Below are 71,371 nucleotides of genomic sequence, written 5' to 3'. Positions count from 1 at the left end.
CCACAGCGGGTCACGAAGTACTCAGTTTCATGGACGCTTTCTCCGGATATAACCAGATCAGAATGTATGAGCCAGATATCCCGAAGACCTCCTTCGTAACGGATCAGGGGACTTACTGCTACCGTGTCATGCCCTTCGGCCTGAAGAATGCTGGGGCCACGTATCAGAGGCTTGTAAACAAACTCTTCCGGAATCAGATTGGCCGCAACATGGAAGTGTACGTCGACGACATGCTGGTGAAGAGCCTAAGCTCGCAAGACCATGTCGCCGATCTAAAAGAAACGTTTCAAGTCCTGAGAGACAATAAGATGAAACTCAATCCCACCAAGTGCACTTTTGGGGTCAGCTCGGGGAAGTTTCTGGGGTTTGTGGTCAGCCAGAGAGGGATAGAGGCCAATCCGGAAAAAATCAAGGCCGTGGTGGAGCTCGCTCCCCCGAAAACCATCCGAGAAGTGCAACGACTGACAGGGATGATAGCCGCGCTGGGGCGCTTCGTCTCAAAATCTGCAGAGAGGTGTCTCCCTTTTTTCAACGCAGTCAAAGGCCTCAAAACCTCGCCCTGGACAGAGGAATGCCAAACCTCCTTCGAGGAGCTGAAGCAGTATTTGTCCTCTCCACCGCTGTTGACAAAGCCGGAGCCCGGTGAGGAGCTAATCTTGTATCTATCTATAAGTACCCTGGCTCTGGCTGCGGTCCTAGTTCGTGAAGAGCGCAGCCAACAGAAACCGGTCTACTACGTTAGCAAAGCCTTGCACGACGCCGAAATAAGGTACCAGCGGGTCGAGAAATTGGCTTACGCGCTGGTAATGGCAGCCAGGAAGTTGAGACCGTATTTCCAAGCTCACACGATAAAGGTCCTAACTGACCAGCCGCTTAGACAAGTCCTCCACAAGCCAGATACTTCGGGACGATTGGTTAAATGGGCCGTGGAATTGAGTGAATTTGACATCCGGTACATGCCCAGGCCCGCGATCAAGGCTCAAGTATTGGCAGATTTCGTAGCTGAGTGCTCCATCCCCCAGCAGATCGCCGAACCTGAAATCGCCCAGGCCCCAGCAGCGAAAGGTACTACCACAGCCGGAGAACCGGCAGAAGATGAAGCCAGAGCAGGAACCATCCCCATGCTGCCAGTTGAGCATGATTTTTCAATCGCCGAAGCACTGTGGGAAGTGCACGTGGACGGATCTTCAAACAAGGCTGGTTGCGGAGCCGGTCTGGTTTTAACCGGGCCCGACGGTTTCACACTAGACTACGCCTTGAGGTTCGGCTTTCGCGCTTCCAACAATGAGGCTGAGTATGAAGCACTCCTCGCTGGAATGAATCTTGCAGTCCAGACCGGAGCCCAGAGATTGAAAGCTTATTGTGACTCCCAGTTGGTCGCCAACCAAATCCAAGGTATATACGAAGCCCGCGATGAGCGAATGATTAAATACCTCTCCCAGGTCCGGCAACTATCCTCCAAGTTCAGAAGTTTCGAGGTTGTCAGAATCCCCAGAACGGACAACACAAAGGCCGATGTACTGTCCAAGCTGGCCGCATCCGGATACACGACTCTCGGGAATATATGCATGGAGTTCCTACAGGCCTCCAGTATCGAAAGAAAGGCTGCTGAGATAATGCAGGTGGAACACGAGCCCTGCTGGATGGATGAGATCGTCGACTACCTGCGTAGTGGGAAACTGCCTGAGGCCAAAAGAGAAGCGCGCAAGGTGATCCAAAGAGCAGCCCGTTTTTCACTTGATGGCGAGAACTTGTTCAAAAGATCCTATACTCTCCCATACTTAAAGTGTCTCCGGCCCAGCGACGCCACGTATGCCCTGCAGGAGACACACGAAGGTATTTGCGGGGAGCACTTGGGGGGCAAAGCCCTGGCAATCAAAGTCCTCCTTAGAGGTCTGTACTGGCCAACGTTGAGACAAGACGCGCTGACCCTGGTAAAGAGATGCGAGAAATGCCAAAAGTTCTCCCCCACCATTCATCAGCCCGCCGTGTCTATGGCCCCAATTGTCAGCCCGCTACCCTTCGCTATTTGGGGAATGGATATCTTGGGCCCCTTCCCACCGGCCTCCGGAAGGCGCACCTTCGTAGTGGTGGCGATTGATTACTTTACCAAATGGGTGGAGGCTGAACCTCTAGCCCAGATCACCGAACAGAATGTGCAGAACTTCTTCTGGAAATCAGTAGTCTGTAGATTCGGGATTCCTCGCGTCCTGATAACAGACAACGGCAAACAGTTCGACTGCCGAAACTTTCGGAAGTTTTGCTCCGACCTGAAAATTGAGCAGCGGTTCACCTCTGTAGCACACCCACAGACCAACGGGCAGACAGAAGTCACAAACCGAATCCTGCTACAAGGGATCAAGAAAAGACTAGACGAGAAAGTTGGTCGATGGGCAGATGAGCTGTATCACGTCCTATGGGCCTATCGCACCACCCCGCGCACACCAACGGGCGAGTCCCCATTCAATCTGTCCTTCGGAACAGAGGCGGTAATACCTGTCGATGTAGGCACCCCGTCCGCTAGAATTTCCAACTTCAACGAACAGCTCAACGGTGACGGGCTCCGCGCGAATCTTGACTTATTAGAGGAGGCCAGAGAAGAATCCCGAATAAGAGTCGCCGCCTACAAGCAGAAAGTATCTCGCTACCATGACTCGAAGATACGTCCTAGAGAGTTTCGACTTAGAGATCTTGTCTTAAGGAAAGCTGCTATCTCCCAACCCAAAAAAGCTGGAAAGCTTTCCCCAACCTGGGAAGGGCCTTACCGAGTAAAAGAGGTGATTCGCCCGGGCAGTTATAGACTGGAAACACTCGAGGAACAACTGTTACCACATGCCTGGAACTCGAAGAACCTTCGCAAATATCATCAGTAGCAAAGTAGCCGACACACAAAAAAAAAAAAAAAAAACTTTGTAAATATCTCCTGAATGTGAATGAAAGAACCTTCTCTTTTTGCAAGCGCCTTCGTGTCTGTCAGATTTCTAAACCCAGTTCACTAAAACTAGGGTACTCAACGTTTGGTTCGCCACGGCTCGTCTCCGCAAAGACCGGGAGCCCACTCCTGGTCCGGAACCAGCCCGGATGCAAAAACCAAAGCTCCTTTGAAACCCAGTTCACTAAAACTAGGGTACTCAACGTTTGGTTCGCCACGGCTCGTCTCCGCAAAGACCGGGAGCCCACTCCTGGTCCGGAACCAGCCCGGATGCAAAAACCAAAGCTCCTTCGAAACCCAGTTCACTAAAACTAGGGTACTCAACGTTTGGTTCGCCACGGCTCGTCTCCGCAAAGACCGGGAGCCCACTCCTGGTCCGGAACCAGCCCGGATGCAAAAACCAAAGCTCCTTCGAAACCCAGTTCACTAAAACTAGGGTACTCAACGTTTGGTTCGCCACGGCTCGTCTCCGCAAAGACCGGGAGCCCACTCCTGGTCCGGAACCAGCCCGGATGCAAAAACCAAAGCTCCTTCGAAACCCAGTTCACTAAAACTAGGGTACTCAACGTTTGGTTCGCCACGGCTCGTCTCCGCAAAGACCGGGAGCCCACTCATGGTCCGGAACCAGCCCGGATGCAAAAACCAAAGCTCCTTTGAAACCCAGTTCACGAAAACTAGGGTACTCGACGTTGGTTTCGCCATGGTTCGTCTTGGCAAAGAATTAGGAGTCCACTCCTAAGTCCATGACTCCTACCTGGAGTGATAGTTACGCATCATACAAAAAGAAAACAGTATAAACTAGAGACGGACAAGCATTGAAGAGTTAAACAAACAAAAACTCTTTCCATTCATATGTTGGGGCCTCAGAGGACCATTACAAAAGGGAGTTGGGCCTCCAAGGGGCCATTACAAAAAGAAATCACACAATCGCCAAAAAAAAAAAAAAAAAAAAGGGGAGAAGAACTCAGGGCGCCTCATCGCCCCCATTCCGCGCTGGATCTGCCCCCGGGGGCAAGAGTGCGTCAGCTGCGGTCGGCTCCTCGCCAGTGAGCGTCGGTGGATCAGGTATAACCATCCTCGACAGGTCAACGCCCGGATTGGAATCCTTGACCTGCCCAAGGCAGTCAAAGAACCCTATCTTGTAGGCCTCACTGGATAGAAGAAGGAGTTCGTCCTCCTTCTCCTGAACGGCAGTCGCCTGCCTCGACAGGGCTCTCTCCCTCTGATCGTTGAGGGCTTCCGTCGCCTCCTCCTTCTGCGCGGCCAGCTTAGCGGCAAATTCTTCTCCCAGCCGCTTGATCTCTTCGGCAGATTTTTCCACGGACCTCTTCAGCTCCTTCGCCTCCTTCTTCAACTTTCCATTCTCCTCCTCAGACTTAGTTATAGCATCGGAGAATTTCTTACTCTTCCCCCGCAGATCATTGAAGTACACTCCGATCTGTAAAAATGCAGAGGAGCAAGTGTTAACACAAGCAAACAAAGCAGAAGGGAAGCAAAGAGTAAGCGTACTCGTCAGCCATCTTACCTGATAAAGAGAAGAGAATACGGCCTCTTCGGCCGTAGCCGGCGGCTCGTGGAGAACCTGCTGCTTGTCTTTGTCAAGGATGCATTTAGTCTGAATCTCTACAGCCACCCGGCTCTCTCCAAGGCCGGAATCAGTCTTTTGGACGGCCCAGTTTGGCCGAAAAACGTTATCACCGTGCCTCGACGGGGGCGGAAGGGTGCCAGCAGACGTTGCCACGGTCTTCGAGGATCCTGCGCCCCGGCCGGATGAACTCACCAGTTTCACCGAACTCTTGGGCTTGGGCTGGGGCGGTGCGTCCTGGGTCGGAGCCGGACTCGCCGTCTCTGGAGCCTTCCTTTTCTGGCCCTGACGGACAGTCCCAAAGGCCCCCTTCCTCATCTTATCCACTAGCGACTGCTGCTGCATCTCTGAAAGATAGCCAAAAACGAAACCAGTCAGGGACAAAAACAAAAAAAACAACAACAAAGGGGCGGAGAGACGAATTTTAAAGGAGGCTATCTACGTACGTGCCCGGGTCGCAGTACTAAGGCCCAACCCAACCAAAACCTCTTCCCCTTGGAAGTCTGAACAATCAACAGGCCCCTCACGGTCCAGCACATCCCGAAGTAGAGCGAGGGTTCTCGCATCCTCACCCTCGAGAAACGGTTTGCGACTCATCGCGACTGTATCCGGGGTTCCCCATTTCAAAGGGACCGGCCAAGGCTCGCTGGACTCCGTGTCCTCAACATAAAAGAACCTGTTCCTCCACAGGTGTATGGAGGTGGGAATACCAGTGATCATTTTTATCTCCGGACGCTGGCTAATGTAAATCCAACCCCCACCCTTGTGCTTCTTCAATTGCGCACACGCGCGGAACAACAGTACTGACAAGTCCCTCCGAAGCCGGCCCCGAATGAGGTATACAAACCCCGTAAGCAGCCTCCACGAGTTCGGCGCCACTTGGGCCGGAGCTAGCCCGTAATGCTGAAGCACCGAAGCGAAGAAGGGGTGTAGAGGAAATCGGAGTCCGGCCCTCAGTGACTCGTCATATATACAAAGGTCGGAGCTCTCGTTACAGGCTCTATCTCCCTCCATCGCCTCCCTCAGTCCAAACCTGGATGGGATGCAGTACTTATCCCTAATCACTGCCATGGCGGACTCATCCAGGTAGTTCTCCTCATTGAGAGCCTGTATGTTGTAGGTAGGGTTGGCATCCATACGGGCCCGTGCTACGACCTCAACGGCCCGGCCTGGTTGAAACGTTGTGGACGCCTCGCCGGCGTCACTACCAACACTCCCCCCTTGTGGAACGTAACTATCCGTTAGAAGCGGAGCGGTGTTCAGGTCTAATATCGCCTCGTCCTCCCCCTCCTCATCACTACCTATAACAGTCACACTCGCCATTTTCGGGGCCGGTGACCAAGTAGGCCTATCCTCGATCCTAATCAACGATCTAGACCCTGAACTACTAGAAGTCGATTCCCCCGAACCGGACTCAGGACTAGAGCTACTAGACATGAAAGCAGGAAAAGAAATGAATGAGACGCGCTCAAGAAAAATTACCGGATCACACTGAATGCTCCCGAATCCACCGCCGTTCACAAAAACTACACGGCCCGAACTGACCCTCGCCGAACTGGACTTCGCCGAACCGACAGAGGAAAAAGAAGGGAGAAGGAGGAAAAGTAAAAAGTGAAAGTGAGAAGGCAAAACCCACTCTTATATAGATTTCTCTGAGGCGGTTTGCATTAAATGAAGGGCGCACGTCTCGAGGACGCCCGAGGGGTGCCACGTGTCTCGTATTAACGGCGGGCACAACTTTCGAGATAAGTTCCAAGCAGCCCGCCCCAAGCCGTACTGGATATAAGGCGTTTCGCAAAACGACAAAAGCAGCCCGGCAAAATCAGCCCGGCCCAAGCCGGACTGGATATGACGCGTTTCGCTAAACGACAAAAGCAGCCCGGCCCAAGCCGGACTGGATATGACGCGTTTCGCTAAACGACAAAAGGCAGCCCGGCCCAAGCCGGACTGGATATGACGCGTTTCGCTAAACGACAAAAGGCAGCCCGGCCCAAGCCGGACTGGATATGACGCGTTTCACAAAACGACAAAAGGCAGCCCGGCCCAAGCCGGACTGGATATGACGCGTTTCACAAAACGACAAAAATCAGTCCGGCCCAAGCCGGACTGGGTCGCTAAACGACAAAAGGCAGCCCGGCCCAAGCCGGACTGGATATGACGCGTTTCACAAAACGACAAAAATCAGTCCGGCCCAAGCCGGACTGGGTCGCTAAACGACAAAAGGCAGTCCGGCCCAAGCCGGACTGGATATGACGCGTTTCACAAAACGACAAAAATCAGTCCGGCGCAAGCCGGACTGGGTCGCTAAACGACAAAAATCAGTCCGGCCCAAGCCGGACTGGATATGACGCGTTTCACAAAACGACAAAAATCAGTCCGGCCTAAGCCGGACTGGGTCGCTAAACGACAAAGATTAGCCCGGACTGCCTCCGATTTCCGGACTGCTCCATTTTCCGGACTGCCTCCCGATTCCGGACTGCCTCCAATTTCCGGACTGCCTCTAAAATCCGGACTGCCTCCCGATTCCGGACTGCCTCCAATTTCCGGACTGCCCCATTTACCGGACTGCTTCAGATTCCGGACTGCCTCTAAAATCCGGACTGCCTCCGATTCCCGGACTGCTCCATTTTCCGGACTGCCTCCAATTCCCGGACTGCCCCATTTTCCGGACTGCTTCAGATTCCGGACTGCCTCCAAATTCCGGACTGCTTCAGATTCCGGACTGCCTCCAGATTCAGGACAAGCCTCGACCACTCTCGATCGGAAGCGTACCCCACCATATTTCCCCAAGTCACCATAATAACTTGGAGAACTGGGGGGCAACTGATGGGGTGCAACAGCGCAGCAGCCTGTTAGCTTCCAACACGTGGCTAGAGGAGGGCCCACCGCAGGACCCTCACCAGCGGGGGTAGTTTGGTAATTACACAGAGTAGGCGAGCTTGAGCCTATAGCTGGTCGACACCTGTCTGGGAGCATTAACTCCCCAACTACCCCAATTTCTCCCTATAAAAGGGCCTTCAAAGCTCATAAATCAGGGTATTGAAAATCTCACCCACCACTCTTACAAACACCCTCTTCACTCCGGCTCATACTGACTTGAGTGTCGAAGGGCCTGTCCGGAGTACACTCCGGGTCGGTCATTCTGACCTCGTTTGCTTCTGTGCAGCACACAGCTCATCTGGACTCTACATCCCTCCAGCTCGGCTCTTACGTCACTGCCATATCTGTTAACCGATTTTGGGCCTAACAATCTGTAATGCCTATGATTTAATCTCAAATACTTGATCATGTTTTTAAGCTCCCAAATTTCTCCATTACTAATATGAACTGCAATTTAACCCAATTACTTCCAAAGCACGGATTAGTAATTTTAAAAAGGTGAAAACCAAAATCTTGTTGGGAACATAAACGGATTGGAGTGGACATATAAACTTTCACTTTCTATCTGTGAAACAAGAAACTAGCAAAGAAAAAGAAACCACGGCGCATACAATGGAACCCGCGCATACAATGGAACCCACCAAGCACATGGATACGTCTTTCTTCTCAATTTTTCCAAAACTTGAGGTTTACAACAAGAATGGAAGAATAACAATAATCTTTGACGAAATACAGGTTTAACTCACAGACCCCTTAAAAGAGATCTCTTCTTCTTCTCTAAGAACGCTTTCAAAACCTTCTTAGTTTTGGCTTCCCTTCTTCTTTCTCTTCTTGTTGTGCAAGAATCGTTTGATTCTGCTTGGTGGATTCCATTGTACGCTTTTGTGGTTTCTTCTTGTTAGCCCATCTCTTGATTCACATATAGAATGGGAAAGTTAATCTGTTGTAATATGTCTGTGTTTTCCTAATAACGGTCAGGAGAAAGCCATATTCTTCAAAGGTATAATTGCATATTATCAAACGTTATAATATTGAAAGCACGATTGCATTATAGCCTCCTTTTTTTAGCAGTGAAACTTTTTCACCACAATTAATCAAGTAATATCTTGTAGATTAGGGGGAAGACATATTATCCAATGCTAAGTAATGAATTCCATTTTGTCCGCCATTTCATTTTGGTTATTGGAATGGAATGCTTCGATGTTTTGGTCATTTCGTTTTGGTGCGCAACGACTACCAAAACTACAGTATGACCCGCATCGTAGGATGATCCAAACCATCCATTAGATGGGCCACATTCTTAATAGGCTGTGCCCCAAAAATCATTTTCATAGGTTGATCCTAAACCCTCCGTTGTTGAGGGTTGATCCTAACTCTCTATAGATCGGAGGGTTAGGATCAACCTATGGAAATGATTTTTAGGGCACAACCTATTTAGGTTGTGGCCCATCTAATGGACGGTTTGGATCATCCTATGGTGTGGGCCATACCGTACATTAGGGATTATAATGAAATTAGATTTTAGGATGCATTCCACAGAGTTTGCACATTAATATAGAGTTAAATGGGCCATTTAAAAGAAATTCAAGAGAGTTAACTTTTGGAATTGAAGATCGGATTATCAGGCAAGAATGGTGCATGTGGTGGTAATTCCTCATACCTTCCATTCTCGTAATCGGTAGCGAATCTAGATTTCTGGTCACTTATGGGTCCTAGATCTCTCATCTAGGTAGCGACTCTGTTATTTTCTTTTGTGTGAAATTCAGATTGCTTTAGTGATCCCAAGTTCGTGGAAAAGATGAATTAAATTAATAATAAACGACACACGCCAACCGCGTGGGTACGAGAGACCAAGAGGGGGAGGCAGTTCGCTCCCCCATCGCGGGATCGGGTCCCACACACTTACATGAACAAAAAGAAACAAAAAAGAAACCTAAAGTGCAAAGTCGCTAGGGCTAGGAGTGTCAGTACCGTCTTTCGTGCCTCGTCCCAGATGTCGTCCTCTCATCTGACGGCCAATTCACTCTCTCCGAACCCTGGGACCCTGAGAGATGACAAGGGTCACTCGGCACGATCCTCCTCCATCAGCCATTCCCCGTCGTCACCATGTTGACCTCCCTCGGGTGCCCTCGGAATTTTCAAAGAGATCATCGGGAAGGTTTGTTTAATTTCAAGGGCTTGGTTCACGCATTCCTGGAAACCCCGGGCCTCGACCGACACCCGGAGGAGTCAGGTCTTCAGGGCTTCGTCCTCTTTCTCCAGCTATATGACCCTCTCCTCAAGACGGTACCCTCCACCCCAAGTTGGAGGAATTGCTTGGCGACCTCGTAACCATGCTCCTTTGCGTGTTGTAGGGAATGCCGATAGTTCTCGACGTAGCCATGGAGTATGGCCAGGGAGAAAACATCGGCCGCCTTCTGCGATCGTTTGCTGGATTCAGGATGCTTGATGTATCCCGGAATTTTCCTTCTTTTATCTCCAGTTTTCAGCCCCACCGTCTCGTCTTCGGCTACCGAATACGCAGGAACGGGATAAACTATCCCTTCCTGGAGTATCTCTTTCCTTTCTTTGACCCCCTGTGGGAGCCGGTTTTTTTCCTCGCGCATAAGACGGCAGGGGATCACCACATCGGGTTTTCAGGGAGTGTTTATTTGATCTGCGTTTCTTGCGGACTCGGGACCGAAATCCTGACTTCGCAAGAAAGAAAAACTTAGAGTCGCCACCTAGGTTACGGCTTAGGACCCGTGCCTGTTGTTCCGATGAAAAGAGTAGTGTTACTCGAATTTCATTTGAAGAACCGTAACCAGAGGGGTCATTTGCTCCGGGCCTAGAACCTTATATTTTGCTCTTTTTTTAAGGCATGGTCCTTACAGATATATGGGTAAGGGTTATGGTTACAATCGGGGAAGGTGATAGGCACCCCTCTTGCCCGGATGAATCCGATCTCTTAACTTAGATTGGCATTTTTCGAAGAAGTTTAACCAGGATAACTTATCTTTTTATCCTTTATTCAGGTTATGCTTAATTTCAGGATGAAAAATTAAATGAATTTACGAAAAGATCGAAAATAAGCGGTAGTTATCTTGATTGAGATCGTATGTCGCTATATGAGTCCCGAAAGATCTGGCAACTGATCACAATCAGGTTAACTTAAATCTAGCGAAAAAGACAGTGCGGAAAGTAAAAGAAAGGTAGAAGGATTTATATCATAAGTTCTGAGGGCATTGTGAGCGGGAGATCTTATAATGTCGCCACCTCGTACCTTACTTTGTAAAGGAAATTACATAAAGCTGGTAAATAAATGTAAATTTACCAAAAACAGTGGAGAAATAAGCAGAGTGACTGCACTATTATGAAAAGAGAGGGTTCTGAAGTTGTGGAGATTGGCGGTGTAACGACGCTATTCGAAAAAGTGTTTCCGAAGTTGCTGAGATTTCGGCAGAACAACGACGCTAGTTGGAAAGGAGGGCTCCGATGTTGAAGAGAAATCGGCGGCGTGATGGCGCTAGTTGGAGAAGAGGGCTCTGATGTTGCAGAGAAATCGGTGGCGTATTGACACTATTCAGACAAAAGGAGGCTTCGAAGTTACAGAGAAATCGGCGGCGTAACGGTATTGTTTTGGAAAGGGGCTCCGGAGTTGCCGAGATTTTAGTAGAACAACGACGCTATTATCAAAAAATGGCTGGTGGTTCTGCGAAATTCGGCAGAACAACGACGCTATTTAAAGGATGTTATTCCGAACCTTCGGAATTTCGGCAGAATGTGGACGCCCACTGTGAGCTGCCTAGAGTTTCTCTACTTTCTCTCTTCTAAAAAGCAAGGAAACTGTGATTTTTTGGATTTCAGAGGGTTTGAACTGAAAAATGGCCAAAGGGGTTGAAACAGGGGTTCAAATTTTTCCCCCAAAATATCCACTCCTTACCCCCCCTATTTATAGTTTTTTTTTTTTTTGGCGGGGGGGGGGGGGGGGGGTATTCTTTGGTTATTTCACCCCAATTTCGCCTCCTGCGAAATTGGGTGTTTTCCGAATGATGTCATCTGGATGACATCATATTTCGAAGGGCGCGAAGCTTTGTCTCTTATGGTTTCTCAAAAAATGTGATTTTCCGTCTTTTATCGGTGAGTTTCAAACATCCGTAACTTCTCTGATTGAATTCCGAATCATGCGCGGTTAGATCTATTAGATTCCTCGTTCTGGGGACTTTCCAATGAATCTAATATCGCTTGCTTTTGGGAAACGAAGTGTCCGTTGGGTAAAAACAGAAGTTTTTGACTCAAAGTTAACTTACCGATTAAAATGCCGTGTGAAAACGGGCTTACCGGTTTATGTCGTAAAAGGCGGGTGCTATGTAAAACAGGCTTTTGGTTCACCGAAAAGGCAGGTGCTACGTAAAAACAGGCTTTCCGGCTGTAAAAAACGGTTTTCGAAAATCATTTTATTCTGAAAATACCCTAAAGAGAGATTGAGAGAAACCGAACTGATGTTCTGGGACTTGTTATAAGGTTCTTCCTCGCAACACCTATCATTAGTACCACCTTGACAAAATTGGGTGTTTACACCCCCTCGTTCGCTTAGCCACCGGTTCTCCGGCATGCTTGCGACGGTCACCATCCCCTTCCGACGGAGAGTTAACTTCCACGACCGGAATGATCGCTACCGATTAGTTGAGGGAACTCGATTCTTGTGACATGATGATGGATGGTGAAAGCAAGAAAACTAGAAACTTGGAGAAGAAAAAGGTAGAAGACAGGAGATTGAACTGGAGATTGAACTGTAGATGAAGATCTTTTGTCCTAACCTCCTTAAATAGGAGTGCAAAAACGAGGGCGTGAAAACTGGGTGGGATAATCACGACGGCTAGGGATCGCCGCCTCCTGCACATGTGTCATGACGAGATGATGCTACGGGACTAATGCCTCATTATGAGGGTGTCTTTTTCCATTTCCACCATCATTACTTGAGCCGTCGTTTCGTGTTCCTGAGGCGACACAATGTTTCGACTTCCCACCATTCAAACTTCCAATCTCCCGCCTCGTGATGCTTCATTTCTCTGTCAGAGCTCACCAACCAAGCAAGTCTATCATTTTGCTTGGTACCGAATGATTGATAACAACGAAGGTAACTCCTCCGACCCACGTCATGACTCGGAGGATGGGGGACAATATGTTAGCGGTAAAATCGGTACCTCCCTCGATGACTGACATGTGGCATCATCACTATATTGAAAATTGAACTCGCCTCTTGCAAGTAGAATCCCATAAGGATTCCCTGTATCTCAGTAATAGCAACGTCTCCAAGAAGGAAAGTATCACCGACGGAAAGTCCAAAACTCTCCAACAACATTGCTCCCCTAAAATAGAAACCGGGACCATTAAGGAAACTTGGTACTTATCTCCCAAGGAAATCTCCCAATAAGGAAAGACTCCTATTGAGATGAGCTTCTTAAACAGTTGTGGACTCCTTCTCTATAAATAAGGCCCCTAGGTTCAAAGGTACACATTCTCAACAATCTCTATCAAAAGTTATATTTCGTCTTCATCCTCTAGCTTTGTTCTCCTGTTGTGCTGATTTCTAACTTGAGCATCGGAGTGGTCCCCCGGAACCACAACTCCAAGGCCTCTAATGCTTTCTTTGTGAGCGCAGGTTGATGACATATTGGAGCTCTATCAACCGTCAATCCTAGAACCAGATTTCAGCATCATCAAGCCTCAATTCGGGAACTACCCACCGGAAGCCTTCCAGTGTGACTAGGGGAAAATTCAATATTAGTGATGAACAATTCAACTTGCTCAAGAACCACCCTCAATGCAGCATTGAGTTCACATAAAAGTAGAGAATAAGTTCCTATATCTTTGATGTCTCTTGCAAGGAAATACAATCCAATGCCAATCTCGGTCGGTCCAAACAAGTGGAATGTTCTCGGGCACAGATGTGTCCTAGCAAACTCTGGGAAGATCCCCCTATATGTAGTAGCAACTGTTACCTGAGAAAAACACCCTTCATCGGCATGGATTAGAATCATATAGGCCTATAAAAATCAACGATTTAACTTCTCTTAGTAGAACCCTAAACGGCACTCTATAGATAGGGGCTAGGATCATCGAATCAAGGTGCATGGGACCAAAAACAATGTGATAATTGAAATGCTTATTAAAAATTGGGATTTTTTCAATTATTCGGTGAATTTTGTAACTATGGTTGAATATAGACCGGATTCCATCCTTTCATTTACCTATTCCCCTGTAGCCCACCAAACAAATGGTCATGATCACCCCATCCGCGCAATTTATATCTTGTTTCATCAGATGAAGGGCCAAGATGATAGATAGATGAACCCCACAAATCATATAAGCCATCTTAACTAGCTAATTCTCAATACAATAAATAACAAATGGGTTGAGACTTTAGACTCCCACATATCCAAAATATGTGGTGGACAAAGTCCATGAAATTGAGGGTCTTAAAAAAATGTTGGTTGTGAAGGTAAAATAGGGACTATTGGCCAATAGAAGCCTAAATATCAAAACCATGTCAATTGCACCTTATCTTCCTCGTCTTCACTCTTCATTCCTTTCTTTCCTTCCAAAACTCTCTTCTTCTCATAAACCCATAAAAAACCAAAGACCACCCACATCTTATCCTTGTATAAAGGCCTTGGATCTAGACCAAAACACAGTAATCTCCACCATTTTATTTTCCTTTTTTTATTTTTCTCTGCAATGCAATTTTCTTATGTAGAGAATAATTAACACTGTAATTTTCAGGTGGTTGCGATCACTGTGGGTGTTGTTAGTGTAGCTGTTGGAATTGGAATTCCAGTCTTTTATGAAACCCAGATTGATAATGCTGTGAGTTTCTCTGAATTTTCTTGTATAAAGAAGAATAATGTAATTTCAATCTTAATTTGTAAATAAAAGGGAAAAGGAGAGGATAAGGAGTTGATTTTTTGGGGGAAATGATATCAGCACATCCATGTTTTTATAATTGCACTAACTCTTCTTGTCTTTTATAAAAGAAAAGACAAGAGGCTCTCACAGGCCAATTAAAAAAGAAAAGACAAGCTGTGTTTGTACAATAATTAAAACATAGTTGTGCTGATAACATTTCCCTTGTTTTCTATTTTTTTTCTTTTTTATTTGTTTGGGGAAATGAAGTGGGTTTAGAACTTTAGATTAGTTAGGCTATAATGGGAATTGATATCTGCACACCTTTGTTTCAATAATGACACTTCCTTCATTACTTTGTACTTTTAAGCAAGGTTTTAAATTTCGGTTTCGGGGGTAATTTCGGTCCTCACCTAAACCGAAATTTTGGCCGAAATCCCGTAGATGCGGTCGTAATGTTGGATTTTTGGGCTGAAATTCTGTAAAGAAATAAAAAATTAATATTTTATCAAAAAATTCGCCGAAATTTCAACCAAAATTTTGTAAATTTCGGCAATTTCAGTTTTGGAATGTTTCGGATTCGGTCATGACTGAAATCTGAAATTTGGCCGAAATTTAAAACCATGCTCTTAAGTAGCTTTTAAATGCTGTTATAATTCCCCACATGCTGTCAACAGCCTGTAAGAAAAGTGGTTAATTAAGTGTGGAGTGTCATTATCAAAACAAGGGAGTGGGTATTTATCATTTTCTTTAAAATAAGGGAAATGATACGGTCACAATGATTTGATATTTTCTCTAACTCATCTTGTCTTTTAATATTTAAAGAGCTCTCAAAGGTTACTACAGTTCACAAAAAGGTCTCATAAGCCAATTTAAAAAGAAAAGACAAGATGGGTTTGTGCAATTAGTAAAACAGTGTTGTGCTGATATCATTTCCCTAAAATAATGAGATACTTTATTGATTTTTATCTTTTTTGTTTTAATTTAGAGAAATTGGAAGGAAGAATATCTGCATACTTATGATAAATAATTAACTAATTGGGTGTATTTGTTTTCTCTGTTGTATATATGTATTACAGGCAAAACGCGACAACACACAACCTTGCTTCCCATGCAGTGGATCGGGCGCTCGTAAGCTAATTAATTCCTGCATTTTGATTTTATTTTTTTTTTGTTGAAAATTCGCTATTGTTCTTCACTAATTAGAAACACTCGATGGATTAAAATGAAAAAAAAAATTACAAAGATAATTTAAGAAAAATGGCATTTGTATGCTACTAATCAAAGCCTCTAAACAATCAACATATAACTTTGTGCGGAAAATTATTAAAATAATACATTTTTGTCAGGGCATGATGGATGAATTCATTTGGGTCTGTGTTTGTAACAAAGCTTGCACAATGACCAATTCTTAATATTTAATCTTAGATTAGAGGTACGTTGTTAAAGCCGCTCTCTTAATCATGTAAGGGAATTAGGAAATAATAACTATGGGATTTAACCAAGCCAAACTCAGTCAGCACACTTGATTGGGTTTCCACTATCAATCAAGATTAATGTACTTGAGTCTCCTTTGTATGAATGTCTTTAAAATTTGTTTAAGTCCCCCTTTAGATTTACAAATAATATAATGATGGAAGAAGTTATCTCTGATTCTCTATTACTCAATGTCGTTAATTAGGTAAACCTAAATTAGCATTAAGCAATGTGATATTAACAAATTTACATTTAGAATGTCAATCAGAGGCTAAGATATGATAGTTTTGATCAGCTGAATTGGTTCATTAACATTATATATAGTTAAATATACTAAATCAAATAAGAAAAATGTTTAATTAAGAACAGTAGTCTTGCTCTTTATGTTTAAACCTTACTCAGTTAACCACTTGTCTAACACTTATCCTGTAAAATTCTCTTTAACACTATTTGGACTCTTTGATCTCAAATGAGTTTGGTGTCTTTTAATTCTCTTGCGGGAGTTTTAAATAAGCATTTGGGTGCGTGGGCTGGAGAAGGTGTTATTTAATCTTTTATACCTTAACACTCCCCAGTCACGTGTGACCCCTCTTTCTTTGGGTTGGCCAACACGTGGCACATGTGGCCCCACTTTTGGGTTTCGCCATTGCATGTGGATTTTGCTATCAAGGAGGTTTGAACCCAGGCATTTGCTCTGATCCCATGTCAAACTACCAGTAACTCCAAAAGCTTAAGCTGTTGGAGAAGGTGTTAATTAATCTTTTATACCTTAACAAATTTGCTAACACAACCTGAATAGATATGGATAGTTATGTGCACGGTGCACCCAAGGGAGTTGCACCAACAACTACGAGGACCAATCAAGCCAAGGGGTTGCATAAGGTTTTGTGTGCCTTTAGGAGAGAAATCACCACATGAACTATGTGCACATCGTGCTTTTGTCTTGTGAAACTTTGAGTCAACACCCACATGAAATTTCAAAAGAAATTCAAGTCTCATATAGTTATATTAAGCCTTGAGCCAGAGCACTTATATCAGTGTCCTTTAGTCTTCTTTATCTGAGTGTCTTTAAAATTTGTTGACTTTCACTTTAGATTTACAAATAATTTAAAGACCAGAAGAGTTATCTCTGTAATTTATCTTGCAGAATAGGTAAACCTAATGAGTACTAAGCAATTTGATTTTGACAAACTGATATGTAGGATACTGATCAAAGACTAAGATCGCCAAGAGTCACTTATTAGGATAAGTCTAGATCAAATCAATTTTGCTTAATCAAACATGTTAATGGTACAGGTCCTAGGAGGTCATCCAGTTGTGCAGTAGCAATGAGGATTGTCCTCATCCCAGATGAAATCCTCTTCTTGGTTTTTGAAGTTTCACTATGACAGATCAATCCTTAGTAATTTGGGTTGTGCTAGTCTTGGAACCCTTCTCAAGAGATCACGAGGTGATGTTAGTTGTGCTTTCTCGAATTCTATTGGTGAGAAATACTCTAATGAGTTTAGGGTGTTGGCTCTTCTTTTTAGCATCAGATTGATGGATCTAAATATGCTTTATAGGTTTATCATTGAGAGTGATTCCTTTTAATGTCTCAATGGGTGAGAGATGACAAATATTTTCCGTGAAGGTTTGCTAATACCATAGAAGAGATTTTGAATGTGATTGAGGATCATAAGACAGAATTCAAACGCATTTGGCATTCTAATAATTACGATGTGATTTGGCTTGCATGCTATAGGATTGACAGAGATGAGATTGTTGTGTTCAATTTTCTCTTTCTTGAGGATTGAAATATTTGGTTTTGTTTTTATGGTTTTTTGTACTTTTATGGATTTGCTTTTGTTTTAGTTGGTTTTTAATAGTCTGTTCTTTTCTTCAAAACCTCCAGAGTCTTGCTATTGCTTTTGTGTTTTAACGATATTTGTTTGCCATTCAAAAAAAAATCTAATAAGCCAATCAAAGTTTAACTCACTTTTGGTGATCAATTGATCTAAAGTAGTCAAATTGGCACCATCAGCAATGAGAATTTTGATCGACTTGATTAGTTAGCTTCAACACTAAGTAGTGATGCTAAACTAAATTGAATTGAAATGTTTTACTTCAGAGCAATGCAGATTTTGCATGGGGTCGGGTAATGTGACAGTCGACCTTGGAGGGGGTGAAAATGAAGTTTCAAGATGCATCAACTGTGATGGTGCGGGCTCTTTAACATGCTCAACTTGCCAAGGCTCTAGAATTCAACCTCGCTACCTCGACCGCAGGTAAATCATGCATATTTTCTTTTAATATTGGAAATTGGATTAAATAAAGAGTACTTAATATTACTTAACAGAAATGAGAGAGACTTTATACGAACGTCGGCTATATTTATTGAGTATTTCCTCGCGCAAAATCACGCATATACAGGAGATAGGCATCGTCATCGTGTGAGAATGATACATCTTGATTTCCCGTCTAATGTTTGGGTGGCTATAAAAAATAATCTCAGTCTTGCAATTTGGATTTTGAGATAAAGAATGGGAGATGATATTTGTACCCATAACCCATTATTGACATTGGGATTCATCTCATTCTCTTATTAGTTCTTGATAGCTTATAGCTTTTGGGGAATTGCAGTAGCCAATGAGAGAATAAAGAGAAGAGTGCCAATATCAAAATAAGGGAGGGTGGATATCATCTCCCAAAATTAGATACCGATAAAATAATTTATTTCACCATTAGGCCCTGTTTGGATTGCAAGAAAACATTTCTGACAGAATTTTTTTTTTGGAATTCTTTTCTTTCCATGATTTAGAGGGAAATGATATGATTGTGGTTAATTTACAGGAATATCATCACAAATTGATGCTTCTTCTAAATAAAAATTGAATAGGGTTGTTTCAAATTTTTTTTTTTTGTGTGTAAAAAAGTAAGAAATTTTAGAAATATTTTTTTCCAAACTTTTCCAGAACAGCCCTGCAATCTGAACAGGGCCTTAGGAATTAAATGACTAGCCAAATGATCTATGCAATATGTAAATAAAAAATCATCAAAATCAGTGGATCACAATCCGTCGACGGGCCTGCCAATGAAGCTCCAGCACAGACCTATAGGCGATGAGTCCTGTTGTCGGATTAAAATACAACGGTTCGATGATGAATAACATGGCCATGTTCCAGATATATAGTGAATTATTCCTTATAATTAAACCCCATTTGTTGGTTTCTTTGTTGGGGGTTTGTTTAAACCCTTGTGCAGATTAAAAAAGGAGAAAAAATAATGTACAGATTCTTATCCTTATTCTTTTAAAATGCAGAGATTCTCATCACTGTTATTTGTTTTCTTTTCTATTTAACAGAGAATTCAAAGATGATGACTGAGGTTTGAAAGGAGCAAATCATTTTCAGGACAAATAACATGGCCATGTTCAAGATTCAATTACTGCCACTAATATGTGGAAGCATTTTGTAAAAGCCTTCTTTCTATTATCCAAGTATTGCAAAATCCAAGGAGATTCTCATTTTTCTATCTATGATATTTTTCGTTGAGCTCTGGTTGCATTTTTTACAAGTATCCCTTTCTATAGGTTGCCTCTTCCACAGTGGATTACTATTGGTAACTTCACTTTGACGCCGTTTACTCTAGCATTTTTGACCAGGTAGCTTTTTTGAGGTAGTCCTCTCCCCACATGTCACCTCTTTTGTGACTTGAAAATGTGACGTGACTGTGTCTCTAATACCAAATGTTAGATACGTAACCAGCACAGCACGCCAAAAGCCTCATGACTGATGGAACATGCTAAACTAGGCCCTTTAAACATCTCACATACCAAGATGGGTCACGCCTAGTCCATACCTAAGCGGGCCCCACTTAGTAACAAGGAGACTCGATAGAAATTTTTTTGTACTCGAAAGATTAAGTGGCATGCATGCAAAAAAAACAATGACTTAAAGACATCTTAAAGGCCGTCTTTTTCTTCATGCTTGATCGAAAATCTGAAATCATCGTTCAACAATAGGTTGGATCTGTGATGGCCAACAATATTCATAGATCTGATCACCGCATTCACCATATATATCTGGCAATTGTCCATGCTGTACTTTGATTGTTGTCTTCGAGGAAAACAATGCGTATCTTAAAAGTTTTATCCTATTGTTGAGCATAGTCACAGATATTTGTCTCAGACATAGAATACGTTCGGCCTTGTTTGGATTGTAGGAAAAACATTTCTCACAGAAGTTTTTTCTTGGGAATTCTTTTCCTACGATTTAGAGGGAAATAAGTATGATTAGCTTAGAAAAAATCACAATATTCTGAAAATGTGAGATAGTTGTGACTATGGTGACCATATGTTGTTTAATGCTAAACATTATAAAAATGGACAGCACAGACCGTATTGCGATAAGGGTTGAATCCTAAAGATCATCATCGGTCCCATATGGGACATGAGTGTTTAATATGGACGGTTGATCTAGTGGCCCATTACAAGTCGCCTCACATGGTCGTGTTCACATGGCGATTAGACAAAGCATCACAACAATTGAACGGTCTAGATCATCATATGAAGTGGGCCCGAAAGTACTTTTTGAAAAATACTGGATTGGTGGGCACAATGAATATAATATCTCCATACTTTTACATCTCATTTTGATGTGGTGGGCCCTACTAACTCCCCTTAAGTACATGAATAGGGTGGGGCACACCTTTTACATGCCCACAGTCTTACACCATAAAGGGTATTTTTGTCTTTTTATAATAAACTAGCACTACCAAACCCCTTTATTTTCTAACGGCTGAAGTTATGCAATTTTCCAAAAACAAGAAAGTAATAATAAATTGGGTGCCTATTTCCAAGGGTGTATAAAGCTTGATAAAGATTGAATTCCCTAATTAATAGTAGTTTAATGCCAGCTAGGAAGCTTAAAGCTAGCGTGAAAAAATACGTGAAAAAAGAGCTTTTAACGCTTCCTTAACCTGGGGGCACTCGTTAACAAAACCCATTTACCGTTTTCTAATTAGCCATTTGCTGAGGAATTTCGCGGAAAGGCATATTCCAAATGGTTACTCTGTTGAGGCTGAACTCATTGCTGAGAGCTTTTTGGGGAATTGTATTATCTTCCTACATCACATTAAATAATAAAAGACAATGTGAATTCGGCCCATTGTAAAAACATGATTTTCTGATTTTCCCAATATCAGAAGCCTTCCCGAAAAAGTAATATCAACCAATTAGGGCTGCATACGGTTCGGTCTGGTCCGGTCCGGTTTAGGAATCACATCGGTTTGGAGAAAATTCAAACAGTAACCAAACTGATTGGGGGTATAACCGAACAAAACCGAATTCAGTTCGGTTCACGGTTTATCCGGTACAAATCCAAATCAAGTAGTTAAAAAGGTTTATCTATAAAAAAAAAAGGTTTAAATACGTTTCTCCCTCTCTCTCATGAAACAAAAATGAAGATCCCTCACTAACTCTAATCGAGGGCCTTAGAAAGGCGACGATGAATTGCCCCCCCCCCCCCTTCTTGTCTTGGACCGCCTCTCTAAGTATTTAGGACTATTCCTTTTACACTTCTACGTGGTGGTCTAAGGGGAAGGGGTGACTGTATTATTTACTTTTGAATACAGGGAATTGATATAGACACACCTCCCTTGTTTATAGCACCCCTCTTCTCTTTGCAAATGATATTAACTCACCTTAGATTTGATAATGACACAAAATCATTTCGTCTTTTCATCTATTTCTCGGTTCGGTTCGGTTAATTTTCGGATTAAAACTCTAAAACCGTGAACTGAACCGATCCCAGTAACATTTTAAACCGTGACCGAACCAATGCCGAGAAAAACTGAGCCAAACCAAAAGGCCCGGTTCGGTTTATCGGTTTGGCCTGTTTTTTTGCAGCCCTGCACCCAATCATTGTAGTGAGAGTGCCGATATGATTTCCCTCTGCTTCTCAAGTTATCACCATTTTTTCTAAGTAATTGAGATCGTCAATGGCTACAATTTCTAATCATTTTCTCTCTCCGTTAGTGCCTAACAAATGAAGGGTCCAGATGAGTCAAAAAATTATGTGTGGGCCCGGATCATGCTTCTCCCGTGCGTCTCAATTAGCAACACTACCCTTCCCGAGTTCCAAAATTACAACAATACCGTTGGAGGGGCATATTCGTAATTTCGACAGTAAAAGATCCAATTGCACTCTGACCTTTAATCTCGTTTCTATTCCCCATCTCTTAGTTCTTATTTCTCTGAAATTTTCCACTATAATTCGCGATTCTCTACTGAATCGACTCAGAACAGAGATGAACAATCAAAACCCTAACTCGTCCGATCCCTTCATACGCAACTTCAAAGCTTCGGAACTCCAAATCGCGGCCGAATTTCTCACGGATTGGCTCCCTTTCCTCACCAGAGATCTCTGTCCGGATTGCAAGCAGATCCTTCAAGATCGCGTCCATTCTATCGATCCAGGTATTCCTATTTTTTTCATCCTCAAATTTCTTTTTCTTTTTCTTTTTCTTGTAATTAATCTCGAATTTTCAGAGTTGCGATTTTTCCTGCAATTTTGTGTAGTTGAAACCTGTTTCTCTTTACAAATCGGTGATTTTCGATCAAGATTTCGTGGATTTAATGGGATTAGGGTTTGATGGTCTGAAATTAGGTGAATTTCCTGCATTTTTTGGAGTTAAAACGTGTTCTTTTGACAAATCGGTGATTTTTATCAAGATTTTTGTTCATTACTCGTGATTTTCGTAGGAGTTTTAGAAACTTCACTATCGATCAAGATTTCATGGATTTCTGGAGATTAGGTTGTTGATGATCTGAAATTAGGGTTTTCTCTTTCTTTTTGTTTGTTTTGTTTTCTGACGGTGTTATTACTGGTGATTTTCGTAGGAGTTTTAGAAACTTCATTTTCCATCAAGATTTTGTGGATTTCATGAGATTAGGATTTTGATGATCTGAAATTAGGCTAGGTTTTCTGCTAGGGTTTTGGTGATCTGAAATTAGGTTAACTTTTCTCATTCTTTTTGTTTGTTTTGTTATCTGACGTTAGTATTACTGGTGATTTTTGTAGGAGTTTTAGAAACTAATGGTGATGTTGAGCAATTGCCTGAACCATCGGAGAGTTTCAGAGATTCGAGTTGCAATCCGCCGGAATCTCCCTCGAGTCATGACAATTGCGAAAATTGCGACACAAATTCATTGGGTAGCTGGAAAGATGGTGCAAACGAGTGGTCTGAAACTTCAGTGGATCGCACTTTGCTGGGTAGCTGGAAAGATGGTGCAAATGAATGGTCTGAAACTTCAGTGGGATCCATTGGAATTGGTTGTGGGCCAGAGGCTGATTCCCCAATGGTCCGTATGTCGTGGGCTGACATGGCACAAGAAGAAGATGAGCTAGAGGAGGAAGAAGGGGATGCAAATGGTCGTTGGGGGGAAGAGTGCAGTACGACAGTTGACGAGGAGAGGAAAGTCCAGCAGAAGCCTACGTTGTCAAGAGATCAGAGGGAGTATATCCGCTTCATGAATGTGCAGAGGAGAAAAGATTTCATTTGCTTTGAGAGAGTTAAAGGAAAGTTTGTTAATATTCTCGATGGGCTTGAGCTCCATACTGGTGTGTTTAGTGCTGCTGAACAAAAGAGGATTGTTGATTTAGTCTATGTGCTCCAGGAGAGGGGAAGGAAAGGACAACTGAAAGGTATGCCTCTGAACTTTTATATTTTTCTCTTTCACACTATGATATGGATTTTCATCCTTGTTCTTATGGTTTGTGTTTCTCTTACTGTATTTAGATTTTATTTGAATTTGCATAGTCTGGTAAGATATTTTTACTGTTTCACTTTCACGTTGTATCTATTTATACCCTGGTACTTCAATGCAGTTAATGAAAAAAAAAATCTGAAACTGTACATAGACCTATCGTGAAAGGTTTTTAAACTTTGAAAATTAACTCGAGACTCTGTCGAAGTCAATTGGTTTTTGTTTTTCTTTTTCAACTTTTTGAGACAAGGCTAGAGTGAAGAGATATTTGATTTTTTTGTTTTGGTTACATTGCTGCTGAATTTTCACTCTATAAAAATTTCTTTATGAGTACTATTAGGAATATTGCAACTGTGGAAAAGAAAATTGATTCAAAGTTGTTAAAAATATAAGAGAAATATATAGCAAAGCGAAAAGTATATCTAGCTATTTGTTTACTACATGGATTGAACAGACAAATCTTCTTCACTTCATTTCAATGGCTTCTTCCTTCTTATTTTCCTCTTCATCTTTCTCTTCCTTCTCTCATCTCCCTCAACTAGTCACCATATAACTTGACCATGATAACTGCCTTCTATGGAAGGTCAGATCCTCCCTATGCCCACGCACATGGCATTCTTGGTCATCTCGAAAGGCTTTGTATACCTTTCAGTGAGGTAATTAAGAATGAAGGAACCAATGGATTAAGTGAAGGAAATCTGAGGTCTCGTAGGGAACGAAACCCTTGAACATTACCTGATATGCTAAAGACCAGATGACCGTCATGTGCATTAATTCCAGTTTTTCTCTTGCCAAAGGATTAGATGTTATTTCTGCTAGAGATATCTGGGAAACGGTTCATGCTTTCTACTCCGAGCATTCTGAGGCTTGGATAATCCAACTTTGTATTGAACTACAAAATAGTAAGAAGGGGAAATCATCAGCTTTGAAATACCTCATGAAGATGAAGGCCTTTGTCGATTAGTTTTTTGCTATTCAGCGGCCTCTAGATGAGTGAGATGAGGTTCTTTATGTTCACTACGTCCGTTAGTCATTCGCTTAATATTTCCTATCTTTTATGAGCTCTTTGTTCTACTACTTTAGTACAATGGTATGTTGTTCCCTACCAATGCAATTTCTAAGCCTCCCATAACACAACCACTTTCGAATACCTTAGAGGTATTATATTCTAGCTTGTCCTCTTCTGAACGTGGATGTGGCCGCAGTTGCGGTCGCGATCCTGGTGATGGACTAATTAGACGCTACTGTCTAGCAAGGATTGTATATTTCATATGGCAGGGTTGCTCCTCAATTTTGACCAGGGAAAGGAGCACCTTCACACCCTCAATAAGATCTCCTTCTCACATTGCAGGGCTGTCCAACTACTCCAGCATCTCAATTCTATCTTCATCATCTGCGGCCCACTGCACCTTATCGCCCTTGGAACTATGATTTGTCCTTCACTAGCGGTAAGATCTGTGACCGAATCTACCATAATGTTACAAATTGCTACAATTGTTACAATTTCCAATCCCAAACAAAATCTCGTATGGCTTTGACCCATAACACGGGTGATCTCTCCATGACTACTTCCTTCAGAGGCTTTAGGGTCCGTTGATATGGGCGCTACTCATCAGTCATCACAGTGTTGATGATTCAGCCAATTTAGGTACCATGACTTCTGCTCTCCCTTACTCTAGTTCATCTCCGTATTATCATGGATGTTGTTCCAACCCGGACAAGGAACTCTGGCCTTGCTCAAATCAAATAAGAACATCCTCATCTCTTCTTCCTCGAAAGGTATTTCTAAAGCAGGCTTGTTCCAACCCAGATAAGGAGCTAAAATCCACTCCATGAGTTTTGTCCTTGCTTAAACCAAATAGGCACATCGTTATCTCTTCTTCCTCAAAATGTCTTTTTTAAAGTAGCTTGTTCCAACCCTGATAAGGAGCTAAAATCCGCTACATATGGTATGAGCCTTTTGCCTCCTTTAGAGTACAACACCTTATAGAAATCCACAATCTCCACTCTTAAAAAAAAGAAAAGAAAAGAAATCCACATCTCCTTAACAATTACCTCCATTTCCTCTCGAAGAATTCCTACCTGCAAGGCTATGACTTCTTCTGGCACTGGCAATCCCATGGAAATAAGCTGTATTTTTATCCCCTTGAGTCCCACAATCTAGATCTTTGCCACCAAAAGTTCTCTTCCTGCAGAATGATCTAGTTACACTCCTCTTTAAGATGTCCCATCTCCGCAGCCATCTCCCCACTGTCTGATCCATCTTCCTCCGCTCTATTTATCTCTCTTTTTTTTTTTTTTGAAAATTGACTTTTATTAATTAACCGAACACCCATACAAGGGGACAAGACGTCCCAATGATGTAGCTCTATTTATCTCTTGAATATGCGATAGGACCCATTTCTTTCTATCCGATACACCTTGCTGAGACTCATCCCATTCTTTCAGCTTGTTTTTAACGAAGTGTGGTTTTTTTATTTATCTCCACATCAGTCGCTCCCTATGCAATTGCTTCTTGCCACTACCCTTCTAGTCGCTCCTGAATATTAGGGATCCCAAGCCAGGCAAGCTCAAAACGGAAAGGAGTTGGGCTACACTCCAGCAGGAGAAGCGGACTATGATAAGAGATTTTCTTAGGGAAGGCAGTGGCATTTTGACACACATCAGGAAGGAGCGAGATCCAGGAAGGACATATGAGGAATCAATCAATCCTACTTCTGCTGGAGTTCCTCGCCCATGATTTGTATTGAGCTCCATTCAAAGGAAGATCAATAAGTTCATTCCTAGCTATGAAGTTCGAGAAAGCCAACATACTAGGATTGCTTCTAGATCATCCCACCCTTTCCTCAAAAAATGTAGTTGCATTAAAGTCACTTTTTTTTCTTTTTTTTTTAAAAATTGACTTTTATTAATTAACTGAACACCCATACAAGGGGACAAGACGTCCTAATGATGTAGCTCTATTTATCTCTTGAATATGCGATAGGACCCATCTATCCGATACACCTTGCTGAGACTCATCCCATTCTTTCAGCTTGTTTTTAACGAAGTGTGGTTTTTTTATTTATCTCCACATCTGTCGCTCCCTATGCAATTGCTTCTTGCCACCACCCTTCTAGTCGCTCCTGAATATTAGGGATCCCAAGCCAAGCAAGCTCAAAACGGAAAGGAGTTGGGCTACACTCCAGCAGGAGAAGCGGCCTATGATAAGAGATTTTCTTAGGGAAGGCATTGGCATTTTGACACACATCAGGAAGGAGCGAGATCCAGGAAGGACATATGAGGAATCAATCAATCCTACTTCTGCTGGAGTTCCTCGCCCATGATTTGTATTGAGCTCCATTCAAAGGAAGATCAATAAGTTCATTCCTAGCTATGAAGTTCGAGAAAGCCAACATACTAGGATTGCTTCTAGATCATCCCACCCTTTCCTCAAAAAATGTAGTTGCATTAAAGTCACTACCACTGCACCACGGGTTTGACCATTGATTCCTAATGCCATCCAATTCCTCCCATAGTAACGTGCGATCTGCTACCTGATTAGGCTTGTAAACACCCATGAATGTCCACGTGGAATGATTCGATACTTCCTCCAGCACCCACCACTGTCACAGAAAATCTCCCTATCCAGTCAATCCAAAAGTCTTCGCATCCCACGACACAAGGATCCCAATTGTAGATCCCACCGCATCGAGAGCCGAGAAGTCCCAACCCCCCCCCCCCCCCACACACACACACACACACACACATATTTCTGATGTCCCTGTATTCATGTTCCACTTTGGTTTCTTGAATGCACAATAAGTCAGATTTGTGTTTTTCACCAACTCCTTGACTTGTGCCTTTTTCTCGAGGGATCCCAACCATCTCACATTCCAAGATAGGATCTTCATGGTAACAACCACTGGCTTGACTTTCTCCCAAGAGAGTTGTTCCCTCCCATTCTACCTTTCGCCTTTCTTTTATTTTTGCTTGATGAAGTAACTTCATAGTTCACCAATGATGGTAGGCGCATCATCTCCCTGCTCATATTTCTTGATACTTTAGAATTAGGTTCCATCGACAATTCTCGCATCATACGGTCCCTTAATTCTGCCATATGTAACATTCTTCGTAGATCCTTTAGGCTTCCATTACACACTTAATAAACAACTAGTGCAAAGATCTGTCAGGTCCCCGCCAAGCTATAGGCAAAACTTCCTCTTCCAATATGTGAACCATTGCTAATTTGTTGGGTTTCTCTCATTCAAATCTATCTCCACACTCTCTTTTTCCCCCTTCTATTGTTGTCAGCCCTGCTCGATTCCTCCTCAATGCTAACATCCTTTGTTTTCCCATCTAATTGGTCTGTGCCATTGCTATGCATGCAGGGATTTGGATCTTATGCAATTTCGTCCGAGGGAGCTGTCTGGTCACCAACCACCAATGGACCTAGTCTAACCTGCAAAGAGCTAGATGAAGAAAATCCACTAACTAACCTCTTAGAAGATCTAGTGCGCATACCTGGATTAGACGATGATCCTTCCATTTGGAGCTTCAACGACAACATTGCTCAATGGTCATCCTTAGCCGGAGAAGAAGAGCTCGGATCCATATTTGAGGTCACCAGTGTCGAACTTTTGTTCGCCATCCCTTCAGATTCAGACCGAGTTATGCCTGAAGAGGGAATGGAAGAGGAGCTTTTCCACAAACTTTAACTCTAGCGATGCGCACAGACTCAATTTCTGTCACTCTTGGAGTCACAACCTAAGAAGCACGGGTACGGGTACGACACGACACGGGTACGTGATTTTCCAAAAAACCCGGGTGCGGGTACGTTCAGGTACGTTAAATATAATAATATTTTTTATTATTTTATTATATATTTATAAAAATTAAAACAATTAAAGAACAATCAAATTACAATTAACATCACCAAAATAGCAAAATCTAATATTACTCCATATTTCATAAGTTCCAACTTTAAGTACAAGATGTTACGATCGCATCATTCATTAGATACAATGTCCGTCGCCTCATCTCTAATATCATCATCTACATCATCGGTAAAAACAACGGCTTCCAAATCTGGCTCATCGAGTGAAAGGCGAGCAACTTCAAGCACCCCAACATCCTCAAAAGAGTCAAATGAATCTCCACCTATGTTCCACATCCTCGTCTCTCCCTGTGCATACTGTGGAGATCGTCTTGATAGAAGACGAAGATTACTATGAACAAAAACCAAGTCCTGAGCCTGTTGTGGAGTTATCTTGTTCCTTCTCAAAGAATGCACAAAGGAGGAAGTGCTCCAATTCCTCTCGGCACATGATGAAGACGAAGGCTGCATAAGAAGCTTCAAAGCTTAGCTTTGAAGCATAGGAGCACGTACCGTGGACAGCCCACCAATCTTGAGGCTCTAAAGTAGCTCGGTTATTGATGGAATCAGCGTCATTGAATAATCCAGACTTCATAGAGAAGTGGGCAAACTCCACATTAGCCTTCGTGCGATCTGCTGAATTGGGAAAGTACCTTTTGAGGCACTTTACCCTCTCTGCATAAATCTCTGTATCCTTATGTGGAGGAACACGATTTGAACCGGCACTAAACCATTCTTCGCTGTAATACCTTCAAGAATAGAAAAAATAATTTAGTTTCATGTTAAAAGTAGGAAATAAAGTTCACAATGAACATAACTATTAATCTAAATAAAATTTGAAGTCACCTAACCTTGGATTCAATGAATGAGCCAAGCAATGAAGCGAAGTGTTGCTCTTGTTCCAATGATCAAAAAGAACTTCTTGCACCACTTCATAAAAGCTAGACTCTTCTTCTTTTCTCTTTGCTTCCTTCCTATAGATTGCCGTCTTCACATTCTCAATCATCGTGTCCCACATATCATAAACCAAATGAAGACAAGGCTTATCCGTGTCACACTCTCTTAGCATGTCATACATAGGAGATGTAAAAGAGAATATGTAATCGATAGAATCCCACCAAATGTCATCCAACACCTTCTCTTTCACAAACTTTGCTTTTCCTACATCTCATCTCGATAGCAATTCCATTTGTCACTAATCACCATCGATTGTAGACCTTGCTTTAAGAGTTTAAATCTCTTAAGAATCACAATAACACTCGCAAAGCGAGTCTCGGCAACGGAAAGTAACTTCAAACTATTGAAGTCGTTGAATATGGCCAATATCATCGAATGATTCATGATGAAATTCTTCACTAGCATGACATCTCCCGCAATATCCGAAATCCAACTGCATTCTCCATAGGTAATTTGATTTACTTCTACATTCTTTGCCTCACAAATGTTCTTCAAAGCAAGCTTGAGTGTGTGCACCACACACGGGGTCCAAAATATGGAAGGAAATTGAGCTTCAACAAGTTGTCCGGCCGCCTTGCAATTTGGAGCATTATCGGTAACTACCTGGACAACCTTATCATGTCCAACCCCATTAATGACTTCCTTCAATAAGTTAGCAATGAAATGCTTGTCTTTTGTCTCCCCCGAACAATCTATCGCCTTAAGAAACATAGGTCTACCTTCCGATACCGCCATGAAGTTAATGAGAGGCCTCATCTGTGAGTCGCTCCATCCATCACTAACAATGCTCACGCATTTCTCCCTCCACGTGTCTCTAATAGGTTGCAACAACCTATCAATATTAGCCCTCTCTCTTTGAAGTAGAGTTGTCCTAAGCAAGTTGTACCCCGGAGGCAAATAACCCGAAAGTGCATTGTTGGCTGCAAAAGTGTAGGAACTAGCATAGTATGGGTTTCTTGCTCGGTGAAAGGGCAAGCCACCGGAGTAAAACATCCTAGCAATCTCGGCATGTAGTTGATCACGGGCCGTCATGTTGAAAGCTTTTTCAAGTGCACTCACATTTCCACTTGTCTTTCTCTTCTTCAAATCATAACTTGGAGCCACAAACATACTTGTGCAACCCAATGATCCAGTACTCGACGATGGCGGCAATGACACTTTCTTGGGAGCATTTTGCTTCATAATCTCCTTGGCCTCTTCCTCGATCCTTTGCATAGCAACTAGATCACTCGTCTTCACTTTAGGACATGCTCCGATTCCTTGTCTGGCTATCTTTAACAAGTGTGCCCTAACCCTTGTGTACGAGCTACTAAAATTCTTCTGACAATAATTGCACTGCCACTTCACATTCCCTCCACCTTTAGGATCTTTATCAAATCTCAACACATGCTTCCACAAAGGCTTCGAGACATCTTCATCGGTAGGAGGTGTCACACTCGCATCGGATGAAGACATTCTTAAATCTATTAAAAGAACAATGAACTGATTATTGGAATAAAATATACAACAAATTATTGAATAGATATATAATAAAATATCTATTCAATGAACAATGAACAGACTATCACAGTATAAAAATATCAAATGAACAGGGCCTAAATGTGAGCCCCGAACAGATTATTGGACTCAAAATTAAACAAAATTTTGAATCCAATAATCAGTTTTGGACTGTCAATCGGTTGACACAATCCCAAATGAACATTTAGGCCCTTTTAATTTTGGATTTTTGCACTTCTCAAACCAACTTAAGTCCAAAGCTAATTATTGGACTGAAAATTACAAAATCCAAAACAAATAGGGCCTAATAATCTGTTTTGGACTTAAACAATTTTCAAAATCCAAAAAAAAACAGAGAGAGAGAGAGAGAGAGAGAGAGAGAGAGAGAGAGAGTAGCAGAGAATTCTGAGCTCCAAACAGATTATTGGACTCAAAATTAAACAAAATTTTGAATCCAATAATCAGTTTTGGACTCTCAACAGGTATTACACCCCAAAAACAGATTATTGCACCCAAAAAACAATTAGACAAACAATTAGTTTTGAATCCAACAGATTATTGCACCAAAAATAGCATTTACGCCCTGTTTGTTTCGGATTTTGAGAACAGATTGTGAGTCCGAAGCTGATTCTTGGACTCAAAATTAGACTCAACAGATTGTGAGTCCGAAGCTGATTCTTGGACTCAAAATTAGACTCAACAGACTGTGAGTCCAAAAATCTGCTTTGGACTCACAATCTGTCCTCAAAATCCAAACGAAAGAGGGCCCAATAATCTGTTTTTGGACTCAAAATCGATTCACAAAATCCCCAAAAAAACAGATTCACAAAATCCCCCCCAAAAAAGAGAGAGACAGAGATACACACAGAGAGAGAGAGAGAGAGGCTGAGAGAGAGAGTGAGAGAGAGAGAGAGGCCGAGAGAGAGAGAGAGAGAGAGAGAGAGAGAGGCTGAGAGAGAGAGAGAGAGAGAGAGAGGGAGAGAGAGAGAGGCTGAGAGAGTGAGAGAGAGAGAATAATAGAGAGAGAGAGAGAGTGAGGATTACCGTTAAGGTTTGGCGGAGGGGAGGGACCTCGCCGGAGTGGAGGGAATCTTGCCGGAGAAGAGGGATTTAGGGTTTGAGAGAGGGAGAGAAAAACGAGTGGCGAGGAAATGATTGGGGTTTTTTCCCTTTATTTGTTTTATAAACACCCCCCCCCATATGTTATAAACACACCCCCTTAAGTCGCTAAAACACCCCCCCTTTCTTTAAAAAACCACCAAACGTGTCGGGTACGCGTGGGTGTGCACCCACGACGCACCCAGACTTAAAAATTGGTTTTTTTCTTTATAAAAAATGTAGGGTGTGTACCCGGGACGTACCCGGGGTGTACCCGCACGTACCCGCACCCCATACGTGTGGGGTACGGGTACGGGACCCCCGGGAGAGTATCCGTGCTTCATTGGTCACAACAGACCTGGGAGTGAGTCTCGGATGCATGTAATAGATTAATAATTGCGGGGGTGAAGCAAGCTTCCTCCTCCAAATAGGTATCACTGGAGGGAGGAGGCACCTCATCTTCTTCAGGTTTGACCACTAGGCACAGCTCAGTTGAAGCGTCCCCTGGTGTTTGAATAACCTTGAAGGAGATGGCCCAGGAGAGAATGTGGGCTTCTGCATCCAGGGATGAAAAGGTTATGGGTTAGATCAAGTGCTGCGGGCCTGAGACAATCTCCTCTGAGCCCATCTAGCAAATAATGTGGTCTGCTTACACTTCCTGGCCCAGTAAACACTCGACCCATGTAATGAGGCAAAATAGAAGGGCGGGTGGGTCCAACTCTGTTTCCGTATTAGAAAGATGGTATCTGTTAGCTAATCCACTGAGGACAACTGGTGTCTGGCTGCATTGTAAAAATTCCCTAGTCCTAACGTCCTGAGTTGATGCCTAAGCCTGTCGACCAAACTGCATTCCCAGATGCTATCAACAGTTGAGATACCAAAGCATTAAGTCTTCCATCCCCATCAATCATCGAAATAGTAGGCTGATTTTCCTGGTTTGACACCACGTGGACCATGTCTCTGTTAATCGCAAGGGCACATGGTAGCGACTCGAATTCAAAATTTGAAAACAGATTTGGAATGTTATCCTGTGCTGAGGCAACAACCTGAGGCCGGAATATCTCTGGACTGCTTCTGCTTGAGCCCTCCTGGAAGTTTGCTTCTCCCCTGACTGGAGGAACGACCGATCGATGGATACTGTTGAGCACGGCCTATTGCTCTCCACCTCATCCACTGCTTCTGGGGATGTGACGTTCCCTTCTCTGATTTTCTTTCGGTTGAAATCCAAAACATTCTTGCGCTTCTATATCCGTGGCCGACATCAGAGTCCTCTGGCCAAAACCTTTCCTAGTTGTGCACCTATACTTCTGAAATTCTTCTCACACCACCCATGCATGGGGACCCTGTTAAATACCCTGTTAAATTCCACAAGGTTGGGGCTAGGATGCTCGAGAATTTCAAGAACCTTGACACATTTCCTCGAAATGGGATCCCTCCTTGAGCCAGACTTGTAGTAAAGCTTCGGGATTTTCTTCCGGTGATGGCACAATGAGTACCTCAAACGACTCTAGCCTAGCATCGTCACTTCAAACGAATCTAGCATTGGATCAATCATGCCTTGGAGGGTCAACCAAGGAGAAGCTCAACATCAACCATCTCAAAGCATTGAACAAACAAAGGAAGATCAATGAAAGCCAAAACCTGTGGATCAACAACTTGCAAAGGAGCTTGATCCAAATGGTGGCATCATCATTGGAAGGTGTCAAGTAAAGAAGCTCAACCTTAAAGATCCCAAAGCAAGCCATGTACTCAAAGAGAAGATCAAGCAATGACTACCTCAAGAGTTCATTCAAGAGAGTGGTAAAAAGGGTAGATTGTATCACCTATCTCTCATGTGTTTTCTCTTATCAAGGTACATCTTAAAATCCCTTAAAAATATGTTTTCCAAAGAGACTAACACATCCTTTAAGGACTTAAATGGATAACTGAAGGGCCATAGTGGTGTACCAACATGTTGGGACCCATATGACATTCAACACAACATTGAATAAAACAGAGTTCCGAAGAAACAACCTGGACCAGCAACTAAATCCTATCAAAACTTGTTTAAAATATTTTCAAATATTTTAAAAAATATTTTTAACAGATATCTCTCATTTTTCTCATATCCGTAGAGTATAGAAATGTCGAAATCCGATAAGAAACGAAGAAGATATGAATTTTTCAAGTAGGAAGCAGATTGCTGAAAATCCAGTCACGGAGCTCCGAACTCGAAACTCTGAGACATTTCTCGGAGCTCCGAGAAAAAAACCAAGGACAAAAAAAAAATATAGCCGTTGTGGTCCAACGGCTAGTTGACTGTTTGACCCAGTTTTGACTGTTTTGCCCCCCAAACGGTCATATTGAGTTGGGATTTCATATATACCCATTCAAAGGGTCTAATAGAGATAATGAACATGGTCCAACTCTAACAAAACCCTTGAAAATTATTTGGCCATCATTTTTTGGTTTTTCTCTCCCACTTCTCTTTGTGCCTTGATTTTGAGAAATCATTTGAGAGTGGATTAGGCTATACTTTGTACATCTATTTGAGAGATTTGTGGTGAGCTTCAACTGGCATTGTAGCCTACATAGAGGCAAAGCTTTTAACTTCTTCATCGTTGTAAATTTGGTGAAATGATTGAAGAGTTTGGAATCAGTGGCAAGGGTATCCGTGTTTAATTTCCTTAGGTGAAGCGCTTAGAACTCGGCGAAGTAGGAGAGTCGGTGTAAAGGTGGGAAGGGCATCCTCATTTAATTCCCTTGGGTTGTGAAAGCCTAAGAGCCGGGCGTGGTGGAAACTTCAATAGCGGAAATCCTCAAGTGCGACCTTGAGTAGAGTGGAGTAGGCCATCAGCCGAACCACTATAAATCTTTGTGTCACTTGTGATGGTATTTCTCTATCTCTCTCTCTGATTTTTACTTTGCATTACATATTTAGAATTGAGTGAGTTAGCATTGACATTTTACTTAAATACCTCTACATTGCTAATTAGGCCACTAAATCTCCTAATTAAGTGTGTTGTTTAACAAGGGTTTTTAAGCTTATATAAATTTGTAATATTTGATTAAGCTTAACTATTTTAACTTAATTAATAAGGGATAAAACTAAGGGATAACACTAGGGTGATTTTAGTAAGAGTTTTCAAAAGGGAAAGTTTTTATAAAGACACCCAATTCATGCCCTCTTGGGTTGCCTAGTGGGATTTCAAGGAAGAGGATCAATCTTGAAGAACCCTTTTGAAATCTTGAAAACCCTTTGATAGCAAGTAGATTTGATTTTCAAACTTGCAAAAGTGTTTAAATGCCTCATTGAATATGATATATATAGGGTAAACCAAAATATGACCGTTCAAGGGTAAAATGGTCATTTTACAGGCCCAAAAACTCAAATCTTGAAGTAGCTTTGAAACCCACAACGGCTACTTTCTGTACGCTGTAGACGTCAATGTAGATGTCTACAAATTTCCAGGTTATAAAAATTGCTTCCTGAATTTTTGTAGATCTTTCGTAGAGCTCTACGCTTCCATTTACAGATTTCTAGGTTGCGTATTCTTCTCCGTTTTTCTTCCACTTTTAGTATGATTCAAAATGGGTTTTTGGGGAATGATCAACATTAAAATTAGCATAATTTGAAGATGTTTTGACCCCCTTAAAAATACTTTAATTTGATGGATCTAAGTGGGTTTTAAGGTGAAGTTTAAGGTCATTGACAAGTCATAGTTTAAAAACTGTTTTGAAAACTCTTGCAAGCACATTTAAACCTTGATCTCCATTCAATCTAAACTTGTATGATCCCTTGAATGAGCTATCTTGACCTTCATGTTCATGCTTGACTTTGATCTTCACTTTGGCTTGAGGAACATGAATTCCACCTTGATTGAAATTCACTCCTAGCTTTGAACCTTGGTCTTGATGTTTGAAGAGACAAACTTGAATTGGCTAATCATGTGCGAGGTTTGTCTTGGTCCATCTTGCTTGATTGATCTTGACTTGACTTGCTTTTGGGTAATGATGCCTTTAATTGTCCTTCTTGATACCTTTCTTTGCCTGGGCATTCTTATCAAAGGTGAAACATTAGTAGCAACGTACTTTGATCAATTTGGGTTTGTTGTTATCAAAATCATGATTAGGGTCACATTAGGGAACCCTTGGGCTAACAATTTGGTTGCTTACATGAACTAGTGTCGTGGCATTGGATGCATTGAAAAGATATACACAATGTATATAGTGTATATGCACTATGGGATTGTAGACACCTAATTTTGTCAAGGTGGTACTAAGGATAGGTTGTCTTGAAGAAGAGTCTCATGACGAGTCCCAGAGCACATGTAGTCTTTCTCTCAATCTCTCTCTAGGTTATGAAACTAGGATGATTTTCCAAAAATTAACTTTACCCCAAAGGTGAAACAAAATTCCGTCTTTACACGGTAATCATGATACGAAGCTAGGGGAGCATCTAGTTTGATTGAAAAGCTTTGATGCATTGATATTGTGCTTAATTGTGTATCCTTCCTTTTTGCTTATGCCAAAAGGGGGAGAAGTATGAAATTGATTAGATTGTCCATAATCCATATGCATGTATGTTAAAACTTGTTAAATTTATCTTATGCATATATTGAGGGGGAGTTGTTATGATTATATTGTTTATTAATCCTCATAAGAGAATCCTCCCACCTCTCTAATCAATTTGGTTTGTCATCATAAAAAATGGGAGATTGTTAGCCCAAGAGTTCCCCATGGGTTCATTCAATCAGCTTGTTTTGATAATTAACAAACACAAATTGAGTAGTCTTTTATGGACTAATTGTTTGCCTTGAGTGTTGTGCTATGGACAGGAAATTCAGAGGTTAATCCATGATAGCACCAACACACATACACACACCATTGATGGCCTATGCTTGAAGATGAACTAAACACATATTTTAAGCCGGCGGTGTAGCTAACTTAGCTACACCGCCGGTGTAGCTAACTTAGCTACACCGACGGCTTAAAATACAGTGGGCCCACATTATTTGGGTGATCCAAACCATTCATTTGATAGGACCTCACATTGATAGGGTGTGTCCAAAAAATCAGCTCCACTGGATGATCTCAACCCTTCAAACTGTGGAGGCAAAAATGGACAGATTTGTGAAGGTTTTTACACGTCCATTTTTGCCTCCACAAATCGTAGGGTTGGGATGATCCTATGGAGCTGATTTTTTGGGCACACCCTATCTATGTGAGGGCCCATCAAATGAATGGTTTTGCATCACCCAAACAATGTGGGGCCCACTGTATTTTAAGCCGTCGGTGTAGCTAAGTTAGCTACACCTATGTGTAGCTGCACTTTTCTCTCTCTCTCTCTCTCTCTCTCTCTCTCTATATATATATATATATATATATATATATATATATATATATATATATATATATGGAACCTAGGGTTATTGTAAGATGAGCGACTTTATCCAGCTCCTCCCTACCAAAGAAATTATTTAAAGTGCAGATTCCAAACATGGCGATCATCCTCCCTCCTAAAGCAGTATTGAACCCAAGCATCTTTGCTATCGGCGACAGCAAAGATCTCAGGGAAAACATCTTTTAGCGCCTCTTCCAACACCACTTATCATGCTACCTCACTCTGTCGCCTTTGTAAACTCTATATTTGATTCCTTCCAGAAACATATTTGTTTGCTTCATAATATCTCTCCGAACTGTCAAGTGGCTACTTCTATATTGATCATGAGAGTAGCAGTTTCCTGGCCGGGCCCCATACTTTCCTTCAATTACCTTAGTCCAGAGCATTTGTCTTTCCTCCCCGAATCTCCATAACCAATTTCCTAATAAGGCCTCATTTATGATTGAAGAAATTGTGGAAGAGGAAATTACTTGATGAATGCTCGATGGGGACAATAATTTGTGGCCAAACATTACGTCCGAAAGAAAAGCACGTGAAATGATTATTGATGGAGAAAGTTGTGTCAAAGCATCCTCACCCTATTGTGTGTTTATGCTACTAATGAACAAGAAAGGGGGCATCTAGATGAATTGTTTGTTATGTTACTGATTCAGACCCATCAAAGTCAAGTTCCTTCTGACTCGATTGGAGGGCATGTACATCGAAGCTAAGTTGGATGGCATCATCTTGATGTTATGATGCCCTCATCATGGTCATGATACTAGATTTGGGTTTTTGAAAGAGATTTTAGTGCCCTGCTTCTATCTATAATTTCGTTAGATTTGGTTTTCGGGTTTGTTTAGCGTAGAATTATTTGAACTTTTTACAAGTCCGAGAAAGTTAGGTTTTGTTGGCATTTGTTTCAAAATTTAAGTTTGCAGTGTTTTGAGACTAAATAATTGATATCTAGGAGTCCAACTCATTTTGGCTCGATAGTAGAAGCCTGGAAATCTGCTTGATAGCTTTTACTTTCTGAATAGGGTAGCTTACTTGTTCTCCAATAAAACTTGAATTGAGACTACAAAAGATTTTTTTTTGTTAGGAAACCAAATTCGTAATTAGTAAGTAGATTTAAAAGGTGTTTGGGGGACTGTCTTGGGGTTAGTATAATTGATATCCCGTTTGTTGCTTGATCTGATTTAGGCATGTTTTCAATTCTGTGTTGTGTTTTTAGTTTTTCCTACTTCCCTTAGGTTAGTGTGTCAGACATATGGACATTTAAGTGTTAAAATGAGACAGCAGGATATGGTAGTTTGGGAATGGTTTTACTAGGAGGAATCTTATAAGTAGGGAAGGCTTTGACTATCTTTTATCATTAGATCTTTAGAACTTTTCCCTGCCTCTCCATTTGAAAATGATAGAAGTTGTTTCTTCTCTAAGTCCCCCCTGATTTGATATTGGGACTGCCTTATGCACTCGTTATTGTTTTGGGTGCTCACATCCCTTATTTTGAGGCTTTCTGCTAGATCTTGTTGGCAGTCAAATTGAACAAATGTGATGTGCTAATGAAAACTGAATTTAGACTTACAAATGCATGTTTTTTATGTTAGGAATTGGAGTCTCTCGTAGATAAATTTTTATCCATTGTAAGATATTCCTATCATTGGAGCTATTCTCTTAATATCCCTTGTGATGAATAATGTAAGGTTCTTCTTTCTGTTTTATCAATATCTGCAACATACACCATTAATGTGCTCTTGAAGTTTGCAATGAGGATCGAGGATAGATTAAACTGGATTTCAAAAAATTAATTGGCGAATCTCAGTCACTTTGAATCTTTCTGTGACATGGGCTTAGGCTTCCACTTTTACAAGAAAACCCATATTGGAAAATTATATTATGCCGTATGACTTGGAGTTTTCATGAGATAGACTTCAACTGCAATCTATATGATAAGTATTTTTTTGTCAAGATTTACATTAGAGCAATAATAGAATGAAGGGCTGCCTTGCGAAAACCAGCTTCAAGGGCAACCCTATTGGTCAGTTTTCAGCAAAGTAAAAGCAATTCCCATTTTTACTGTGCTGTGTTGGTCTGTTTCAGCAAGTCAAATCAGTTCCCGTTTTTTTTTACTGTGCCGTCCACTTTTTTAGGTGACATCATAAGTACATTTTGCTGAAAACTGACCAATAGGGGCGCCCTTGAAGCTGGTTTTTGCAATGGCACCCTTCATTCTATCATTCCTCTATACACTATGCATCTCATTTGCATCACATGTGTGAGAGATTCTCTTAGCAACTTGAAGAAACAAACAGGACCTTCTTAGCTCTTTTTTTTTCCAAATATCACTTGTCATCCCTTGAGAAGTACTTTTGGGGGTGTAAAGGGTATCTGATTTTTCATTCTACTTGCAGAGCGCACATATTCTGAACCAAGGAAATGGATGCCGGGAAAAGGACGGGTGACCATTCAATTTGGTTGCTGTTATAACTACGCAATGGTAAATTGATCTAGAAAATGCCTTAGCAATACACCCATCACACACACACACACATTACTCATCTGATGGAATTGTGATGACAGGATAAAGATGGGAACCCTCCGGGCATCCTTCGCAATGAAGTTGTTGATCCCATACCTCCTCTTTTCAAAGTTATCATTAGGAGGTTGGTTGGATGGCATGTTATTCCTCCATCATGTGTACCCGACAGTTGTATTGTCAATATCTATGAGGAAGGGGACTGTATTCCACCCCATATTGACAACCATGACTTCATTCGCCCATTTTGTACTGTCTCATTTCTAAGTGAGTGCGATATACTCTTCGGATCGAACTTAAAGATTGCCGGACCGGGCGAGTTTAGTGGTTCAAGTCCAATTTCCTTGCCACTGGGGTAAGTCTTTTCAGCGTATTAATTCCTTTGTTTTCTTTTTTTTAAATAGTAATTTGTATGGTAAGTCTTTTCGGCATATTAATTTCAGGAACCCTTTCAGTTTCTTTTCAACATTTATTGGTATTTTCTTGTTTTGGGGTTATTTATGAAATCATCTAACATGCTTGAAATTATGGAATTGGGTTTCCATGCCATTTGCAAAATGGTTGTTTGAATTGAGATGGTAGGATTCATACAAATGATTTTTTGGAGTTTTATGTTGGGTTTTTTAGGTAAATAAGCTACTGATTATCAAAGGAAATGTGAACCATTAATGGCTTGCATCTGGAAGGACACTGGACCTCATACAAATGCTTTTTTGGAGTTTTATGTTGGGTTTTTTTAGGTAAATAAGCTACTGATTATCAAAGGAAATGTGAACCATTAATGACTTACATTTGGAAAGACACTGGACCTCACTTTGCCCCCACTAATATGTGAACTGTAAAGGTGTTTTCAAAATTTCCACCACCCAATTATTTGTTGCGTTACCAAAATATAGAATATCATCATATTTGTTTGAGATATTTAGCACATGTATTTTCATCAACTATTCAATAGCATACCCAATATATCCATGATTCCTAAGTTCATTAAATACCTTAGTTACCGTTCAAAAAAAAAAAAAAAAATACTTTAGTGTTCCCATTTCCTTTCTTTTACATAGTGGAGGGATTCAGAAAAATTTTCTACGCTTCAAAATGGAAGTCACCCCATTTTCTTGCATAGTGTGGCTTTTCTGCCTATGCGTTCTAGGAAACTCTACTCTCATTTTCTTCTCTCTTTACCGCCCCTGTTAATAATGTGTTCTTTGGGTTCCCCCAATACTGGTCCTTACTTGGAAATAAGATTATTTCAATTTAATCTTTTCTTTTGAATGATGTTATTTCAATTTAATCTTATTTGCAAATTGGACATTAATGCCTCTTTGGAGGCCATTAACTATATAATCTCTATAACTATCATGATCACTATTTGTTAATAATCATACATGATTTTTAGATTATATGCAAATAAGTGTTGAAGAGCTATCCATTACATATAATTATCTTTTCCAATTATCAGTCTATTATTTTGAGGTGAACTATAATTCATCATTTTACAGGTCAGTACTTGTCTTGAATGGAAACGGAGCAGACATTGCGAAGCATTGTGTGCCTGCAGTTCCTACGAAAAGGTGAAATCAAAACTCATATACTGCTCATAGCATTTGAATCGTAAGTTACTTATGGTCCTAATTCCAGAGGTATTAAGGAGCGTTTGGATACAAGGATTTTAGAATCTTGGATTTCCTTAAAATCCTGGATGAGGGATGAGGGAAGAAGGAGACTGTCCATCATTTTCTGATTTCACACCCTTCTTTCTGTCGAGCGAGAGTGTATGAGATTGTCATGTGTTTCCGGGTTTTAGAAATCTCAGAATGGGGGAGAGATTTCTAAAACCTGGATTTCTTACTTAAAATCCAGGATGATGGATTGTAAAATCCCGAATTTTACACCGCTTTCAAACTAAAACTTGGATTCTAAAATCCACGTATCCAAACAGCCCCTAAGGGTGCAACTCGGGTCGATTTTTGGGAATCAGGATTGAGCTTTTACGATAAAATCAGGTTAGGTTTCTGATTGATTCCAATTCATTTTTTACTAAAAGCTCTTGTTTCTCTCCAGAATATCCATTACCTTTAGGAAGATGGATGATATAAAACGCCCATTTGGTTTTGCCCTAGAACCAGATTTGCAGGGCATTCAACCGCTTCCTTATGGTTTGGAGAAGCCGAAAAAACCACGACAATCAAAGCCACATGTAAATGCAACCAGGAGAGTGGTTCTAAGAGGTAATCAAGAGAGGGAACATGAATCCAATGGCAAGAACAGATTTTCAGAGCAAAATCTCACTATTCGGACTCAGTTGGGAGCCGTAAACAGTCGTAGAGTCCGGGTGAATATTCGTGATTTGTAAACCCAGCAATCAACTGGGCCCGAATTCTTTCTGGGTTCAGATGGATTTATATGATTGAAGAATTGGTTTGTTCAGTAGGAAGAGAGGTTTCTTCTACGCCCATGTAAAGCTTGTATCTTTCCATTCTATATTTAAGCGACGTTAAAAAGTGAGGTTATTTCAGTATAAGGTTTTGTATATGGTTAATTTTGTAAGAGTTTTCCAAATCTAGTAAGAGTTTATTTTGTTTAATTTTTCCAATGTTTTTGACTATGGGTTTGGTTGTTCATGGGACCTTCATAAATCATGGTTCGCCTCGCCCCAACCACACTGCATTACAAATAGGAAACTAAATGCCAAAGTGGAGATCTACAAATGGACGGTTCAAAATGTTAATTACCATTAATGGTTCACATTCAATTTGAAATTCCTCTGGGTTTAACTCTTCTTGAAGGGGTGTCTCCAACTGGTGAGGAGAGGGGTAGGGTAGGGCAGTGGGAGGAGAGATTTGAAATGGGCTTGTATTAAGTAAAAACATGGGCATAAATTTGTTTTACGCTCATTTTACAGGACATAAATAGTCTCATAGAGTTCTTCCCCTATTTTGTTATGGTGGCTAGGTGGTTAGTCCTCCCCTTCTACAGTTGACCCACCTCATCACCACTTTCTATTTTCTTAGATTTATATCAATCACTCTCATAAACTTAATTAAATGGAAATTGATAGTTAGGCAATCAGTTTTGCCAACTCTGTAGACATGGGTTCACACTACAAAAACAAAACCCTTAATAGTGACAGTAAATTAACTGTCACTATCTTATAACCACTTTATAGCGAAGGATTTTATTTCCGTCGCTATTTGTATACTATTGACGAAAATTCTATTGTCATTACTGCATGATTAGCGACGGTTTCATGTCATTCGTCATCAAAATGAATTTTCATAATACAAATTAATTCATATTTATATTTTATATTCGGTGACGACCGAAAAGATATCCGTCAGTCCAAGGTATTAATAGTGACGGATGCCATCACTATTCACTAAGGGCCGTTTGGATATGTGAATTTTAGAATCTTGGATTTTCTCAAAATCCTGGATGGAAGACGAGAGAAGGAGACCGTTCTTTTTTTATTTCTTGCCCTTCTTTCCATTGAGCGAGAGTAGGAGATCGTCCTGTGTTTCCCGGATTTAGAAATCTAAGGGGAGAGAGAGGAGGGGGAGATTTCTAAAACCTGAATTTCTTAGTTAAAATCCATGATAATGGATTGTAAAATCCAGAATTTTAGACCGCTTTCATACTGAAACCTGGATTCTAAAATCCACCTCTCCAACCAGCCCCTAATGTTTGGCAACCATGAAAAAATAATTACATGGAATCCCTGTTTACCTAGTGTGCGCGAGTGCGTGTGTGCATGTTTGTTTGTGAGAGAGAGAGAGAGAGAGAGAGAGAGAGAGAGAGAGAGCATAAGGGCTAGAAAATAGGGGTGAAATCCTCTGTTTAGAATAGGGAAAATTTCCCGTATTTTCTACCCTCATTTCATACTTTCCTCACTCTCTACCCTCTCAAATCTCTCTCACTCACCCTCTATGCCCCTGTCTCACACTAGGTAAACAGGGAGACTCTATGAAATCTTTTTCTATAGTTGCAAACGTGCCCTAAGGCCATGTTTGGCTACCATGAAGATATTTTCCATGTAATTTTAGTTTAAAGTGGTGAGAGAAGGCTCGCGAGGGTGTGAGAAGGACAGACTAAAGAGGGCATGAGTGAGGAGAATCAGAGAAAAACAAGGAAAAGAAAAACTCTAGTGTAAATACAAATTATTTTTTCATACCCTCTCACAATCGCGCGATCTGAAGTCTCTTCCATCTCCCACCCTCTCTCACCACTTAATAAACTAATATTCCATGGGAAGAAAAATTCATGATTGCCAACACATGCCCTAAAAGATTTTAGGAAAAAATTGCAATGGTGGACACCAAAATACAAGAATTGTGAACGGGGGACACACTTTTGAAAAATTGTTAGAGAGGGACAAAATGGGGGTTATCAACTCTCTAAAAGGGGGTTATCAACCCTCTCAAACATTTTTTCAAAATTATATCCCCCGTTCACAATTCTTGTATTTTGGTGTCCCTCATTGGCAATTTTTCCAAGCTTTTATTAGCATTAATGGTTTTATTTACGTGTGAGGTTGTTAGTTGTGGTTAAGAAACTCTGTAGAAGTTTATGGTTGTTAATTAGAGATAGGCTTTAAGATGAACAAGTTGGAGGGTTGTTTGCAATATCAAATGGTGGGGCTTAAGAAATAGATTAATATAATGATGTGTTCCCTTTCTTATTGTTTTTTATGGTATTTGGTATGGTTTTGTTTGTATTAAGTAATATGATATGGGTTTGTTTTACCTGATTTAGGAGAGGACAAGGGGGACACCGGTTGCCCACACCCAAGAGACTATCTGACTTCCAACTGCTCATGAAAGACGCATTTGTCTTTGCCTTTTTTTTATTTATATCCCATTTCTAATTCCCCACCGAGAGAGAGAGAAAGACTCTCCTCTTTCTCTCTCTAACCTAGAGGAGAGAGAAAGACACACGGGGAGTCGATTTATCAATTTGGAGAGTCGAAGGAGCTCTATAATATGGGATTTGCTAGGCAAAATCGAGGAAAACCATTTAGCGACTGACTTTTGCATAAGAGAACAGCCACCCGGATGAATTAAATGAATAAGCTAGGAATTCGAGCAAGTACCATAAATAATACCACCTTACCTAACTCAAAAAAAAAAAATACCTATTGAAAACTACTCATCTTGAAGGTTAGGACACCCCTAGCCAATCTAAGGAGATTTTTCTACTGGTACTGTCCTTCTTGGCACAAGCAAAATTCACAATAGAGTCTGACTAAGCCCTCTATACTGATGAGAAAGGCTTGGCTTAATATCCAACATGATGTTACGTAGTTCCTGTCAATCAAGTTACGTAGTTCCTGTCAATCGTATATAGTAGACAAAGGAAGATTCTTATTGACCTTAAGCATGTTAATTGAAACTTTACTATCTATTGAGCCAAACCTTGGAAAGATCAAGGCATTAAAATATCTAAGCCCTTTAATAATACATCTCGCTTTCGCCTTAAATTAGTCCCCACATCATAATAATGATAAAAAGAAAAGACCAACTTACCTTTGTGATTTTCTCTAGGGATTCCACCATTTCAAGAAATACCATGATTACACACCATCAGTATTAAACTTTACCTCACCTCTTTCGCTTTTGGTCATTACCACTTTAAAATCATGAGGCTTTAGTAAATATGCATTGCACTTAAAGCCCAACATTCCAAAGGAGAACACTCGGAAACTCCTTCCATATGCCTCTTACCTCTCCTCCCAAAATTTTCAAATTTTAAAAGTTGGGATGACCCTTAAGAAGACAAAGCTCACTTTGAAAGTTCAAACCATTGGAAAATCCTGGCACATATAGCCTGATTATGCATAATCAAAATTAATTTAAAGAATGTTAGCGAAGTAGAACCACAGCGAGCTTTCGCCAAATCACTCTCCGCAAAGACATGATCCATATCTTCTTTAGGCACGACACAACAAGTACACATAGATGGAATGAGAATGCTTTGTAGTTTCATACAGAGAGTTGAGAGTGCTTTGTTGTATCATGGAGGAGAATTGCCCAAGCAATATCTTCTTTAAGATAGTGATCAATCACAGCTCAAAGTCTTTATTTTGTTTCTATTTAATTTTATTCCGACAGAAAATGTCCTTTAGCCTACTATCCACTGGGACAGCTTTTACAAAAACATGCCACATGAAGCGGCTAACTTTTGGGGGAAGATCTTTCCAAATTAAATTTGGCCATCTTTTCTTTGGTATCTTGTGTTGCACCACATTCCACGCAGAACTAGTAGACAATTACCCCATATTATTTGTTAGAGATATGATTGATCAGATTGTGTGTGGCCCAGATTGGTGGCTAAATGTAATCACAAAAGATTAATATAATCTCTTAGACTATATGGTTTCAGTCTTTCAGAGCTTCACAATCCATCCTTAGCATGATAACATTTTGTGCAAAACACGAAGCTGGATTTAAGGGCCCAAATTAGCTTATCTTCCACATTAGATACTTAAGGTGAAGTTACTCTTAAGAAGACTGATCACTCTTTTACACTAGAGGGGGCTGCCCAAGTTAAAAAACTGGGGGAGAATATATCATTTCCCACAAATAATTGCTTAGGTCCTGTTTCTTTTGGATTTTAAGAAATGATTGTGAGTCCAAAATTGATTATCGGAGTCAGAAGTAAGGCCGTGTTTGTTTTGGATTTTGAGAACCTATTGTCTGTCTAAAACCGATTATCCTCCAAAACACATGTTATGTGCACCTCTTTGCCTTGAGAGGAGTGCCATTATCAAAACAGGGGAGTTACATCATTTGTCCTATTCTGTTTCCTCACACGTGATTCTACGCGCGTGCACCATATAGTTTCCCCATTTTACCATATACTTTTTGACCAAAGTGAACGCGAATCATGCTTCAAATGATATCATGATGAAAGTGAGGTATTCCAGTATATTTCATGAAAAGTAGGGGCATTTTCGTATCTTTACAAACTCTGTGCAGACAGCTGCACCTAGAGAATGCAAATTGGCCATAATCAGTCACTATTCTTTCTACTTGTTTTACATGATGTCTCTTGGCCTTTGCACTTTTTCTTTACCCCCCTCAGAATCTGAACAGAAAAATGAACATTAAATTCCCCAAACTACCCCTAATCCCATCATCTTCCTGTTTACAAAAGCATTTAAGATCTAAGCTTTTAATTTGGGAAACTGACAAAAATGCCATTCATCTCTCTTTCTCAAATAGTCGACATCTTTGGATGCCCTTTAAAATTTATTTGCACACATTTTTTATGTGGGATTTGCTAGGCAATTTCATGGAAAGCCATGCCGCGGCTCAATTTTTCAGGAGAAATCAGCCACCTCAGATGGATTAAATGAATAAGACAAAATTTGTTAAAAAGTGAGCTTGTGTGGCTGTTCTCTTCTGCAAAAGTGAGCCGCGAAATTGATTTTGAAGTTAAATATCATTGTTTGCAAATGATAGGTATGATAATTCTGCTATAGTCCAAGGGAAATCTGCCTGCTAAAAATTATGCAATTGGTTTGTTTTTAGATCATGACAGGTGATTGTGAGTTGAGAAGCTATTATTGGAGTAAAAATTAATAGGTTTTGGAGTCATAATCTAAAACAAACAGGACCTTAATATCTTTCAAACAGGTCTTAATGTTGTAAATAAGGACAAATTTTGAGGCACATAATAAGGATAAGGGATTTTGATCACTTGGGTGACTCAGAATCAGAAAAAAGGTCGACAATTTGAGCAGAAGGTCTATGTATAACAGCCCATCTATATTGTACGTATGCACAACTCTCATATATGATTGTTCGAGCATTTTTGAAATGTGGGCCGTTGATATGATGTGTATTATATGAGTCCCACGAGCCCCACAATGAACAAATGAGCCAAATCGCTCTTGGTTGTTTGCAATAATCAATGAGAAAAACCCTGAAAACCTCCATTTTTTTAATTGAAGGCTTAGGTCTTATGCGTCATACAATCTCTTGCCATATTTTTTGAGCAAAAGATAATTATATTAAAAGAAGGAAAATATTACAGTAGGTCAGCGGGCAATGCTTGCCCAACATACAAGGAATCCCGGCCAAACGTGTTCTCTTGTTATCTCATCCATGGTTTTAAATTTCGGTTTCGGAATGCGTTTCGGCCCTCGCCGAAAATTTAGCCGAAATGAGGTACACCATTAAAAATAATATTTCATTTAATACCAAATTTCGGGGAATATGCTATATGGTTTGAAAATTTAAGATTTTTGGCTTGATTTTTCCTAAATTTCAGATGAACTATTAAAAAAAACCAAAATTTCGATCGAAATCTGGTACCGTTTCGGGCATTGGCGATTTCGGTGGATTGCAGTCGAAATTCAAAACCATGATCTCATCAGATCATTTGAATGAATCACCATGAACGTGGACTAAGTGTACAATCGGTTCGACGGAAGAAAAAAAAAAATAGAAAAAGATTTTCACTAGCTTCCCATAATCTAAGGTGAACCATGGAGTCCGTTCTGGATCCGATCCTACTCCATTTCGGATCATGATTTTTAGATCCTATGTGGAGCATGCCTTCGCTTTGGGATCCATTTTGGATCCTATCTTACTCCATTTCGGATCATGATTTAGGGATCCTACGAACTCCGTTGGACCCAAAAATTTGTCAATGTGCCACCCAATTATGAGCCCATCCTTAGATCCATCGGACCCGTCAGAGTCCGGCCTAAGAATGATGGGTATTTTTGGTAGTTTGACCAAACAATTAGCCAGTACCACAGAGGTAAGTAAGTAGGGGTATTTTGGGTAGTTTGACCAAACAGTGGGCCATTGGCAGTAAGTACCTAAGCAGCTTCCACTAGAAAAAAAAAGGAACAAACAAAAGCTCACAAATACATAGAAAAACAGGGGAAGAAGAACAGAGTCCTCTCAACTTCTCTTCCATTTTAGAAAAAAAAAGAGCAAAAACAGAGCTAACCAATGCTCCAAAAATCCCCACCTCTCCTAACAATCTTCCTCTCTCTTCTATTCATGGCCCTCTCTGTTTTCTTACCCACACCATCAAATTCCCAAAATCAACACCACCCACCTCCCAAACACAAGCGAAAAAAGACGAAAAATCCTCCACCAAAGACACCCTCGTCATGGGAACAGATAAAAAATCTCCTCACTTGCAAGCAAATTGAAGGGTCCAAAGTTTATGATCCATCAAAGAGCTTTGTTGGGTACTCAAAACTCAGCTCTTCTTGTAATTCTATGTGTAGTTTTCGCGATGTTGTTCATGGTAACACAAGGGTTGTTCATAGAGCAGAGAATTCACCTGAAAGTAGTAGTGTCGGTCAGGAGACCGGACTTTTAAGCCGGAATCCGGCCATCGGGTCGACTCGGTCCGGTTCGACCCGGTCCAAAGGGATGCACTTGAGGAAGCTTTCTGGGTGTTATGAATGCCATATGATTGTTGATCCTAGCAGGTACTTCAATTAAAGTTTCTGCATTTTTTTGATATAGGCACTACCATGATTTGATAATTGCACGAACTCATATTGTCTTTTCTGTTTTCATTGGACAAGACGAGTTAGTGCAATTATCAAATCATGGTATTGCCAATATCAGGTTCTGTATTTTTGGCTAATGATATAGGCAGTACCATGTTTAAATAATTGCACAAACTCGGATTGTCTTTTCTGTTTTCATTTTCTACGTAGAGCTTTTTGGGAGCTGTAATAACCTTTGACAGCAGTTTAAATAGTAAGAGAAAAGATGGGTTAGTGCAATTATCAAATCATAGTAGTGCCAATATCACTAGCCTTTTTTTTTTCAATTTTTCATTATGTGGGTTCTTTTAATTTCTATCTTCTACAAAGAAAATCTAAAAACTGGAAAAAAAAACAGGTACCCTTCTGCTAGAGCTAGTATTTGTGCTTGCTCGGAATGTGGGGAGGTTTTTATGAGGCCAGAGAACTTGGAGATTCATCAAGCTGTAAGGCATGCAGGTAAAAAAAAAACACAGAATTTCTTTTGGTTATTGATATCGGCACTACAATGTTTTAACAATTGCACAAAATAAGCTTGTCTTTTCTTTTTTTAAGCAGCACTCAAAGGTTATTACAGTTCCTAAAAGCTCCCTGTGGCCAATTTAAAAGGAGAAAACAAGCTACCTTTGTGCACTTATTAAAACATGGTAGTGCCGATTTCAGTAGCAGTTTATCTTGGGTTTTTGTGATCGAGATTCTTGATTTACCAAAATATAAACGAATTTTTATTTGGTTTTTTAGCAATCTCTAATCCTCTGTTGATCATGGCTGAATTCTGAATTTTGGAAAATGACAGTAATACCCTTATCTTACTTCGCATTTAAGCCATGGCTATGCATATTATTTTGGCATTATGGTCATTATAGATGGCTTCAAAATGTTATCGTCTAGAACTGTAGAAGGACGGTTTTCCAGCCTGTTTGGATAGCAAGAAAAATATTTCTGATAGAAAACCTTTTCTTAGGAAATTTTTTCCTTTCCAAGATTTAAAGGGAAATGATATAGTTGTGGTTAATTAAGAGGGATATTATCGTAATTTAAAGCCCGGTGTGGATCCCATGAAAATTGTTTTCTTGGGAGAATTATTGTTTTCATGATTTAGAAGAAAATGATATGATCATGGTCAATTCATTGGGATATTATCATAAATTAAAGGCCCCTCTAAATAAATATTGAAGGTTTTTTGCTAACGAGTTAAGGGCACGCGTTAAGGTGCATTTAATTACCATTGGGAACATGATTTTGCACTTATGTTGAGATTTTTACACATTTTTTGAGATTTTATTATCAAAATAAGAGTAAAATCATGTTCCCAAAGGCAATTAAATGAGCCTTAACGCGAAAAACCCAAAATTGAACAGGGTTTGTTCAAGTTATGGTTTACTTGTGTGAAAATTTGAGAAATTGTAGAAATATTTTTTCCTTTCCAAACTCTTCCGGGGAATTTCTGCAATCCAAACAAGGCCAGAAGGTCCCTCTAATTAAAAAATTAAGGAAAACACTTTGAAAACACTAAAGAATTCAATAGGTTTAGTTCAAACTATCTTTTTAGTGAGTCTTCTGTAAATGGGTGCTAATATTAGGGAGTTTTCTGTAAATAGGTGCTAATGTTAGTGAGTCTTCTGTAAATATAATTCTCTTCTCTCCCATTTCGTGCAGTTTCGGAGCTGGGTCCGGAAGATTCGGGCCGGAACATAGTAGAGATCATCTTCAAATCCAGCTGGCTAAAGAAGGACAATCCGATATGCAAGATCGAACGGATATTAAAAGTCCACAATAGCCAGCGTACAATAGCCCGATTCGAAGATCACCGGGACGGAATCAAGGCCCAGGCCCAGACCCGACCTGGAAAAAAGAACCCTAGATGCGCCGCAGACGGGAACGAACTGCTTCGGTTCCACTGCACAACGCTAACATGCACCCTGGGGGCACATGGGTCAACAGGCCTATGTGGGTCCGGGCCCACGTGTGGGGTTTGCACCATAATAAGGTGTGGATTCGTGGGAAAAGGGGTGGGGACCACCGCGAGTAGCGGTAGGGCCCACGACGGTTTGAAGGTGGTGGGGGTCGAGGAAGGTAAGAGGGCCATGTTGGTTTGTAGGGTTATTGCCGGGCGGGTCCGGCGTGGGTCCGAGTCTACGGAAGTGGAAACTGAGGAGGGGGGTATGTATGATTCGGTGGCGGGTCGGGCCGGGACTTATTCAGATCTTGAGGAGCTTGTGGTTTTCAATCCGAGGGCTATCTTACCTTGTTTCGTCGTGATTTATAGAGCCCTAGATTAGAAAATAATAATAGATAAATGGATTAGATTGTTGTATTAATTATTAGGGGTTTTTTTTAATTGAAAGTTGGGTTGCTCGCCTTCTTTTTCATGTACAAATCCTTCCTCTTTTCTTCCAATAATTGAAGAAGTTTTTCTATTTTTCTAAGCTTGCATTAATTATTGTAGTAATGTATGAGCTTTTATGGGTATTTTTAATTGAGGAATGCTAAACTAAAGGGACCCTTGAAAAAAAAAAAAAAAAAAAGCCGCAAGGGCACCCCATTTGAACCCCTTCCATCAAAGTGCACTTATAATAGCACTGAAAAATGAATATTTGCCCTTCTTACTTGGGCCACCTGCTTGTAGTGTAAAAGGGTAGTCATAAATACAGTGGAGAGGGCTGGCACAGGTAAGAAAAGGGGACAAACATATACACTGTGGGGGCACAGCAGATCAATGGTCAAGATCACCTTTCGCAGCAGTACATATGCAGTAGATATGAAGTCCAATTTTCTTGGATGAGTCTTCCCTGTCCCAACGAAAAATAGGGTCTATTTCTTTCGACGTAAAATGGGCATAAAATTGGACTTGTGGGCCATTTTGTTAAACCGCCCTTATACACCGTAGATACCGTGTATAGCACATGCCTCGTGACAATATATATGCCCAAGTCTTACAACCTTAGGTTCATCATTTCTCGTGTCGATGCAATTAGAGTTATGTTAACCAAGTAAAAGAGTGCAGTTATCAAACGAGTGGGTGCAGATATCATCTCCAGCATCATTATTGTAATAATCCGTGAAGTAAGGGATGTGAGTGAGGCTTCATTTGACCCACTTCACTCATCTGCTCTCTCGTGCATATATAAAAGAAACTACAGTTCTTGAAAAGAAAGCTGATAATTTCTTTCACATGCCATTAACAAAGCTCTTTGGGCTTTGGACAACCTTGTTTCATGTGAAAGTCTACTGAATCCAAATATAGTAATACATACCCATTTGCTTGGAGACTTCTTTGAACTTATTTTACAATTTCTACGTTTAATTGCCAGCTAGGGTTCTTGAGATGAAGACCACCCATCTAAACCCATGAAGAATTTTTTATTATCTCAATGCTAATCTCACTTAATTTCATCCATTTCAGTGTCTAAGTGCGATTTGGGACCACCAATAGCACCTAAATTCAAGTGGGTCCATCCCATATGGGATCATTTTTCTTGCTGGTTTTTGGGTGGGCCCAATTTATGGGCCTAATCATAGACTGATGTGACCATAATCGCATCTCTTTATTTCTCTATGAGACATTGGATATGGTTGCTTTGCTTGAGTCATCAAGTGAACTCGGTCCCATCCGAGACACGAGCTCGACTGAGTAGGACCGAGTTATTGGCCTATTTTACTTGTCTGGGCTTGCAGCCCATAGGGCTTTCAGGCCCGACTTGTAATAAGTCAGAGCATCAGACTTAGACCAGGTCGGTACTATTGTTTTCTGTGAATGTATTAGCAATTTAGATAAATTCTCCTACGAGGAAAATAATTTTTTTTTTATAAATCGACATATGTTGAGCAAGGGTTGGCCGGGCTTAGGCTTAGGCAAAATTGACCTAGGTGGGGACAAGGTTGAAAATTGTTGCTACAATAGGGCCCATGTGGTCCATGTGGACATTACTGTAACATTTTACGCGAGAAAAATGGTCATTATGCAATATATGTTAATATGAAGTGCAGTGAGTGAATAATTACATATTTGTTATAAAAAAAATTAATTAAAAGAGTAAAGTGTTCCTGCGCAGCCTGCTTCAAAAAGTCATGCCGCCCCACATTTTTTGGGTGATCCAAAGCATTCATTTGGAAGGCCCTTCCATGGATAGGGTGTGTACCAAAAATAAGCCCTTTAGGATCATCCTAACCTTGCCATTTGTAGACGGAAAAAATGATCATAAACAGTGTCTGTCCATTTTCTCCTCCACCTTTGATTGGGTTAGGATAATCTTATATGGCTGATTTTTGATACACACCCTGTCCATGGAAGGGCCTTTCAAATAAATGCTTTGGATCACCCAAAAAATATGGGCCACATGAGTATTTGAAGCAGCTGCTCAGATAAGCTATCTGAGCAGCTGCACAGGAACACTATTCTCTAATTAAAAACCCTTTATAATTTAAATTAAACCTTGATAAAATAACCGTATAAGCTTTAGTGATCCATAGTAAAATATTTGAGTAAATTTTTGTAATTCATCTTACCCTAATCAAATTTAGAAACGACTGTTAATTTTGAATATGGAACCCAAAAGCCCATCAAACACAAGGCCCTCAAGCCAAGCCTGCAAAGCTAAAGACGATAGTTGTTATCAGTAAATCTTGAGGGCCCGCTAGACCGACCCCGTCTGTCTCCATTGATTACGCCTACCTCGACCCGTTGTCCACTGCGCCTACCTCGACCCGTTGTCCACTAGTGGCCCGTCAAATCAATTGACCTAATCACCCAAAATACATGGCAAAATTAGTCAAGACCTTTTAGGAAAAACCTTCTAAAACTGGAAATAAAAACAATGATGGTAAATGACTAAAATACCATTATTTAAGGGTTAATTTTTCAAGGGAAATGTGATCAGCACTACTGTATTTTGATGATCACACTCCTCACTTTATTATAAGTATGGTATGGCCTGCACCATATGATGATCCAAACCGTCCATTAGATGGGCCACAGCCTAAATAGGTTGTGTCCCAAAAATCATTTCCATAGGTTGATCCTAACCCTTTGATCTATAGAGGGTTCGGATCAACCCTCTAACATTCAGATCGGAGGGTTAGGATCAACCTATGGAAATGTTTTTTGGGGCACAACCTATTTAGGCTGTGGCCATCTAATTACCAGTTTGGATCATCCTATGGTGCGGGCCATACCATACTTTTAATAAAGTGAGGAGTGCCATCATCAAAATACAGTAGTACTGATAACATTTCCCTTTTTCAAATGAATGCGATGTCTAGTAAACCCGTCACCTGCAGATCTTGGCTCGTTATGGACAATCTTCTGCCATTAAAGCTCTCAACTCAACTAAGCCTTTGTCCCAAACGAGTAGGGGTCAGCTAATGATTCCTTTAGAAAATATTTATGAAGAAGGTGAAAGAATCTACCCGGCTTAAGTCTTCCGCCATTAAAGCTCTAATAGCTCTAATAGCAAGGGTTGTGTAAATATCAATTAGAAGAACAGAACATGGAATTGATATTTCCACACCCCTTGCTATCAGACGGCACAAGGTCTCTCCACCAATGACTCTGTCTGACTTAGGTTGGATTTGGCCTACGGAGGTTGATGGTTTTACTTCGAAAATTTATTTATGAAATAAGAGTGTTCTGGTCATTTTTGGTAAAACCCGAAGTTTTACTAGACGTAATTAAGCTCTTCTTTGTCTTTTTGTGCACGTGTTGCAAACATGCTCTTCTTTATTTACTCTTCTATGTATGCACTAATATCTTTGACTTAATACCACTGTCAAATATCCACTTTTGGCGTAAAGTCATGGGTTTGCTGACGAGCGTTCGAATCTCCCCTTGCTTACCCGATGTGCGTGGTTTCCGGGTGATTGCGCCCATCCGTAGGGAAATAGTCCTACCCCCAAAGGGGGTGGGGACACCCTTCGTTACCCAAAAAAAAATCCACTTTTGGGCTCTGTCCAGTTGCAGGGTCAGATTAGAAAAAGCTCAAGAAATGACGTGGCAAAAAAGGAAAAAAAATGAACGAAGATAAAAGTAGAAAAAGGTGTTTTGTGGGTCGAGAAAAGAAAAAGAATAGTGTAACAAAATCAATGCTGATAAGAGATGCCTGCTTTGTAATAGTGTAACAGAATCAATTAATCACTTATTTTTTTCTTGTTCCTATTCTGCCTGGATCTGGCGAACAATTCTCAGGAAAATATCCCTTCGGAAAAATCAGAGAAAATCGTTTGGCGAAGAGGAGAGTTGGATCCGAAACAAATTCAAACTCAAAGGCCAGAGTGGTTGTCTTGCAAGAATCCTCTTCACTGCTTCTGTTTACTACATCTGGTTAGAAAGAAATTGCAGACTTCAGGATAAGATAAAAACTCACAAGAGCATTATCTTAGATAGAATCTGTCGTGTTGCAAGGCCGTGTTCTCTTCCTTAAACTGAATGAAGATTTGAATGAAGTAAACAGTTGTATAGCCCAGATTTGGAATCTCCCCCTCTTTCATTCTCAATCGGAATCTAGATTTTGCCAGTGGGTGCTACCTTCTCAATCTGAGTTAAAGATAAACACAGATGCTTCGATCAGCTCTGATATGGTTTCTTTGGGAGGTATCCTCAGAGACAGCAAAGGCCAGATCATTTCCCTCTTCTCTGTTGCCTATGACTCAGTCCCCATTCAAGAGGCCGAATTAGAAGCAATCATCAGGGGTGTTCAGCTAGCCAGAAACAGCCAGGTGGAAAATTTATGGATAGAGTCAGATTCTCTCAATGCAGTTCAGATTATCAAAAAGCAATGGCCTTGCCCATGGAGAAAATTCCCTGCCCTTGAAAAGCTCCATCAAGATCTAATCTCCCTAAATTCTTGGAGAATCAGCCACAGTTTGAGAGAATGTAACAAGGTTGCTGATTTCCTATCTAAAAGCAATTGCATTTGTAAAGGGGATCACATTCCTCTATCTTGTATTCCATATGATCTCTTTGTAATTGCCTTAGAGGATTCCTCTTGGACCCTCTACCCTAGATTGTAATTCTTTTTCTGTTTAATATATGCTGGTCGGGGTCTGCCTAATCCCAATTTACCGAGCAAAAAAAAAGAAAAGAAAAAAAAACTTTTGTCTTCTTAAACCTCCGACTAAAGAAACTCCCGAGTTCAAGCCTCCTTATGGTAAAAATCCACATACAATGGCCAAACCCAAAAGAGGGGCCACATGTAGGCCAGTCCTAAAAGAGGGGCAAGGGGGGGTCTTAAATTACAAAAGATTAAATAACTCCTTCTCCAAGAGCTTAAGCTTTCGGAGTAACTGGTTGTTTCACATTCCTCAAAATTTTCTTGTCTTCGTAGCAAAAGAAACCAACTAAACACACAGTCAACTCAGTCGACCAAAAATATGGTGGTTTCGGGCTTTCCGCACTGTTTATGTGGGAAAGAAATCAAGTGAACCGACCGTAAGAGAGAGCTTGAAGCTACCCTTTGTGGTCGCAATATAATAAACCCACCAACCCAACATGATATGGTTGCAGTTGTTTTGGTTGATTGTGGTGGTCACAAATATTTGTAGGATTTATCTCAAGATATTTTAAATTTTTTATTTTTGGGTTTATATAGGAAAAACAAAAACAAAAATCTAAAATAATCTAAAAATAATAACATTATGAATTTATCGCATTGTTTTTGTGATGCTTTCGCTGTAAAAATAAAATATGATGATATGCCAATAATATTTCAAAATCTCGGAAAAATATTGTGGTTTCTTTCATTTTATCTAAAAATAATAAAGAGAATTGCTAGGGGAAGGCATTTTCACGGCTGGGCTGTTGCATGTGAGAGCATCCAACTCGGATGAATTAAATGAATAAGACAAAATCTGAGCCTGTGTGGGTGCACTCACATGCAACAACACGGCGGGGAAGTGCCTTCTGCGATGGTCCCTAGCAAATCCCAATCATAAAATATCGTGATTTTTCCACAATATAAATAGGAGATATTGGGACTTGTGGGTGGGCCCCTTTCCTAGGTGGCCAGCATAGGTGGATTAGAGTCTTCTTTGGTTTCTTGTCCAGAACCTGATGTATTATGTAAGAGAGGTCATTTTCCTTGGACAAGTTACACAGATCACAGATGTAGCTGTTCTTGATTGCTATGAGATGGGCCCACATGGAGTCCAACCACATGTTACCAACTTTCTATTGGTGGCCCCCTGCCTATGAGTCAACAACGATGGTTACAACTTTGTTTTATTTTGTTGTGATTTGAGCTATTATTGCACCTTGGGCCCGGTTTTAAGGGAGCCGAAATTTACCTTGGACAGTTTTAGAAATCAAGAGTCTTGGGTTGGATCGGGTCTGAGGTTGAAAAATCCGATCTCGGGTTGGATCGGTTTAAAGAAGAAGAAAATTTGAAAACGGAAACCCGACCCAACTTTTATAGGTTTACTATGACTTTCTTAACTATCTCTTGAATAACGAGACAACTTAATTTCCAGTATATTGATATAATTATTTTTATCAACAGGTTTATAATGTAAAAAAGTAGTTTCATTCTTAAATTTATGCACTTGATGACTTAAATTTAGAGTTTTTTAGTCAGAAATTTTTTTGTTTTTTAAAATCTTTGAAATTAATTACTATCCTAATCTAAACATTGAAAAGCCGACTTGACCTAACCGAACCCAAGAAACTATCTCGAGTAGGGTCAGGTTTATGTATCTCGGGTTTTCTCAATAAAACTCAACTGCCTTGACTCGACTCGACTTGAGATAATTTTTCGAACAGGATAGGGTTTTGGAAAACCCACCCAAGTTGCAACCCTAAATTGAGCAGTATACTTTGTTCTCTTAAGTGGATGAGGTGAGAACAGAACTTTATTAGGATTAAAAAAGAGACAGGCAAGTGTTAAAATCTCCTTCCATGTAGTGGATTTGGTGAGGTATTTTTGGAATCAAATCAGGGAATTAAGAGCATGTTTGATAATCATTCTCGGGAACGATTCTGTGACTCCAGTGAATGAAAATTTTTAAAAATAATATTTGATAAATATCGAATTTCTAGTGATTTTCCAATTTTTGCCTTCCATAAAGCGCATTTTGGCCAACTTTTCTGGAATTTAATTTATTCCAGAATAGTGATTCTTAGAATTCAAGAAACAGAAAGATTAGAAGAATAAAACAAACAATTACTATATCATGATCCTGAGATAGGAAACTCTTAACTCTTAAGTGGGTTCTGATCATGCTTAATTAAAAGAAAATGATTAGTATGAGATTAAGGAAAGGACAAAATGACTAGATACAATTCGAATTGAAGATTCATATTGAATTTCGGCCGTTGGATATTTCTGGATTGCGTTTAAATCTAAATTTTAATTTAATTAAACATCTATATTTGAGAATAGTGGCTTTCGGTGGGAGTTTAGAGTGTTCTAAGGTTTGAGTAAGGAATGGGGTATATCGGGTGGTTTTTGGAAGTTTCCTATGGTTAACAAATTGAGACTCGATCTAGACCCTTGATTTACTCATCTACTCATTGGTGAGATGCAATCTTCGTAATACATGTGATCTGAGTACAATCTCCACCATACAAATGAATGGTTTACAATCGTTGGATCTTTCATAGCTTATGTTTGCCAGCCATTGATCATATCACTAGTATCACCTCGTTGGTCACATATTGGATAATGACCCATCACAGTAGGCCCTACTAATGACATTTAGGACCATGGCCCATCATAGTAGGCCCCACCAAATGACATTTTGGACCATGACACATCATAGTAGGCCCCACTAAATGACATTTTGGACCATGACTATGATTAAACAACTTTCCAATGGGGAAGTGATATATTCGCCCCGGTTTCTTCCCTCGCCAGCTCCCTCTCTCATATTTATCACTACCCTTTTACACTGCAAGGAGGTGGCCAAAGGAAGAAAAGCATAGGAAGAGCCCATCTTAGACAAACCCCAATTCATAGGACCCAACAAAACACCAGCCATGTGTTATAGACCACATAAATAACTTTTTATGACAAAAATGCCACTTGATTTTTGATAAAATGATAAGTATACCACTAAACTTATCTCGTTTGTATGAACTTTGATATGGGCCTAATCATAGATGGGCCCCACCATATATTAACTGTTTGATACATTATAGGAAATTTGTTCAAAAAACCACTTGCTTTGTAAACTTAACACTAAAACCTACTCCAAAATTGCATGGTCTAAAACCATGTACTTCTTAAAGTATTTATCAAACCCTAATGAAGGCAAAAAAGTACATGTGGGGTCCATCGGCTTGTGATCCAAACCATTCATCAAATGGGTCACATCAGGGGCGGAGGCACATATAGCGTGGCCCCCACCACACACACAATGACGTGCAAAATCCTTTTTATTAGTACTGAGATGTGCAGAAATTCCCCGGGTAAATTCCAAGTGATATGCCCCCCATGACCAATGCAGGCAAAGTGTAAATTAGTCCAGCCGTCCCTGGGTCACATTCAAGGGCGGAGCCAGTAATTTGCTCCACAGGGGGGCAAAGAATGGTTGCAATACAATAATAATAAAAAAAATTGTAGGTAAGCTCGGATTGAACTTCCAATCTCCGGATTGAAGAAAAAAAAGCCTTGACCATTGAAAAAAAACAAAGTTCAGACAAATTCCATTTCAAATTCCTTTCAAAATTTATGAAAAACATCATTAATATTTATTTTTTACGTCAACAATTTTAGGTGACTGGTGATCTAAGACAAGTTCAAACTTATGTAGATTCAGATCAACCAAATGTGGGGTTCACATGTGTTATGCCTCGCCCGTATTACAATGAGGTTGCATCTCACTTCGGATGATCTGAATCGTCCATTGTTTTGTTTTGAATCACATATAATTCAAAAAAATGCCAATCAAGCAATGCTAACTTCTCAATAATACTGCCCCTTGAAATTAGCACAATATCACAACAAGAATCATAACTCTAGCCAAATGCCATTAAGAACACCTTGATCAAATGATCCTAGGCCCTTGATCCACTAAATCTCGTTTAGGATTATGCCAAGAACAACTAAACCATTGATTTTTAGTTCTAGTGATATATCTTATGCATGGGATGCCTGTTCAGGATGGGACCAAGACCATTTGTGTCATCTCATGATGTTCTACAAGATTAACAGTCTTGATTTCACCTAAAATCCGGTTTTACCCTTGATGTTAATATTGCCCTCTTTAAGAAAATGCGGAGTGCTAATATCAAAACTAGGGAATGCCACCAAATAGTTTTGCTTGCCTGCTCCTCTCTAGAAGGTCATTTTCGTGATTTTTGGAGTATCTTTTTATGAAGGGCATTTTTGTTATTTTGTGGGTATTTTTATTTATTTGCACAAGAGAAGGGTTTCTCGCCAAGCCTCTCTTGATTAGCGTTTTTGTGAGTTTGGTGGTAGCTCTGTCAGGAAGGGTATCGCTGGGCGCTGGCCAAATCACATGTTTGAATAACTACATATTTGGTAAAAGCAAAAATAAAAATAAACAAAGCCTTCCTGAAAATTTTGACAATTTTCAGGAGGCAATTGCCCCTGCTTGACCCCCCTGCATCCGTCCTGGGTCACATTAATAATCTCTTCTATCAGACAATACTGACTAGTGGTGCAAGTTTGGCCCTATCAGCCCTGAGCCCGAACAGGGTCAGGGCTGGATTTTCCAACCCTGAGGGCGGGTTAGAGTTCATTTTCTAGGCCCTGAGTCAGAGTCGGGTCGGGTCGGGTTTAGGGTTAATACCTCAGGCCGGGTCGGCCTGCCCGACCCTAAGTTTTCTATTATAAAATTGAACCATTTGTGCATGTTTCTTTTGCTAATGTTTCCTATTATCTTGAATTGATGTTTCTTTAGATTATTATTATTAATTGATTGTCTCTGCTGCCCATCATGTTGTTGAATTCATATTGTCTTATTTTATTCCCTTTCTCTATTTATTGATCATTTTGTTCTATATGATATGTAGTTGCTTTATTTTTGGCATTCTTAATAGGTATTTGCACTTAGGATCACCCGGGGGGGGACAGGGCCGAGATAATGTGATCCAGGGTTGGGCTAGGGTTTTGAAAAACCCAACCCTGTTGCAGCCCTAATACTGACACTTCAATTTACAGAGACTTTTGTATCATACTTCTCATTTTTCCAATTTTGTGATATGGGCATTAGTACTGATGTGTGCAGAAATAGTGTATATTCTAAGTGATATGGCCACTGCCCCCCAACGACCAATGGAGGCAAAGTGTAAATTAGTCCAGCCCACAGTGTAAATTCCTGGCTCCGCCCCAGGGTCACATCATAATATCTCTTCTATTGTAAAATACTGACCCTTCGATTTACAGAGACTTTTGTATCGCAGACTACTCATTTTCCCCATTTTGTGAAATGGGCATTCCCTTTTAAACTCCCTCCTGATAGCATGTTTTTTTTAATGGCCCCTCTTGATAGCATGTTGATAGCTTGTTAAATTGCAACAACCAATAAGAGTGCAGAATAAAGCACGAGTGGCAATATATAAAAACAGGGGAGCGTGAACATCATTTCTCTTTGTTTTTTTTCAATGGTTAGGATAAATTCATTCAACAAATGAGTCCGGGAAGGGCCCGAAATGATACAAAGAAAGGGCATACAGAGCCGAAAAAATACAGAAAAAATAAATATACAAACGCTAGGTATGGGGGGAGAAAGTTGAAAAGCTCCACTCTCTCCCTATGAACCTCCTCTCTAGCAAGCTTGTCCGCCTCTCCACTTGCTGTCCACCTAACTTCATCTCTCTTTGTAAAGACAGGTGTTTGGATCAAGGGAAGAGAGAGTTAATGGAATTTAATCCTACCCATGGAAAAAAATACTCCATGGAAAATATAATTTCAGCACCTAGCAGGTTTGCAGTTTTTCTTGTAAGTTTTAAAGCAAGGAAAATTTTCAAATTTGGAAGAAAAAAAACCCACGAAAATGAGTTTACCTAATAATGGAAAATTCATTTCCATGGAAAAAATTTCAAAAAATAAAAAAATTGCTGCATTCAAACAGCACCGTAATGTGAATATGTGAGATCAAAGTAAAATCCTACTCAAGAATAATATAATGTGTTATATCTCAGTCACATACAATACAATTTGTAACAGTTTTATACAATCAAACAGAACTAGAATTTCATACCTCATGAACTCCAAGCACAGATAGGACTTTAATAGTAATAATCTTCAACAGCATATCACACTTCTATTTCCGCTGACTGGTGTTCCATCAAAGGCCCCTTTTGCAATGATCTTGTCTGTTATATTTGAAGATTACAATGCAATAAATTAGTCTCTTATTGTATTAATATTTATAAACATGTTAGATTCTTTCATATTTTTTACTACAAATGATTCACAAGTGCTCCTGCTTCCTGCAAAAGGAAAAGATAAGCATAGTCAAGTGTCAAGAAGGAAAACCATATACAAAGCTAATTCCTAAAAATGTAGGTGAAAAATGTAAGGTTACTAATAGATAAGAGTAATGCTAGCGAGATCGAGAGTAAGACCGAACAAGGGAACAAACAAAGGAAATGATAAATGCGGCCCTTTTCATCACTTGGGACACCCAGCAGCAGTGTATCAATGACTGTAGAGGGCTGATGTACTTCACGTCAGAAGGATTCAAAGGATTTGATTGCCACGTACACTGCAGTTGGGTGTCCCATGTGATGAAAAGGGGTGCATTTATCATTTCCCCAAACAAATGGGTTCTTGCCTCAACATCACAAGTGAGTGAGTGACGAAAGCCATCCCTTAGGTGTAGGAAAATTAACAAAAAGTACATTATTTTGCACACATGGCACATTCTCACTGTCGGTCTCTCCCATCGGTCATACTCTTGTTCACGATATCAATTTCCAATAGATAACTATGCATGGGTATGTGTTCTTTGGCACTTAATTGTTCAATATTAAAGGAACGAAAGCACAACACTTACTCAGAAGGATAGCTCAATCACCATGCTGAAGCCTTTAGGATTGTTTGGGTGAGCTCGTCTTTGAAGGGCCAGCACGTTCTACCATGACATCATAAAGCTGCTTTCCATTCTTTGTATAAAAAAGAACATAATCATTGAATGCCTCAAACAAAGCCTAAGCTACAAAGCTGAAACTTACACAAATGACTTGAAAACTCGATGATACATTGCAAAGGCTTAGTCGGTTCAGTTCCGCTAGGCCAAGAGTACTGACTCCAAACCGACTTCAAAAAGGATAGCTACATCTATGTTACTATACAATTCAAACTCGGAAAAAGACCAAGTTTGAAGTTGAATAGACGTTTTTTGGAATAGAAACCAAAAACCCGTGGTTTACTTTGCGGTGACTAATACTTACAAAAATTACTGGAAAGAAGTGGACTTGTCCTTCAGGTTTTGTCTGTTTCTCCTTAAAATACACCACTATAGGGAAATTTGGCCACCATAGCTCCCAATTGACAAAGGTTGAATATCCGTGGATCAATAAATAAGGTAAGCCCTCAATATCTTCATTGAAACCCTAATGGGAATATACAACATACTCACTTCCAACGGTTTTTTCCACCAACAAACACATTTTCACCAGACTCCTGAAGCTGGTCACCTACTTTTACCTCCTAAAATTAAAACCCATTAAAACAGTTGAGTAATTCAACAAAATAAATATTGCCAACATGATAATAGCGCTTTTTGATGAGGCTGAAAAGTCCCAGCGGTTCTGAGTCGGGTTGACATGGTCAGTATGTAATTGAGTTTTCGAGTTAAAAAGCTTAACTATAGTGGAGATCAGGCCAACTCAAATAGAATGGGTTTTCAATCATTCTTTTTCTTCTCGTTGTATTTTGCTTTGTATCTTGACCAACTCAGTCTTTTCTTTCAATAACATTGGCCATCATTTCAGAAAAAAATAATAATTATTTGAGTGAATTATTACTATGAGGTTTCAGAAGCTTCCAGAACAATGCAGAGCGCAGACCCTTACATTGGATGTATGTAACACAGTGCTTTCAACCCATGCTACATAGGTTCAACACATATGGTTTTGATATTGAACTGTATAGGTAACATGGATCCTAGAAGCTTGTAGAACAGGTTACCCAAAAGGACCAACTTAAGAAGCAAAACCTTCAATGATCTATGGCTCTTGCTATTGACTAGTCTGGGTAACATAGCTCCAAGCTAGTATAAGTACTTTGAACCAAATGTATTGAACAATGGAAACTGTTAAGTTCTTGCTGGAAAGATACAGACACATGTATGAACATTGTGAGGGAGTTCTCTATCAACGTTTTAAATTTCAGTTTTGGTTCCGGTTGTCACGGAAACGGAAACATTTCGGTTTCGGTGGAAATCTTGTAAAATCACGGAAATGTATGGAAACATATGTACCGGTATATTGGGTATATTGGGTATTGAGAGAGAGAGATTATTTGGTTATATTGGGTATAATAAAGGGTATTTCAGTCTTTGTTTTCCTTTTGTACCGGTATAAAAGGGCTGGTAAAACACCCTTAAAATTAGGCATGTCACCTATGTCACATCGTCCTATATGTAAAAACTGTAAAAGCAAATCAAGTAAGACAAAACTGGCATGGTGGATAGTGCATAAACTTAGGGAAATGATATTAGTACAACCATGGTTTGATATTTGCGCTAAACTGCCATGTCTTTTAGTATTTAAAGAGCTGTCAAAAGGTTATTACAATTCCCAAAAGCTCTCACGAGTTAAATAAAAAAGAAAAGACAAGCTAAAACCGCGCAAATAACAAAACGTGGTTGCGTTGATACGATTCCCCTAAACTTATTGTGACTATACGAATTCCGCTTGTATAAAATAGACTTCTTAGTTACCATTCCAAAAAGGGCTTCTTAGTCCTCAATATTCAATACCCTGAATAATGTTAAAATAGAGAAAATTTCTCATTACGTCACCCCAAATCCAACGACCCATTTACCTCAGCCTAGCAACCTTTTTCATCACATATTCCCCTTCCCCTTTAAACCACAAAAACTTAACTGTAATCCAGTTTCTTACCAGATCTCATTGCCGCCCATTTCCCTTACCTTTTCCTCGTTCGTACCATCACTAAATCCACCTCCTAATCTAGTGAACACCAATAGATCCCAGATCTGACCTACAATCATATCAGCTCTACTAAAACCCCTTTCGAAACTTGTTACGGAACTGGCACCTTACCGTATAACCCTCTACACTATGACCCTGTAGTCCATCACTCCATCTTCTTGGATTGTTCAACCTATAAAAGTGCCAGTCCTATATTCCCCTCTACTCTCATTGATTTCCTTTCCCATATCCTAAATCCTTCTAGAACCCATTTACAGCCTATTACAAATTTATTAGTCCCCTTTACATCCCAATAGTCTGTAACAGTGCATATAAGAACCTGTGACACCTACCCTACGGATCATCTGAGTTATTTATTGCATCCCAGACTTTAAACAAAGTCCAGAGTAATTCATATACCCCAGATCTACCACCTTTACCCCATTTTCCCTTATCTATCTAGATCTGCTACTCTAATTTCCTATCCGTTATTTTACCCAAGCCTGCTCCCTCAACCCTTGCCTATTCTCATAGCCTAGTTCACCTAAATCTGAAGCTGAGGTCTAATGATACTCTCTCTTACCTGTCCTACATCAGTTGGTATTAGAGTTGTTTTAAATTTAATATTGAGATTTTGGTACCCATCTGTGGGACCCGATCCCGCGAGAGGGGGTGGGGCGCGAGCCGCCACGCCTTCTCTTGGTCTCTTGTACCCACGCGAATGGCGTGTGCATTTTTAATGTTGACTTTAATTCATCTTTTATGTGAACTTGGGATCACTGAGGCAATCCGAATTCCACACAAAAGAGACTGACAAAGTCGCCACCTAGATGTGAGATCTAGGACTCGTAATTAACCAGAAATCTAGACTCGCTACCTGATTACAAGAATGGAAGGTATGGGGATTTATCCACCACATGCACCATTCCTGCCCGATAATCGGTCTTCGATTCCAAAAGCTAACTCTTTTAAATTTATTTTAAATGGCTCATTCAACTCTCTGTTAATGTGCTAACTACGGGACATGCATCCTATGATCTAATTTCAATGTGAATCCTAAATGTGTATCTTGATTTCTTAATTTCTCAATCTAAGTGAAAGTTCTCCTAAAATTCTAATTTCATGGAAAATCCTAAGTGATTTGATTAAGCATTTACAAGAAAATTAATATACAAAACACCACAATTTGTTGTAGTGCCGACTCGCGGTTGGTATGCCATCAGACATCCAAGCTGCCTACGTACCCAAGCCTCACTGGGATCAGAGTCGACGTAGTTCGGTGCACCTAAGCTAAGCTACTTATGCCTAACTCAACTAAGACACCGACCTAGACGGGATTGACTGTTTCAACAGTTTTAGGAGAAGTTATTTAATTCAAGTTGAAGATTTTATTATCCTAGGATTTCATCTAAGATGCTATATGATTCTTATCTAAATGCAAGTTGTTCCTTAGACTAATGCAGGTTAGCCTACATCCTAGTTTACTAGGCTTGTCCTAGGGAAAGATTGGGTGACTGGTGTAACTAAACCTATGGCACGGTTGCTATTCATAGCAAGCGTCCGTGATGAGGCTGGACTCCTAACTCTAGGACTCCTTAAAACCTAGGACACGACCTGACACCAGTGTTCCTACATTGGGCTCTAATGGTTCTTATATCGGAAATCGTGATCCAACGGTTTCGACAGACGCGAGATGAATCGATTTCAGTTCTTGAAGTTAGTTAATTTCAGATTTCAAGGATTTTCAGTTTTTGGACATTTAAGGATTACCAATGGTTCTAGGGTTCACCAATTTCGGCCCAGAATAGTATCCAAGGAAGGGAATCATGCGCTCTTTCCTTGTGCAATTTAATACTTAGGTTATAGCACCTTATTGCCTGGCATATCTCAGGATTTCCATGGACAGTAACCTCGGAGCCAACAACGTGCTATAGCTTAAATATTCAAATTGTCAAAGATCCGTTGCAATTGGGATACGATTATGGATGCGCTGGCCATTTTTCCAGGGAAATCTAAAAATCCTAAAATTTCTGTTTCGATGGATTAAGGAATTAATATGTGACAGAATTTTAAGGTTCCTTAGGAGCTTTGTGAAGATTTTTAATTAATTTCGAATTTCCAATGAATTTTATCAGTTTTATACCATTAGAGTGATTTTACAAGTGAAATTGTTGCAAACGAATTCGAAATGAATTAAAAATTCTACAGCAGCAAGATGGGAATGCATGTAGCTTATTGGAAGAGTTTTACATATTTTTACATTAAGTTCATATTTAATTTTGATTTAACAATTAAGTGACCAGATTGCAAAAATAAAACAGAAACTACTAGAAATAGAAATTTAAATTCAATGAAATTTCTACAGTAGTAAGATATAAGTAAAAATAGAATGCTGTGAGATTTTCATAAATTTTGGAAACTATTTACTATCAATTTCGGATTTTTCAATTTTCAAACCAGATTATAAATTAACACTACATCCCACATGAAACAAGCTCCAAACCAATTGAAAATTTTACAGTGACAAGAAATATGGAATTTAAGACTACTGTAAAAATTTTGAGAATTTGATCAGTGATCTGATGTTAGTAAAAATTCCCTCAAAATCTGCTAATTTTCAAAGAAAGCATAAAATAATATACCAAAAAAATTCTAAAAATTCTCAAAAAGTCATGGTAGAATTTACCAATATCATATTATTTTCCCACGAAATCCCATTAATTTTTGAATCCGTTTAGTATATAATTTATTTTTCTTCGTCAAAAAGATATTTTTGAAGAGTTTTCTATTTTTAAAACATGATTTTCGAGAAAATTACGACTCTGGAAAAAATCCTTTAGTCTTGTTTTGATATGATGAACACAAGAAAAATTTAAAATTCTAAAAAATAGATCATCCTGAGATGGCTATTTTTTCGAATTTCGCAATTACTCATGCATTATTTTAAATAAAATTCTATTCTTCACTCAAATTTTTGAAATCCCTTGATCCAATGTCTGATCCGATCCGATGGTTATTTAAATCTATTTAAGTAGAACATCGTATTAAATTTCGGGACGAAATGGATTTGAAACACTCATGCAGATCATGATTTTTAGCTCACACATATAATATTGAATTAAATTCAATTAAATGCTTAAAAATCATGCAAAATACATGAAAAATACCAAACAATCTTGAAAAAATCTGAGAATAGTGTACCAACCTGTGATAGAGTTCCTTGCCGAATCCAAAAAGCCGAAAACTCCGAAAATCCCGCCGACACTGCGATCCGACCCGCTTTCTTCTTCCTTTTTCTCTTTTTCCTTTGTTTTTTTTATTTTTTTCACTGTGTTTTTCTTACCATAGATGAGGAAAGAGAAAGAGGGAGAGATAGAGAGAGATATAGTGAGAGAGAGAGAGAGATAGAGAGAGACCGAGGGGTAGAGAGAGAACAGAATTCGAGAGAAATAGAAATAGACCGAGGGATAGAGATACAGATAGAGAGAGAGATGGAAATGGATAGAGAGAGAGAGAGTAGAGAGGTTGAAGGTGAGAGGATGAGAGAAAGAGAGAGAGATATAGTGAGAGAGATATAGTGAGAGAGAGAGAGATAAAGAGAGACCGAGGGGTAGAGAGAGAACAGAATTCGAGAGAAATAGAAATAAACCGAGGGATAGAGATACAGATAGAGAGAGAGAGATGGAAATGGATAGAGAGAGAGAGATGGAAATGGATAGAGAGAGAGAGTAGAGAGGTTGAAGGTGAGAGGATGAGAGAGAGAGAGAGAGAGAGAGAGAGAGAGAGAGAGAGAGGAAAAAACAGAGAAAACCAGGGAGAGAGCTTGAGGGAGATAGAGAGAAAGAATGATGGGGAGATGGAGATTGGCAAGGAGAGTATGAGAGACCGAGAATGGGAGATGAAGAGAGGATGAGAGTGAGGTTGAGATGAACAGAAAGATGGATGACAGAGACTCTGGTTTTTTGTATGGAAATGGAGCTTGGGCTTTGTGGGAGTATTCTAGAGATAGAGAAACGAAGTAGGGAAGATGAAGAGATAAGGAGTGATGGCTAAAAGGGCTGCTGTTGGAAGGGAGGAAGGCTAAACCGAGACTCTGTTTTCTGTTTTCTTGTGGTTTCTTTTTTTCTTCGTTTGGCTTCGGTTTTGTTAGGTTGTATAGGGTGAGATAACAGAGATGGATTACAGAGTAAGAGAGTGGAGAGATGGAGCACAGAGGAAGAGGGTGAGATCGATCGAGAGTCGTGTAAATCGCTGCTGTGGTATCGGTTTTCTCCCTTCTTTCCTACCCTTCTCACCAAGCATCTCCGCTATGGTATCGGTCCTTTTTTTTTCTTTTACCGAACTCCCTCCCTTTCTTTTTTTATCTCTCCTCCCCTCGAGAAAGAGAGCTGCTTGCCCCCCCTAAAAAGTCTCCACCGATTCTTTCCTTCTTAAAATAAGTCTCTACAAGGGGAAAATTGCCGATTCTTTTCTTTCATGAATTATACTCCACTTCCTTAAAACAGATTCTTTCCTCATCCTTTCTTTTTTTTTCTTTCATTGTGCTACATTCGTATCAATCTAAAAATAGAATTATTTGCAAAAATTTCTTGTTCTCACGTACACTGGCTTAGCAATTACCTTATGCCCATATGATTCTATCCGATCCTTAGAAACTGATCCTAGCCATCTATTTAATACACCACAACAAATTGGGTTGCGCCCTCATAAATCAATCGCATGGACTGATCCAAACCGCCCAAATGGTTAGCCACAATATAAATTGGGCTATGGTGTAAATTAGGGCGCCTCGCAGTCTTTGTAGGATGATTTAAACAGTCCAAATGGCGGGTTGATCCGAGCCATCCAACTCATGACCTATCAAGTGAGTGACTTGGATCATCATAATGTGGGCCCCATTCCATGCTAGGTAAACTTATTTTTTCTTAAAATTTGATCTTTGAAATCCATAGTGACCTTTATAGATGACTCGAATGCTCTTTTAGCTGGGCCAACTTACTCGGTCCAAATTTAATCAAAATGCACAATGCGGCCCCACCAAATGGGTCCAAATTCTCCCTTGCTCGAATTCTTGTGAATAACCCCTATCAACACTTAGCGGAAAATGAGGAACATGACGGAAATGATTGAAAAGATCGAGAAAGCATAAGGGACGGTCACAGGAATGGAAAACACTTGAAAAAGACTGATAACAAAATATTAATTTCTTTGTTGATTAAAGCGGAGCAAAAATGGGGGTGTCTACACCATCCGACATTGATGTGATTCAGTCATATTAGCCATCAGATCGAGTTTTTTTTCCTATTGCCCTATAGGACATGTGTTATTTTCCTTTATTAGGATTTTATTTGAATTATCAGCATTTTTTTAGCATAAATGTAGAGGATGTCAATCATATGGCCCACTTTATTTTCTTATTACCTATGACCCAGTACCTTAAACCCAAGCTCGTCCCCACACGTCACGGACTTACTATTTTTAGTAAGTACGAACTTACTATTTTTATTAAATACGGACTTACTCCTTTTGCTAAAGACAAAGTTACTGTTTTTAGTAAGGCTGGACTTGCTATTTTTAGTGAGAATAAAACTTGCCGAAAAATCCCTCAAGCCTCTTATAGAAGACATAAAGGAGGAAGCCTTAAAAATCTTAAGATATGTGAGAGATGTCCACATCAAACCTATGACCCACTTTAATTGCTTATTAATTATGCGTCTATGACCTTTTACCTAAACCCAAGCCCACACCACACATCATGGACTTACTATTTTTTGTAAGTACAAACTTACAATTTTTAGTTAATACGGCAAAGATGGTCTTATTATCTATAGTAAGTGAAGATATTATTTTTAGTAAGTACAAAACTTGAAACGAAAATCACTCAACCCGCGTATAAAAGTCCTGAAAGACGAAGTTTCCGAAATCTTGGAAAAAATGTGAGAAAAACCTCTCTCGTGTCAAGGTATGCCCTCCCTCTCTCTTTTGTT

At 40.3% G+C, this 71,371-nt stretch overlaps 4 protein-coding genes and 1 long non-coding RNA gene across 6 annotated transcripts; 4 read left to right on the top strand and 1 right to left on the bottom strand.

Moving 5' to 3' along the window:
- The first annotated feature begins 806 nt into the window (after positions 1-806).
- LOC143853860 (uncharacterized) lies at positions 807-2,873 on the top strand. The gene is made up of 2 exons (XM_077363565.1): positions 807-1,934; positions 2,286-2,873. Exons 1-2 carry the CDS (start codon positions 807-809, stop codon positions 2,871-2,873), a joined length of 1,716 nt encoding a protein of 571 aa, XP_077219680.1.
- Positions 2,874-13,831: 10,958 nt separating this feature from the next.
- LQY1 (DnaJ/Hsp40 cysteine-rich domain superfamily protein) lies at positions 13,832-19,292 on the top strand. Of its 2 annotated transcripts, none has more exons than XR_013237565.1 (5): positions 13,832-14,073; positions 14,163-14,246; positions 15,362-15,413; positions 17,055-17,208; positions 17,866-18,005. XR_013237565.1 is itself a non-coding variant. In XM_077364740.1 (5 exons), the coding sequence occupies exons 1-5, from the start codon at positions 13,927-13,929 to the stop codon at positions 19,118-19,120; spliced, it is 462 nt and encodes a 153-aa protein (XP_077220855.1). In that variant the 5' UTR covers positions 13,865-13,926; the 3' UTR covers positions 19,121-19,292. The 2 variants fall into 2 exon arrangements, 1 of the variants encoding a protein (XP_077220855.1); XM_077364740.1 differs by lacking the exon at positions 17,055-17,208 and adding an exon at positions 19,099-19,292 and having other exon boundaries at positions 13,865-14,073; positions 17,866-18,022.
- A 2,670-nt stretch (positions 19,293-21,962) lies between these two features.
- LOC143854811 (2-oxoglutarate (2OG) and Fe(II)-dependent oxygenase superfamily protein) lies at positions 21,963-42,394 on the top strand. Its single transcript, XM_077364917.1, has 6 exons — positions 21,963-22,212; positions 22,817-23,440; positions 39,686-39,771; positions 39,855-40,165; positions 41,310-41,381; positions 41,872-42,394. Exons 1-6 carry the CDS (start codon positions 22,044-22,046, stop codon positions 42,161-42,163), a joined length of 1,554 nt encoding a protein of 517 aa, XP_077221032.1. The 5' UTR covers positions 21,963-22,043; the 3' UTR covers positions 42,164-42,394.
- Positions 42,395-48,672: 6,278 nt separating this feature from the next.
- Positions 48,673-51,753, top strand: LOC143855128 (C2H2-like zinc finger protein). Its single transcript, XM_077365324.1, has 3 exons — positions 48,673-49,261; positions 49,683-49,783; positions 50,984-51,753. Exons 1-3 carry the CDS (start codon positions 48,771-48,773, stop codon positions 51,604-51,606), a joined length of 1,215 nt encoding a protein of 404 aa, XP_077221439.1. The 5' UTR covers positions 48,673-48,770; the 3' UTR covers positions 51,607-51,753.
- A 10,652-nt stretch (positions 51,754-62,405) lies between these two features.
- Positions 62,406-63,956, bottom strand: LOC143854654 (uncharacterized). Its single transcript, XR_013237562.1, has 3 exons — positions 63,678-63,956; positions 63,281-63,389; positions 62,406-62,714 (listed from the first exon to the last, which is right to left on the bottom strand). It is a non-coding gene; the product is annotated as an uncharacterized LOC143854654 (long non-coding RNA).
- Between the last annotated feature and the right edge of the window lie 7,415 nt (positions 63,957-71,371).

This window comes from Tasmannia lanceolata, unplaced genomic scaffold (genome assembly GCF_043159265.1).
Source record: "Tasmannia lanceolata isolate RefF3 unplaced genomic scaffold, GAP_Taslan_0.1 ptg000020l, whole genome shotgun sequence".
NCBI lineage: Eukaryota > Viridiplantae > Streptophyta > Magnoliopsida > Canellales > Winteraceae > Tasmannia > Tasmannia lanceolata.
Note: the sequence above shows the minus strand (reverse complement) of the source record. Positions and strands in the feature narration are given on the sequence as shown.

Coding starts and splice junctions, on each gene's coding strand:
- LOC143853860 (XM_077363565.1), top strand. CDS start 807: ATGGCAGCCAGGAAGTTGAGACCGTATTTCCAAGCTCACACGATAAAG. Junction 1,935..2,285: donor GACAAGACGCGCTGACCCTG/GTAAAGAGATGC, acceptor AAAATTGAGCAG/CGGTTCACCTCTGTAGCACA.
- LQY1 (XM_077364740.1), top strand. CDS start 13,927: ATGTCAATTGCACCTTATCTTCCTCGTCTTCACTCTTCATTCCTTTCT. Junction 14,074..14,162: donor TGGATCTAGACCAAAACACA/GTAATCTCCACC, acceptor TGTAATTTTCAG/GTGGTTGCGATCACTGTGGG. Junction 15,414..17,865: donor ATGCAGTGGATCGGGCGCTC/GTAAGCTAATTA, acceptor GTTTTACTTCAG/AGCAATGCAGATTTTGCATG.
- LOC143854811 (XM_077364917.1), top strand. CDS start 22,044: ATGAACAATCAAAACCCTAACTCGTCCGATCCCTTCATACGCAACTTC. Junction 22,213..22,816: donor CGTCCATTCTATCGATCCAG/GTATTCCTATTT, acceptor TGATTTTTGTAG/GAGTTTTAGAAACTAATGGT. Junction 39,772..39,854: donor GCTGTTATAACTACGCAATG/GTAAATTGATCT, acceptor TTGTGATGACAG/GATAAAGATGGGAACCCTCC.
- LOC143855128 (XM_077365324.1), top strand. CDS start 48,771: ATGCTCCAAAAATCCCCACCTCTCCTAACAATCTTCCTCTCTCTTCTA. Junction 49,262..49,682: donor ATGATTGTTGATCCTAGCAG/GTACTTCAATTA, acceptor AAAAAAAAACAG/GTACCCTTCTGCTAGAGCTA. Junction 49,784..50,983: donor TCAAGCTGTAAGGCATGCAG/GTAAAAAAAAAA, acceptor CATTTCGTGCAG/TTTCGGAGCTGGGTCCGGAA.